The 72,089-nt window shown below is 34.6% G+C and overlaps 4 protein-coding genes and 1 long non-coding RNA gene across 5 annotated transcripts; 3 read left to right on the forward strand and 2 right to left on the reverse strand.

Annotated features, from left to right (window-relative positions):
* Nucleotides 1-1,920: 1,920 nt before the first annotated feature.
* Nucleotides 1,921-2,394, reverse strand: LOC141715063 (uncharacterized). The gene has a single exon (XM_074518549.1). The coding sequence runs from the start codon at nucleotides 2,392-2,394 to the stop codon at nucleotides 1,921-1,923; it is 474 nt and encodes a 157-aa protein (XP_074374650.1).
* Nucleotides 2,395-6,876: 4,482 nt separating this feature from the next.
* LOC141713404 (protein RADIALIS-like 3) lies at nucleotides 6,877-7,921 on the forward strand. Its single transcript, XM_074516803.1, has 2 exons — nucleotides 6,877-7,284; nucleotides 7,632-7,921. The coding sequence occupies exons 1-2, from the start codon at nucleotides 7,007-7,009 to the stop codon at nucleotides 7,657-7,659; spliced, it is 306 nt and encodes a 101-aa protein (XP_074372904.1). The 5' UTR covers nucleotides 6,877-7,006; the 3' UTR covers nucleotides 7,660-7,921.
* Nucleotides 7,922-10,674: 2,753 nt separating this feature from the next.
* On the forward strand, nucleotides 10,675-12,524 carry LOC141713403 (bidirectional sugar transporter NEC1-like). Its single transcript, XM_074516802.1, has 6 exons — nucleotides 10,675-10,796; nucleotides 10,946-10,982; nucleotides 11,113-11,323; nucleotides 11,468-11,632; nucleotides 11,787-11,906; nucleotides 12,053-12,524. Exons 1-6 carry the CDS (start codon nucleotides 10,745-10,747, stop codon nucleotides 12,290-12,292), a joined length of 825 nt encoding a protein of 274 aa, XP_074372903.1. The 5' UTR covers nucleotides 10,675-10,744; the 3' UTR covers nucleotides 12,293-12,524.
* Nucleotides 12,525-15,164: 2,640 nt separating this feature from the next.
* Nucleotides 15,165-17,014, reverse strand: LOC141713406 (zinc-finger homeodomain protein 2-like). Its single transcript, XM_074516804.1, has one exon. The coding sequence runs from the start codon at nucleotides 16,403-16,405 to the stop codon at nucleotides 15,473-15,475; it is 933 nt and encodes a 310-aa protein (XP_074372905.1). The 5' UTR covers nucleotides 16,406-17,014; the 3' UTR covers nucleotides 15,165-15,472.
* A 1,744-nt stretch (nucleotides 17,015-18,758) lies between these two features.
* Nucleotides 18,759-20,701, forward strand: LOC141713407 (uncharacterized). The gene is made up of 2 exons (XR_012571954.1): nucleotides 18,759-19,038; nucleotides 19,863-20,701. It is a non-coding gene; the product is annotated as an uncharacterized LOC141713407 (long non-coding RNA).
* Nucleotides 20,702-72,089: the final 51,388 nt, after the last annotated feature.

A 72,089-nucleotide genomic window follows, 5' to 3' on the forward strand; every position in this document is an offset into this window, starting at 1 on the left:
CTCCACAAAAAATTTCTAACCTAGTGAGGCACCTGCATTTTCCAGATCTTGCTCCACCCCTTAGAATCAGACACACTTTGATCACTATTAATTTGAGAGGTCCAAAATTGATACCCTGACTTAACTGTATATTGTCCTTCATTTGAACCCGCCCAAACTATCATGTCTTTGGCGTTATATTGAGGAATTCTTGTCTGCAAAATAAACTCAATATCGTTATGATGAAAATCATGTTGAACCTTTTGCACGTCCCAGTCTCTGCTATTGGAACGGAAGTATTGACATGCTCCTTCATCCCTAACATTATTTAAGTGACTATCTTCCACACAAAAATCCAATTTTCCCTTCAACCATGGATCTTTAAACACTCAAATCTCCTCCCTGTTTCCTAACACCCACCTGAACCTCTTCTTCAGATTTTCCTTTGCTTCCCAAATACCCGATCAAATAAAACTGGATCCAGTACCCTTTTGCGCTTCCAATATGTGATGGTCTAAAAAGTATCTGGCTTTAAAAATGCGAGCTATAAGAGATGAGGGATTATGAGCAAACTTCCAGACATGTTTACCTAGCAAAGTTGTATTGAAACCGTGTAAGTTACGGAATCCTAAACCCCCCATGCATTTTGTCGTAGCCATTTTATCCCAAGCAAGCCACCCAATTCCCTTATTTTCATTTCCATCTGAACTCCACCAATAGTCATTCAACAATCATTCTATTTCAGTACAAAGAGACTTTGGCAGCATGAAACATGACATCGCATAAGAAGGAATTGATTGACCCACATTCTTAACCATTACAGTCTTACCAGCTTTTGACAAAATTTTATTACTCCAATCCTGCACCTTTCGTCATACTCTTTCCTTGACAAAATTAAAAACTTTTTTCCTCGACTTTCCAACAAGCGATGGTAGTCCTAAGTACTTACTATCACCGAGCTCATTCTGAACTCCCTGAATATCCTTAATGACTTGTTGTTTATCTCTTCGCACATTAGCACTAAAAAATATTCCCGACTTTTGATAATTAACAACTTGCCCTGAGTTGCAATCATACTCAGTCAAAAGAGATTTTACAGCTCCTGCTTCCTCTGATGTTGCTTTAAAGAATAAAAAACTATCATCCGCAAAAAGTAAATGGGTGACACGAGGAGCATTAGAACAAATTTGACAATCTATTATGATACATACATTTGCTGCTTTCGATAAACTTTGAGATAATCCTTCAACACAAAATAGGAATAGGTAGGGAGACATGGGGTCTCCTTGCCTCAACCCCCTCTTCGGTTTGACGGGTCCAACTGAGCTGCCATTAAAAGAAATCATATAACTCACCGTCGTAACACACATCATTACCCATCTAATCCATTTATCAGCAAAGCCCATGACTTTCATTCTACTCCTTAAGTATGCCCAATTAACACGATCATATGCTTTCGAAATATCTAACTTCAATGCTACCTCTCCATCTTGACCTCTGTTCTTCGTCTTCATGTAGTGAAGAGCCTCAAAAGCCACCAGAATATTATAAGAGCTGTTCCTACCCGGGACAAAAGCTGATTGATTCTCAGATATGGAAATTGGGAGGATTTTCTTTAGTCTGTTGGCAAGCACTTTAGCTAGAATCTTATATAAAACGTTACATAAAGCAATGGGCCGAAGATCTGACATTCTCTCTGCATTCTCCTTCTTAGGAATCAACACCAAAGTCGTATCATTTAGCTCTACAGGAAACGACATTTCTGAAAGCCAACTCTGACAAGTCTTGTAGATTTCTACTCCAATTAACTCCCAAAAATTTTGGAAGAAGGCCGGGCTAAAACCATATGGACCAGCTGATTTATCAGGGTGCATCTGTTTCACTGCTTCAGTTACTCTACAAATGTAACTTCAGCTGTTAGCTTCTCATTCTGAGCGTCAGTTATGACTCTGACATTAGTTTCTTGCGCTTGAGCATGAACCCACTATCACCCTCCGCAAAGATCTTTTTAAAATACTCAGCTGTAATTTTACACATATCATCATGATTATCAACCACTTCCCCTTCAGTCGAAATAAGTTGAGCAATATGATTTAGTTTCTTCCTTTTTGATGTTGCAGCGTGAAAAAACTTTGAGTTAGTATCGCCCTCCGTAAGCCAAGAAGTTTTTGCTCTCTGCTTACAGTGCAATTTCTCATGATAAAGCAACTCATCTAATTTCTTCGTCTCCTCAAAATATCGTTTCACCCCTTCCTCATCACTTCTATTAACCCAAGCATTGATTATCTCTTTCTGATTTTTCACCTTATCACGAAACTTATGAAAAAAAGTCCTCCCCCATCTTGCCATAAAAGAGGATACAGAGATTAGCTTAGGGAGGAGATGAGATGCAGGAATATTTCTCCAGTAATCCATTACCTCTAGTTTAAAGCTCGGCTCATGCAACCATGTATTTTCAAATTTAAATCAAAATTGTTTTCTTGAGAAACTACTATTCATGAGTTCGAGTAAAATTGGATCGTGATCAGATTTAATTACATGAAAAATAGAGAGCTTACATAGCGAGAATTTCCTCCACCACAGCACATAAGCAAAAGCTCTATCAAGACATTCTTTTACCCATCTGTCTGTACCCTTACTTTTCTCCCAAGTATAGTCACCCCCATCAAGTCTAGCTCCGTAAGACCACAATCCTCGATAGCTGATTTAAAACCATCAACAAAGTTATTATTTTTTGTAAGTTACATGTCATTTCCCCCTATAAATAAAAATCTTGCATCATTGTTTTACACACCAAAAAAAAGCTATAGAATTTTCATTATTTTCTTGCATTCCTCTTAGAGCCCTAAGTTCAGTTTCTGTGAGATAAAAAGTAGTGTTTGTTCAGTTCGTAGAAAGCGAGTCTTCAAGTGCTTAAGACTACCTTTGTTCGTTATATCCTGGGAGACGGAAGCCACAACACCTTCAGGCACCATACGGAAGGGGCTAATCTGTTTTAAGGAGAGCGTAGTTTTCACGTGACTCGAACAATTTTTGATATTTGTATTATCGATTTGCTGATTTAAGGTACTCCTTTTACTTATACTCCTAACAAAGCATTCAAAGATTGGGTCATAAAGTGGGAATTATGTCACGAGAATGATAATCTAGCTGATAATTTTACAGAGGAGTCAACAACTTCCATTTTCGAGAGAACTTGAAATAATCAGAAACATGCATTGGGGGGAGTGATGAAGTTAATGCATTTCAAGACAAAATTCAGAGAGACATATCTCTTAAAATTTCTAAATTAATTCTAATTGAAGTAAGTTTATAATCCTGAAGAGTCATTTGACTAGTATTAATTAGAAATCTTCTGAATTACATGTAAATTATTAGTAAAAGTAGTAGTAATCTATTGCTATTTCATTTAGTAAGTATGTATAATCTGAGTACTTTTATGATAATGTATGCTTTGCTCCTTTTTATACGCGGATATTGACTTTTGAAATTTAATATAGATGTATGACCATGCTTTCAAAAAGGCACCAATTTAAATTTTTGACTAGACACCCGAATCTCTAGAGCCGTCCCTGCTAATGACTACTTCCGTGATGTAGAGGTCAAACGCTAATAGGGATTCAAATCTCTAGGACCGGCCCTGCTAATGACTCTTACAATGATGCATAGACCAAACGATGGAGTAGGCTACATGGTGGTCCAGAAACCAAGCAAGTAGTACAGAATTATATTTCAAACCTTGGCAACATTGAAAGATCGATGAGCTTCAGTTGGTAATAATCTTTTCCGGTATTTGAGTTATGTTCTCTAATATTATGAAAGTAAATTGCATATGAATTATCCTTCCTCCCTTTTCTACCTGAGAATTTGCAATACCATAAGCCACTGTTTGTTGGTTAGATGCTAGGATGCACGGGTGCGGCGAGTGCGGCTGCGCAGTGCGGGGATACGAGGACTCAGCAAATTTAAAAATATGGGGATACGGGTGCGGGGGATTCGACAGTTATTAAAAAATTATAAAATATATATATAATAGTAAAAGTGCATTTAACTTAAACTAAATAGAGAAATATATAAGTTCAACATGCTTAATAATTAAATTAACATATTAAATAATAGAGTCAAACATCAATCAACATTAAACATAGATTCCATCTCTGACTCATCAAGTGAAAGAGAAGCAATCTCAAGCTCCTCGCCTCCATCAAACGGATCAAAGCAATCACCGCCAATATCCCACAACTTTGTTTCTCCAGTTAAGTAGGCATCACTCTTTCTCGAAAGAAGCCGAAGGTTGTTGTGCACTTAAACTAAATTTTCTGTCCGAATTGGTAGTATCTTATTCCTTCTGAATTTTCTGCCCGAATTGGTAGTATAATAATAATAATAAGAAATCTGAGTTTTAAAGTTAAAAAAAAAGTTTGAAAAATTACGAAAATTGCCCCTCCCGCACCCCCTTCCCGCACACCCGCCGCACTCATGTTCACAAATTTAGGGACACGCCATGTGGCGCACCCGGCCGCACCCGGTCACACCCCCGCACCCGTGCTTCATAGGTCAGATGAAACACGCTGAGAATCAAATGGAAGTAGTATTATTTTGAAATGTTTCTAGTTTCTATATTGCATAGATAAATTTAGAGTAGTATTTAGTTCGTCTGATTTTGGAACAAATGTTCATTTGCACCTCAACTCTTGCTCTGTCAATTTTTTCACTCTAATTCTACCTTTAATGTTCTTCACAATTTTATCTTTTTCCGGAGTCTCTCAATTTTTTCAAGTCACCGTCTCTTCACTTCATTTTTTGGCAACAAAACCAAATTTAAATGCAAAAACTGCATATGATAGCAATATTAGATGAATCGTTCAAGTGTATATTCTACATTAAACTCCGAAACCTGTAGAACTTTCAAGGGCGGTACTCATTTTATAGAAGATCAGAAACAGGAAAATTGAAAGTGCACAACTGTTAAAATTATTCAGGAAGCAGGGTCTCCAGAGTCCAGCTTAAGTTCTGACAATTTGCAGTACTGAATTTGCTATGCATTCATAATTTTAACTAAAATATTAGAATCTAGCTCTAATCAACAACTGCTCTACTTAACAGTAAACTCATAATCATGTCTTATAATGCAACGTAAGCAGCATATCAAAACCAATGGAATATAACAGAAGATTGGTCATGAACACGAATCATATCTCTTGAAGCTATAATAGACAATTGTATCAACTTATAACATTAAGTTACCAAGTCAAGTTCTGCGAAACCATCAGTTGGTTTGTGCTCCAGATGCTCTTATCTGATCCTTATCATATGGAACATTCCATCACAAAAGTACTTCTTTATTCTACTTTCCCATGTCAATTCGAAGGCTGGAGATCTTCCTTTAAACTTCACTCTAACAAAAGATTCTAACTAAGCTGGAACCACAGAAGTTGCTAGGAAGTCAAGAATTAATATGCACATTTTTACCAGCAAAACAGATTGCTTAATTTTAACTAAATTCAGTTATTGCAAAGGAATCAACGAATGCCGAACGACAACAACCAGTCATCTACCATATGACAAAACCTGTTAAATATTTAATGTTTTTAATCATGGGAAGGACCATAGAGAGAAAGGAAAAACTTTTTCCAAAGTTAAAGGGGGAATCCTTTGCAATAAGTTTCTATGAAGTAGACTCCAGAATGATAAGGATTCGAGATATCAACAAGATGCATAGTGTTGCAGAGATTCCTAGAGCAATTACCTCATATATCACATACTAACAGGGTCCTCCACGATCATTCGGATAGTATCTGAAAAGGATCTCAGCAAGTTGTGCAGCCTCCAAATTTTATTTTCCTTGTGATTTGATAGTCTTGAGTTTTGACCAATATAATACAGTAACTGTCACAGTGAATCTGCAGCTTATCATTTTTCTGCGCAACCATTCAAGTTAGTTATTACGCCCATAACAAAGATATCCTTGCATAGGGTGCAGTTGACAAAAATTATGGCAATGTCAGTATACACTAGTACTAAACATCATTTGATAAGATTAAACAATAACAACTGGAATTCCTTGGTTGGACGGTAAGAAAAATAGAAAAGGCTATGTGTGGCAGTGTGAGAAAAACAAGGAACATTGGATTAGCATCAGTTTACTGTAATTTTAGTTATATTTTTTGTTTCAGCAAGGCCTGGCATAACCAAATTTTATTTTGAATGGAAAACCAACAATTTTAAAGAGAGTTAAACGACTCTAATGTTCCAAATGAATTTAAAAAGTGGAGGATCATGAAATGAACTTAATGATTAGGGCATCACTTGAGTAATTCCAAACAAGTGGAATAAGTGATAATTCAGGAGCACTCACTCTGTACAGATGCTGCCTTGATGCTTGGGCAGAATGTTAAGCTGAGAAGCAGAATCTGATTTCAGCCCAGTACATGGCCATTTGTAAAATGGTATCAGTAACCGTCAAAAGTGCAAAATTATGTTTTAAGGACACTAATATTTTTCGTGCAGAGGGTGCGGTACGGCTAGTGCAGGTGATTCATACTACTTGGAACTATAGTAGTAGTTATAAGTCAAAATTATGTTTTAAGGACACTACATCTGTTTTCATTGGTAGGGTTAAAATTCAGTTTCTAAACCCACAGCTAGGTAAAACTCAAAAAGATACACTTGATGATGATATGATAAAAGACACTAGAACTACTTTCTGAGATCATAAAGATCCTGTCCTTTGACACACTACTGCGTTTTATCCACTACATTTGTCCTGAGGGCTGAGAATAGCTTCATGTTGTGGCTCTAATGAAAAAGAATCTCATCTTCTTGTACCTTCTTAACAAAATAAAATCTCCAACTTGTACGAGCACAACGCATCCTCCAGTATAAATTGAGCATGAATAACAACCAGTTAAAGCATACCACTTCACTTAACTCCAGTATCCTCCCTTGACTGAGGAGCTCTTCACTTCACTTCTTTAAACTTCGATCCCAACAATTCAACATTTCCACCACCTAACAGGCAATAGCAATGACGTCAAACTTCAACTCCTCTTCGAGAAACTCTGCCTCTTCCTGGACGCAAAGGCAGAACGACCAATTTGAAGAGGCTTTGGCAAAATATGACAGGGACACCCCTGACCGCTGGCATAACATAGCCAGGGTTGTGGATGGAAAATCCGCGGAAGAAGTTAAGAGGCACTTCGAACTCCTTGTGAAAGACATCATGAAAATAGAGTCTGATCAGGTACCATTACCCAATTACAGAACCACTGGAGGCAATGGCAGAGGATTTGAAAATGAACAGAGGTATCTTATTTTCCTATGTCTGTCTCATGCATAACCACCTTAATCAATTAGAAAATTAAAAGTTATGACATATTTGTGCTTAAACTATGCCTCTCATGCCATGCATTAGAGGACTATAGTTTTTAACATGACAGTAAACTAGAGCTTTAACATCGTGTTCATCGTAAATGCAATTCTTTTGGTAGTACATTAGGCATTGGTTAAAAGATATAAAATCAATTTGTAATGTAGGATCACTAAGCCACCCTTGCTAAGTTGCTATACTCACATTTCACTATAATTTGTAAAACTAAACGACATTGTTGAGTTTCTGGTTTATCGCACTCTCATCCTCTATTACTTGACAGACTTTTCAGGAACATAAGGCTACAGTAAAGCGACAGGAGCAGTGAAGAACTACTGTAAAAGTAGTACAAGCGTATGAAGTGGATCGTGTTGAAGCAACCTTCATGTTTAACGTCTTGTAATTACTATTATACTTCCTCCATTTCGATATAATAAGAGCAGGCACTTGCCTATGTTATTTACATAGCAAAGAGGTCAGCTTACACCTTAATAAAGGAAGAAGTTCGTAACCTACCGTGTGTAAAAAAAATGTATTGGTAAGAACGTTTGCCCTTAATGTTGATTCTAGCTAGTATGAATTGTACTGTCAACGATATGATGTGTATTATTCTATTAAAGGGTGAGAGAAAAAATCGAAACCGAAAAAATTACCAAAAAAACCGATAAATCAAATCGAAAAAATTAAATCGCTAAAAAAACCGAAACAAATCGAACCGACAAATACCGAATTACCGGTTCGGTTTCGGTTCCGATTTTCAATCAAAACCGAACTGAAATTAACAGCACCATTATATTATATATATATATATATATATGTAATATTATGTATATAAATGTATATATTATTATAACATGATTCTAATATTTTGTTAATGAAATATTTACATAACATTAGTATGATAAATTGTATAATATAATACCATAAATTAATTAAGATTAATATGTAAATACTCTTAATTCATAATTTTTTTAATATGTGAGTGTAATTTTGTTTTTTCATGTTTTTCAGCTCTGTAAATAAAAAAAACTTGATTTAAAATAACATTTTTTTACAGAATAATATATGAATCTGAGTTCGACGGGTATTATCTGAAATCGAATCCAATTTTTAATCAGATTTATTTTTATATTAATATTCAAAAAAAATGTGAAATGCAAAAATATAATTAATTTTTAAAAATTGAGTCAAGAGTTAAAGCGATTTAATACAATTTCATTTTTTCTTAATTTTTTCAATATAGTTTTGTTATCTTTAAATAATTACTCAAATGATATTGTTATATATGTTTATAGTATTTTTAAATTATATAAAAAATATATATATATATATAAATAATATTTTTTTAAATGTATATATATATACATACACACAGAGAGGCACACACTTTAAAGTAATAGAATAAATTAAATTATATATATATATAATATTTAAATATTGTATATGTTCAATATCATATTCGAATATTATCGAAAATGAATATACATGTATTCATATTCGAAATTGTGGGTTTCTGGTACGAATAATCATCTCTTTATTTAGAATATGAGTGCAGATATCTCGGATAAATATTGAATTTTTCAGATTATTTTGATAATGAGTGATTTCAGCCAAACATTTAAAATTTTGACCGTATTTAAAAGTTAGAGACTTAAGTAAAAACTAGCCGTTTTGATAAAACAAAATGTTTAGGTAGATGAATTCCTAATATTAGTGTGACGTGTCGCGGTTTGAAACAGTGGATTAGACCCAATATGTTATATTTTAGATTTTTTAGTTACATGATTATGATTGATATGTGTCTAGTTAAAATATTAATGGCCATTTTAAATAATTAATTATCAAATAATTTTATGAGTAACAGTTAAATTCGATTATCAAGTGAAGACACCTAATTCAGTTTTAACTGTAATTGTCAAACAGGATCGTTATTAAAGTCTCATTCTCCAACCTGTTAATCACGTTAAAATTTCCTGAAATAAACTGCAGTGATCTATGTATTCACGTTGTACTTCGCAAACAACAAATCTACAGAAGGGATGGTTATTCGACCTCAGAAATTGTTAACATCCCTTTGCAGTCCTCAAAATTAAGAAATACAAGTAGACAATCTACATATTATGGTAATAAAACAAGGGGATTTGGCAATATTATAACCAACTCATGCAGGTAACAGGAGGACATCTGCTTGCGTGCGTACATAGATCTGCAGCAAAAACAGAGAAAAAAACATCAGTGCTTGTACATAATTGATGTTTACATTGTATTAGTGTTTAATTTAAAGCATGCACCTAAGCTGTTGATTAATATGAAGAGGTTTATGTTAAAGCCCCCCGTAATGAAATGGGTTTGTGTACCACGGCACTTGTATCAACCATTAAACATTATCATAATGTTATGCAATGTTACCTGAAATTGAAGAAATCAAGCAATAACTTGCAGTTTCTAGCATACATACAAACTTTAAATTATGTTAATTATATATTTTGAGTCAAAATATCTGGTAGAAAAGCAAGAGAGAAGTGGGCTTGCCGCACCAGAATATTAGAATTAAACATTCTCCCATCAATATGTTGGAAAACTTGCTACATTGCCAAGTTCTTGAAGAACAATTATGCCCAACTTTCTGTAACGTCTTTCAACTTAAACTCACACACAATATATCAGGGATGTGTGTGTCGGACGATACTGTGGATCTTGTTGCTCCTCATCTCCTGATCAGAGTATCTAAAACTATTTTTTTTACTAGGATCAAATAACATAGTTATTTAACTTAACTAGAAATAAAGAAGTATTTTTTATAATTATTTACCACCCGAAACTCGGATTTAGACTAGTTTTCGTTATGCAGCATTAGCCCCGGTAGTTGCAACTTAGGCATACATTTACACTTTGACTATATATAGTCTATAGAGGATTAACCATAGAGAAAGACTCCGCAAATCCCTTGACTGGAAGGCCCATCTCTGGGTCCAAAACTTAAGAAACAGGAGGAACTCACTAGCCGTCTTTGACTGTAAATAAATTTATACTAAATCAGATATTAAGAAACTTGCTTACAAAATTATACACGCCGTATATAAACTCAGCTAATTGGTTATGAAAATGATATGTGGATGGAGATCAGACAGTTCATCAATCTGGTATTGCTTAATGCTTAGGACCTGAACTTGTAATTAATGTCCTCTTAGTTTTGCATGATACATGAGGCAAGTTCCCTGCCACACATTTGCGTCAACAAGTCATATCTTAAGTTTAAAATTGTTTCCGGGATGATTAGTATATAAACGCTTGCTTGCTGTAAACAACATTCATGCCAAAAATTTGATTTTCAGTTAGACACTGAGAAAAAGTGTGCTTCTTTCCTGCCAATCAATTAGAGCTTGATTTAGAGAAATGGCAGCTGTTCTGAGTTTCGAACTTCTGGCTTTCATTTTCGGCCTCTTAGGTATTTACAAATTAAACATCCCTGCATGCATGACAATTTTTGAATGAGTTCCTTTCATTGCATATGTAGACTTTGCAATGTCTAGAACCTTTATGTCCATTTTACATACTTTATCATTAAATTTTTACTTTACTTTTGGTTGTGTGCAGGAAATATTATATCTTTTCTGGTTTTCCTGGCACCCTTGTAAGTTCAACTTTAGAATTTTTGCAAGATACTGTACATGCATTTGTGTGTGTCTGCGCTCACTCACCCTATAAATTTTAGAGCTATTGTGGTGATTTGTATAACTCGTTTCTATAATTCTCGTGATCAGGCCAACTTTCTACCAGATTTGGAAGAAGAAATCATCAGATGGATTTCAATCGATACCATATTCAGTAGCACTCTTTAGTGCAGCCTTACTTCTGTATTATGCCTTTCTAAAGACAAATGCATATATGATTGTAAGCATCAATGGCATTGGATGTGTTATTGAATCAATCTACCTCTTCTTGTATGTGTTTTATGCATCCAAGAAATCCAGGGTCCGTATCCAACTCTCTCTCATTTTTGCATCCAATTACGGTTACAGATAATGTATTTATGCATGCAACTCAAGATAAAACAAACTTTTAGATTTGTAGCTACTAAAAAAGCCGCTACCTCAACTTGGATTAATCGATGTGCAGACCTTCACAATCGGGCTGATACTCATATTCAACGTGGGGGGCATTGTTATCATTATGCTATTCTCTTTGCTCCTGGTGGAGGGGGGTCCTGACAGAGTCACACTCGTAGGATGGATATGCGCTGCAATCAATATTGCTGTTTTCGCTGCTCCTTTAAGCATCATGGTATGTGTCTTTTGATTCTTGAATAACATAAGATCATGTAGGTACCTTCTTCTTCTACTTTAAGATTTTAGATGTGCTGATTAATTAACAGTGTATACATAATCGCTTAAATTTGATAGAACAATCATTTCATTAAACACTTTTGGTGGTGCAGAAACAAGTGATACAGACGAAGAGCGTGGAATTCATGCCATTTAACCTCTCATTTTGCCTCACTTTATGTGCTACCATGTGGTTCTTTTACGGGTTTTTTGTGAAAGATTACTACATTGCTGTAAGTACCTAAATATACAATTCAGACCAGTCTTACAACTACATAGTAATTAGTTAATTACCCTTTTGCGAGGGAAAATCTTGTATGCATACTTATATAGAAGTTCTTCACTGAAAAATTTGTCGTGTCTTTGCATCCATGGACAGTTGCCAAATATTCTGGGATTCCTACTTGGTTTTGCTCAAATGATGCTCTACTGCGTATACAAGAACGCTAGGAAGGAGGCTAATTACGAAGTCGATGAGCTTAAGGTCCAGAATAAAGGCCAGCCATCCCAAGGGAAGCTTTATACACCAACCAAGATATACAAGGCCGACAGTATTAATGGGAAAGAAATGGAACTCCAACTCCAGCAGGTCGTGGTTTCGAAGATGCCAGATGTGTAACACCCCTAAGTACGTAATTATAAATATACGATAGTGGAACTAATTGTACTTGGATTTTACAATCAAGAAGCTATATATAGTTAAACTTTTTAAGTAGTGTTTGCTCTTGATTAGTCATGGTCTTAAGATTGAGCGATATTAAAGTTAATTCCTAAGTCATGTTGTAAGAGCTTTATATAATAAGCGCTGTTGAAAAATTAATGCAATGATATACATATACAGTTAAATTTCAGTTGTTCTCCATAATTGCAAGGGCTTTTCATCAGATTGTCATATACTACAATTCAATGATATTATAATTTGTAAATTGTAGTATTTATTTCTTTTATATCCTCCTTTAAATTCTAGTTATATTGTGCGCGTATGAATTTTGCTTAATTAACCCGAGGAACAAGAGCACGCGATAAATCTCGAGGCATGCGCAATATTTACAATATTTTATGAAATCACCAACAAATTAAAACATAAATAATAATATAGGTACAATATATACTAACTAAAACCCGTGCGATGCACGGATTGGTTTAATATTATATAATTTTTAAAATTTTATTTTGAAGTGAAAATTTTAAATTATGAAATTAATTTTTTTGAATTTTTAATAATATGATTTAGCTTGAGGCTCGTTATATCAACCAAATTTAGCTAATTATACTTAGTTTTTTGTTTAATTTTATTTTAGCCTGCGGTGAATGTTATTTTGTTTATACCGAATAGATAATATATATTATTTAGAATGATGACATTATCTGGACCAAAAAAATTTTCTTTCAGTTTTAAATTTTATTTTAGCTTGATCCAATAATATAATATTTTTAGCGGAATCAATAATTTTTATTAATTTGTTTTAATGCAAATTCAACTAACTATGTAGTTCTTTTTTATTTTTTATTTACTATTGGATCAATAATATTATTTTGTTTAACCTGGCCCGGGTGAATATTATATAATATTTTGTTTAAACCAAAATCATTATACATATTATAATTCATTAATTCTATCGTAAATATTTATTTATTTATAAGAGTTTTTTATTTAAAATATTATTATAATTACGGTGACCAGACCGACTATCAACCAAAATTTCATTATTTCGTTTTTAATAGAATAATATAGATAGATGTATTAAAACAAAATTTTACATTAAGTTAAATCATAACATTTTTTGACTAATGCACCTCGCAATTACAATTCTCCGTAGTTCAGTATAAATTTTACATGAAGAATCGATTGAAAAATATATTTCTTTCCAAATAGTCAGGCTATTTCTTTTTGTCAGGCAAACAAATAGTCGGACTACTGAATTACTCCGAATTGCCAAATGCCTCTAGCAAAGGAATTTATTCGCTTCATACAAAATGTACTGTACAAATAAATTTCCGCTAATTATTCTTTCTACCGACCTATTTTCTACTCTACTTTTCCCATCGATTTTCAAGTGAAATGACCTTTTCCTACCCAAAATTTTCTATTGACCTATTTTTTACTCGTCTTTATTTACGAATTTTTAAGTTAAAGGATCCTTTCTTATCGCTTCAAAATTTGATAAAAATAAGTTAGAAAGAAAAAACAATTCCTACCTGGTATTTGGACGGTAGGAACAGTGTGTTTGTTATATAGTTGCTAGGTTAGCAGAAAAATAATGTCAATAATTTTATACCGCAAAATAATAAAATGTATTCTAAAAAAAAATTGTGTAATTCAATTTATTGGGAAAAGATGAACTCTAAATAGGTTTGATTTTTTTTCTTCCCACACTTATAATTTGTGATATTTTTAAATTTTATTAGCATAGAAAATACGTGGATATGATGGTACATAAAAATTTGCGAACTTAAAATTTCATTTTATTAATTGGAAGAACAGATAAACGCTAAATGTGCGGTACATATGGTGCGCAGTGCGCATGAATGCTGTTCGTCTCTTGCATTGCATTTCCTGGCTGTTTTGTCTCAGCCTGCGGTTTTATTACACCCCTGCCTCCTTTTTTTAGTTTATTTATTTATTTATTACTTAGTGTTACAGATTTTGGAAATCAAAATTATTTATTTGAGGTATGATTTATGATTTATCGGACATTTTTTAAAAAATCGGATGATTTATTGACAATTTATTAGAAATCGGTCAAATCGAACAAATATTTTTCACCAATTTTTAAACAATTTATCGACTTTTTTTTGAAAAATCAGTCAATTTCCATAACAGTGCACAAGACCAAGTTCCAAAATTCCAACCTCATTTTTATTCATCTTTAACAATTTAGAAATTGATACTTGACAGCAGTATGAATTTCATTAACATCTGCAGATCGAGCATGAAAGAATTAACTGGAAAATTGCACCATAAACATAAAGGCGTCGGGCATTTGTACGAACACACATGTTATTAGGCTCCAAGAAATGTTTAAAAAGGGTGCGTTTGTATATAAAACACACATTCCCCTCTACTTTGATTAATATTACTCCACTGATCAGCCATGCAAGAACAAGGCTTAAGGTGATTATATCATATATGTTATGACTGGAATATATTTCGAGTTAAAACAATACAGATTATTGGACCGTCTGTTCATGAATAGGCCTACAAAAATGATGCTATGAAGAAGATAATACCTAATTACCTTACTTGTTTGTGATAAATAAAAGATTATCATAATTCAACCCTTCTAGGATCTAGCTTCATTTTTATATTAGTGCCAGGCTCTTAATTCAAGGAATAAATTTGGTATTCTATAACAATTCTCCATACCTGAACTTTCAGGTCATTTTTTCCGACAAGCAGATAACTTAGTTTTCAATATTATTGCACACTTTCTTGTATATATACTTTTTTGATATGCAAGATGACCTAGAGCTGATTTATCACATCAAACTCAAAAAGTGCATAATGATGTAATTAACTAAAGAATAAGACAAATTAATACTCCTAATACTTAATTATATAAGTAGCTAGGGATTCAGTTTGAGCACATGAATAAAATCAAACATTCTACACTAGCTAGCTAGATCAATATCTCTATAAACACAGACATAGACATCAATTCCTACTTAAAATTATGAAAATAACAAAGACTTCTTTCTTGAACCCAATTAATTTAAACTATCTTAGGAGAGGTGTACTTGAATTAAATGATAAGGCAGCTTTACCTCTGGCTCTACATCTTGCTAGCTACCTCCATCATCAATCCCCATAAGTAGAGTCTTGAATTTGCTTATCTTTGATTATCTCACCAGCATTAACAGCAGCAGCAGCATCAATGTTAACAATATGAGGTGCAGCAGGTGCAGACACAGCAGAAGTGCTCTTATTGTTATGCATCCAAACCTTAAACACCTGTCTCTTCACTCCAATCTCCCCACAAAACCTTTGTACTTGCGCATCATCTTCTCTCGGGATTCTCCACCCTACTTTCTCCGCAAACTCCATCATCTTCTCCTTCTGCTCCTGCGTAAACTTCGTTCTAAACCTCTTTTTCGGCGACCCGTAAGGCGGGGCCACTGCCCCGCCCCCGGCATTGAAGTTTAGCTCTTCACTGGAAGAGTCAGTTGCAGCTCCACTTCCGCTCCCAAATGACATCTTCACTGGCGGAACTGGAGCCCAGTGATTTGAATGCATATTAAGCGGGGTATGATTATGAACATTTCGGTGTCGGTTAGTCGACGGGGAAGGCATTGGAGCTGGGAGTGGGAGCGGAAGTGGATGAAGTGCGGTGGTTCTTGAAAACTCAGAAGTGTCGGCAGCATATGGATTAGTTGATTCTTTGCGGTGGAAGTTGCGGTGGCAGTTGCATGCAGCGCATTTGAGAGCTTCTAGGGTTCCGTCCTCTCCACTTGGCATAAATTCACCGCAGCCGTCAGTGACATGGCCGCCGATTGTAGCAGCATGGTTCTTGAGGCATTCGCGATATTTTGTGGGGAGTTTGAGTTTAGATCCGACGGAGATAGGCATCACTTGGAACCGATCTGATAGATCTTGGTGATGATGTTCAGAAAGGTGGTGATGATGATTGGGACTAGTGTTGTTATTGTTGTTGTTGTTATGATCTAGGGTTTCTGATGACCAAGAGGCACCAGGTGGCATTCTCATTTCCTTCTCAGTACCATTCTGTGCCATTCTTGGATTTTAATTGATAATAACCAATCAAAAGAAATTAGACAAAGAGATAAGGGACTTAGATGTGTTAATTAAGGAGGAGGAGATATGGGGTCTTGTAAATCTCCTTTTAAGAAGGCGAGATGTATTAGTATCTAGTAAAAAATTAAGGGGAGAGGAGGATAATATATAAAGAGAGGCAAACAAATCTAAGCATAAATTGTGTGTTGGGAGGATGAGGGTGAAAGAAAAGGAGTGGAGGGATGTAGTAGGATAGTAGGCTAGGCTAGGGGTAAAGGGTGGTGTTGCAGAGGTTCCAGCAGGGGGCATATGGGGAATAGTAGTAGGTAGCATGAGACAGCTTGGTTGCTTGTATTGAAGCTAGCTTTGCTTTAGGTTAGCTTAATCACTTATCTGTAGCTGTAACCCAACACCAGCTTAAGTGTTACTCCTATGTCCTTGTTAATTTTTGTTAATTTTAATACTGTGTGTAGTGTAATAAAAATGTACATACATAGATGTAAAGGATAGGAAGAGTAGAAGTGGAAAACAAGCGATGATGTTAGAGAGAGGGGTAGAGGAGGAGCATAAATCAACCCGACAAAGTCATGTTCGTCCTCTTCCACGCCCTGCCATCCCACTTCAGCTGGTCCCATCTCCCCATCCCTCCTTCATTATTGATCTCTCTCCTCTTTCTTTTCTCTCTCTCCCTCTTACTAGTTGTAGTTACTCCTCTTATCTTTTCATCCATCACGTACTCCTCCTTTGTCACTCTTTTTCCACTCCTTCTTTCAATGCTATCTCTGCTCTATGTACACACACAATGTATTTCAAATTAATCTTTTTGTATATTATTATACCAATACAATTGAGTATTGTGCATAGTTCTAATATTAGTTTACATCAATTTTTTTATCATCCATGTAATAGCCACTTATAGTATGTATCAAATTTCAATCATATTCTTTAAACTAAATCTTTATTTATAATTTAGTGTTAAATTAAATCTGCTAAAATATGCGGGGTATGAATTTTTATTGATACAACACAAGTTAGAGAGCTATTAGTGACTTTTAAAAATTAGGATAGAGAAGAAGTTTTTAAAATTAACAATGCTAGATATTCTAAAAAAACTTCCTAAAAGTTTCTAAATAACACATGAGTTTTAATTTGTGAGATTTTTGTATGGCTAGCCATTTTTTAAAAGGATGTCACTTATTATAATATTTGTACATTTGAACAAAAATTGAATTATTTTTAAGATTTCAAAAATTTTAAAAATTCTACTGACATTTGAATTTGAAGAATTCTGTTTTATTTTTTTATTTAAGACTAATTTATCAATTAGTCCGGGAGTAGGCAAAAAATTTGCTAATAATTTATTGTCAACAATAGGTTAAACATGAATTTGTATATTATTACTAAAAAGGTTTGTCAAAGCAAATATAAGTTTAGCTCGTTTGCATTATGCAAAATTCAACTCTAATCATTTAAAAAAGAAAAGTTAAAATACATAACATTTGTATGTAAAAGTAAACAATGGGACTACTTAGCAAAAAAACAATGGGACTAGATAAAAACGGGTTTAAACTTACAAGGTGTGAGTCACGAGAATATATAATTTTATATAAAAAAGTAAAAAAAACTAAAAAAAAAAAAAGGTTTATGGGATTGATTCTATTGTTACTGTGTGACTCATTCCTTTCTATGGATTGATGTGACCTACCAGATGTCTCGAGTGTTTATTTTTTTAGCGTTCCCGCGGTCCCTTCGATTTGTTTATGTCTTTCAATGATTTATATTTCCAAATTTTTCAAAAATAAAAAAAATTATAATTTTGAAAATAACCGAATCTACTCGTTCTCTCCACTGTACTTACTTTATACATATAATATTAATCGGTCCTACTACTTTACTCACTTTTTTAACTTTCCTTCGCTATTTTATCATTTTTTAAAACTCCAAAAAACGGGAATCGAAATACGGATCAACTCAATTACTTATTATAGATTAATCGATAAAATGAGAATTAATTATAATTATTCATTAAAATAAAAAATGAATATATTAAAATATTTTAATAATATTAAATATATTAGTGTAATTTTAAAATTAAAAAAATAATTTAAAAAATAATTCATAAATATTAATTGGATTTTAAAAATTGAATAAATAAAAAATATTAAGAATTGAATCGAAAACTTTTCAAAAAGTTGATAATATTAAACAAAATTTGAGAATTTAATCTAAAACAAAATATTGAAAGTGATGTTAATTAATTTGGGTTTGTAGAAATAATAAAAAGAAATATAAAAAGAAATGAATGATTGGTGGGCAGTAGAGTAGAGTAGCAGCTGTTGCGCTCTCTCTAAAAGCTTTTAAGAGGGGCTTCTGCGCCCTCTGCCAACTCCATATATGCTTTCCCCAAGCAATGTCTTTACCTCCTTTCTTTCTTTCTCTCTTGTAATCAATGTTTCTCTCACACACAACTACTCTCTCACTCTCTCTGTATATAAGTATATAAATTTATATCTATCTGTGCTTTGGTACTTGCTTTTTCAACTGCTAATGTATTGGTGCAGTACCACCTCCAGCAACTTCTGACCACTACCAAACAATTTCACAGTGTGCATGAATGACAAGGAATCAATCTAGTAAGCACTATACAATATACATACACCGTATTTTAAATATGTTTAATATTTTTTCATCTTCCTTTGGATTTTTTCCATTTTAAGTTTCACTTTAACGTCATTTTACATGATTGCAGTAAAGTTACTTTAATATTTACCAAAAGTATGGGTTTTCCAATAATATATGTGAGTATATATTATAAAATTAGTGGGTATGAATTTTACTAATAGAATATAAGTTAAAAGAGCTATTATGACTTTGAAGAATTAGGACAGAGAATCTGTTTTTTTAAATTAACAATGCTTGGTATTCAAAAGAAAATCAACAATGTTTGTAAATACTCCATTGGTTACATTTTAATAGTCTCTTTTGAAAATTAACCAATATTAAGAAAGATAAATTTTTTGTCAAATAATGACTAGGATTTTGGAACTGAGAGGCTAACACGGATTACATGTATGATATCACCAATTACAAAATTGACACTTTTACTTTTGAAAAATAATTATAAAAGATTTTGAGACTATCTAGAATTTTTCTTTAAGATTTTTTTTAGAAAAAAAACTCTCTTGAATTTTAAATTAAAACAATTCATTTCATTTTTAATTTAAGACTAATTTTATAAACTAGTTTGGCAGGAGCCGATAACTAAAAGGAATAGAACTTGCTAACAATTTAATATTTGAACGTGAATTTGTATTGCTTAAAAGTTGGTCAGAGTCCAAACATATTAGTTTTAGCTCGGTTTAATTATGCAAAGTTCAACTTGAATCATTGAAAAGAAAAGATAAGACGAGCTTCTTCTTCATTTTATTTTGTAAGGCTCATTATATTCCAAGTGCAGATTAAGTTGTATGAATTGCAATGTGGCAATGGACTGACAAGTAAATCTGGGAATGGGTTTATAAATGAAATGAAATTTATGGATTAGTATTAAGGAAACAGGCCCAATACCCACAATTGATTGGCCTAGTTTACTTCTATGCATATAGTATCCAATCTATCTTTGTCATTATGTTATTTCAGAGATAGGGGACCATATCTTTTATCATTTATCATGACTCAAATATATTATCGGTAAGGAACACCTGTATCTCCTAAAACACAATTATCATCTCAATACAATTATTTCTGTGCTATTCTCTTTTCTCCCTATAAACCCAGTGCAATGTCTTGTGAGCTAAAATGATTAAACTCATCATGGTATCAGAGTATTGCTAAAACTGGTATGAATATGATTCCTCATTACCCTTATTCGTAAACATCAGATCTACTCTCTTTAATTTTCAACAACTTCATTCTTCTCTATCTCAGATCTACTTTCTAAAAAATGGCCTCTTCTTCTTCCTCCTCTGAGCGCGTATCATTTAAAGATATGTTGAACCCATTATTTCTACACCCTTCTGATAATGCTGCTTCAATACAAGTGGATAAACTGCAAGGACATTCTGACTACAGAGCTTGGAAACGTACTATGGAGATAAATCTCGCCTCAAAACGCAAACTTGGATTTACTACTGGAACAGTGCCTCTTCCCTGTGACGATCCTCAAAAAGCAGAGCTCTGGGAGACCTGCAATCGCCTGGATAACCTTTAACCTTTCACCTACTATTCGTAGATCTGTAATGTATATGAGTACTGCGAGGGAAATTTGTCAAAATCTTGAAAAATGCTTTTCTATCACTAATGGTTCTCGAAAATACAAATTGAATAAAGAACTATATGAACTAAAACAAAATAGTATGTCTGTAAATGAGTACTACACTCAGATTAAATCTTTGTGGGAAGAACTCGATGGCATTAATATGTTGCTACTATCTCCTCCCCCTTTCAAGAAGTCACCAAACTGTTAAGTGTTATTGAGTCCCATAGAGACGAAGCTAAACTTTTTCAGTTTTTAAACGGAGTCAATGACAGCTACAATGCTCAGAGAAGCAATCTGTTAATAATGTAGCCCCTGCCTACTGTTGAGACCGCTTGTGTAGCTTTAATGTAAGAAGAAGCACAACGTGATATCTTAAAATCTGACAGAGCAGATGATGTTATTTCATCCATGTATAGCAAGTTCTCAGCACTAAAAACCAGTCTTGATAAGCCTCCCATCTCATGTACTGTTTGTGGCATTCGGGGTCACTCTGGTGACAAATGCTGGACCATTGCAGGCTATCCACCATGGCACCCTAAATATGGAAAACCACCACCAAAACCAGCTTATAAATAAAAACCACAAACCAGATGGTCTTCTACACCTAAAATAGCTGCTACAGACCAAGCTCGACCTATGAACAATAACCCAGCTCTTCTATTCTCACCCCAACAGTTGGCCCAGTTGGTTAATCTTTTGCCACAACTTCAAACCAAAACCCCCAATTTGTCGGAAATGGATGATGAAATTGAACATTTCTCTGGGATGATTTCTTGTTTCCAATCCTCTAGCCACGTCAAAGATTGGATTATTGACAGCGGGGCCTCCGACCACATGACGCCTCATCTTACTAACCTTCATTCTATTCAGACAATACCCACCCCATTACAAATCAACCTTCCAACTGGCGCACAGGCACATATTCCTCACATTGGTACTACTACTCTAGAATCTGGTTTACTCCTTGAGAAAGTTCTATGTGTTCTTAACTTTCAGCACAACCTTCTATCTGTTCAAAAATTAGTAAAGGATGCTCACTGCGAATTCAGTTTCTTTCCCACACATTGTCTGATAGTGGATTCAGTTACTGGTGCCCTAAAGGGAGTGGGGGATGTTAAGTCACACAACACTATAGAAGGGGGTTGAATATAGTGTTTATACAGTCAAATCGATTTCAACACAGGTATGTAACAAAGATCAAGTATATTCAAATAAACTCTGTTACAATAGAACTGTTGTTCTCTCTCAGTGATGAACAATATCACTAAGAGCTGCTAGGTTACAATGAATAATATTTCTCGATAATGATAACACATATAGTGTAAACCCTAAGTTGTGTTTATATAGTACACAGTTACAAGATATATTCTAATTGATATGGAATATAATTCTGTCTCCTAAAATATATCAATCACATATCTTCTACAAGTCTTCTAGTCCTCTAACTCTTCATGCATATCTTCTTTTGTTTTAGTCCAGATCTTCTCCTGTAAAATGTCGCATTCCTTATCTGAAGTCTTCCTGCACTTAAGTCCTGATATATATCTTCTGACGCCTTAAGTTCTGATATTAAGTTCTGACTTCAGTAAGTTCTGATTTCAGTAAGGCATGATATGTCATGTTGTTAAGTTCTGAAAACTAAACACAAATCAGATTAGACATGACATCTCAAATATATCTAACAATCTCCCCCAACTTGTAAATTATGAAAAATATACAAGTTAATAGATTTGATGATGTCAAAAACATTTAAGTACAAATACAATGAGAGCTTAATTAGATAACTAACTACAACTTACAGTCCTTGTAACTTTAACCAATCTTACTGAGTCAATCTGAATCCAAAGTGAATCTTGACAAAGTTTGATATCAACTTTTCTTCTTTACTCCTCAGGACTTGAGCTATTTTAGCTTTGACTTGCTTCAATTCTTCACCTTGACTTCCAATCTAGTAGATTACAGTCCTTAGTGCTGAGATGTGATTTCTTTCCAAACCATCATCAAGTCTGATCACCCTTGGAAGAGAAAAGTCTTCATTGTAGCACATACATTTCTCTTTTAGAATGACTTCAAGTTTAGCAGAATGCTTCTTCATTGGAATTTCACTTCCATCATCTTCAACTATATTAGGAATGAATTCTGTAACCCTTAAATCAGAAATTCTTGCTTTATCTCTTATGATCTTCATAATGAAATTTGACCATCTCCTAGTAATCTCAGACTTTATCTCTAAAAGATAATGAAAGAATTGAAGTTCTTTTAGAGATTTGTTCAGCACATCTGATTCTGACATTTGATATGTTCTTCCATCTTCAAGAAATAGAATCAGATTTTCTTTGACATTATGCTTATCATGAGCATCCAGTACCACTTGAACAGATATAACCTTGTCAAGGTATTTCTGTGTAACTTCTTCAAGAGGTTTGTCAGTCAATAAGAATGGATCTCTTGTAAGCACTTCAACTCTTGTCTTAATTTTGGCTTCATCAGAACCTAGTCTAGCTCCGTCTCTTGCTTCTCTGGCTTTCAATCCAACAGTCATGAAATCAGATAACAATTGGCTTTTCTTTGGATCTGATGGTTTAACATTTTTCTATAGGAGTTTCTTCTTATCAGCAACTTTCATCTTGTCTAAATTAACTTGAGCACTGTCAGAGATTGATTTCTTAATGACTGTTTCTTCTGTAGCTTGCTGTTCTTCATTCTGAACAACTTGAGCTTTGTCAGAGGTTATCTTGGATTCTTCAGTTATCTTCCTTCTTTTCAGAATTTGAACAGTTTCATCTTCAACAGTAGTATCATCATAAACTTGAACCATTTTGCACACAGGTTTCATCAGGATTTGAGGAATCTTCATCTCCTGTGGCTTTGTTGGTTCATCAACTTTTCCTTTCCCTTTATCTTTGGGATTAATCTGTGATCTTGTCTTGGGCTTTGAAGCCTCAGAATTTGACTTTTCCTTGATCACAATGCCTTTTGCCTTAGGCCTTGGAGGTTTCTTTGCATTAGAAGCTTTAGATTTATCTTCTCAGCTGCAAATATAGCTTCTTCCTCCTTTAAATTCTCTAAATCCATTCCAGGATTATGCTTGAGAAATAATCTTCTAGCAATTTCTTCATCAAGTGTCTGAATTTTAGGATCTTTGTAGTAGACAGTAGTCTGCTTTCCCTTGAGCTTCAGAGTTTGCAAAAACTTCTGAGAGTCTTGACTTTCAGCTTGAATCAGAACATCAGAATCAGAACTTGCTATCAGATTTTAAGCATTTACAGCACCAGAACTTGTCTTCTTTTGAGTAGAAAATTTACTAGCATCAGAAATTAGTTTCCTTGAAGAAACTTTGCTGTTGTGCCCTTGACCTTGACCATTGCCCTTGCTAGGATTTCCCTGGTCATCACCTTTATCATCTTTCTTCTTTAGTATTTGAGTAGATGAGCATTTAAACTTAACTACCTTCTCCCCTTTTTGGCATCATCTAATAGTAGGGGAGAGAGAAGAAGTTCTACTGAAGATTGAATTTCATTAAGTTGAGCTTTTTGAGAAGCTTGATTCTGCAGAACCTCAGTAATTTGGGCTTGTTGCTGTTCTTGTACCTTCTCAATAGCTTCAACTTTCTCAGAAATAGGTCTGATAAACCGCTTTTTATCTAGCTTGATCTCCATATCCATCTTTTCAGCTTTTTCCAGAAGTTTGTCAACCTTTTCATGAGTTGTAGAGTGTTAACCTTGAAGAGACTTGATACTTAGAGCTGTGACTTTGAGTTGTGTTTTGAAATCAGAATTTGTCATCAGCTCATCATCTTTGGCAATATGCTCTGTCAGAACTTTTGAGCTTGGAATGAAATTAGATTCATTTCACTTCTTGGTCCACTCAACCCCTCTGTGAGTTTCTTCCCAAGGAACAGGAGCAGCTTGTTCAACAAACTTTTCAATCAGTGCCTCCTTTCCAAGAATGGGAACTGGAGTATTAACTGGAGCTGACTCTCCAGAACTTGCAGAAAACTCATCATCTTCTGACAGTACTAATGTATGTGTCACTGAAGGTGATTCTGCAGTAACTTCATCTAAATTCTGATCATCGGAATTTATCTCCAGAATTGGAGTTGTTGGTATCTCAGTCTGTAAGATAGGAGAATTAACAGTAGATGGCTGAGCTGCAGTTGGAGCTTCCAGATAGAGCACAGTTGGAATGATCAGCCTATGAAGGTCAATTTCAGGACTTAATCCTGAATCTTCAACTGTAACATTGTCATGAATATGAGAGACATGAGGTGTGATCACTGTATCCTGAACAGTGTCTTCAGCCTGAGTTGGAGGTGGCAAAGATTCAATTACTATTGGCTTTGAGATCAGAGATTCCTGATCTCCTTCCTCAGCCTCATTAGTATCCTCAAATGGAGTTTGTGCCAAATGCCTTCCTGCTCTCTGTTTCTTTGATCTCCTGGATGGTGTAGGAGTTGCTTGATTAGCATCAGAACTTGAAGTTCTTTTTCTCTTCAAAATATCAGAATTTTCAGCTTCAGTTTCTTTCTAAGAAGTTGCCTTTTCAACTTCCACTGTCACAGGTTCTGATGCATGAACCTGTGCTTCTTCTTCATCATCACATTCATCCCTAAGAATCATCATTCTTCTCCTTGGTGGAGATTTATGAACAGATTTTTCTCTTTTAGGCGTGGAGGATGAAGTTCTGATGGTAGGTACTGATGGTTGAGGTTGAGATGATTGAGCTGGCTGGAAATATGTTCTGATGGTAGGTTGAGTTGGTTGAGATTGAGAAGTGGTCAGTGGTTGATTGGTTGTATGTGCTGATGTGGATCTCTCCACAAATAAAGAAAGAAGAAGAAGAAAAGGGATAAGAGAAGAAAATGATATTTTAAAAGAACACGATCAATCTAGAAACATGAACTTTGAATCTCAAATTGCTTAGATCAATCCAGAAACTAAGTAATTCGAATCTAACCTTTAAAATAATCCAGTAATTGAAGTTTAAAGAAAAGAAAAACTACTCATAGTTTATCTCAAAGCAAAAGTTTTATAACATCCATTGTCTCCCTTAAAAGATTACATGAGTGGGGTATTTATAGGCTTAGATAATAACCCAAACCGAAAAGGATTCCAAGAGAAATTCAACATCAATTTGAATAAGCCAATATCTGAATCCTTCAATGAAACAAATTTAAAAACCAAACCCGAATTGGAAAAAAGACAAAAACCAAATACAAATAGAAAAATACAATCCTAAGTGCTTAAACAAGAAAAACCCTTTCAAGTGAAAGGTAAAAACTTGTAAGAAAAATTCTAATTAATAATAATATAATAATCAGCTACTTGTCCAACTTCATGCATCGCTCCTTTATTCCTTGTTGTCCAAGTAATCTGCATAACCCATGTTTGCGTCCTCTCCAATTGAACATCACCACGAGCACACATAACCAAATCCAAATTAACATATTCATTCATTAATCCTCATCATTCTCAATTGATGTGGATCTCTCCAAAAATAAAGAAAGAAGAAGAAGAAGAAGAAGAAAAGGGATAAGAGAAGAAAATGATATTTCAAAAGAACACAATCAATCCAAAAACGTGAACTTTGAATCTCAAATTGCTTAGATCAATCCAGAAACTAAGTAATTCGAATCTAACCTTCAAAACAATCCAGTAATTGAAGTTTAGAGAAAAGAAAAACTACTCATAGTTTATCTCAAAGCAAAAGTTTTATATCATCCATTGTCTCCCTTAAAAGATTACATGAGTGGGGTATTTATAGGCTTAGATAATAACCCAAACCGAAAAGGATTCCAAGAGAAATTCAACATCAGCTTGAATAAGCCAATATCTGAATCCTTCCATGAAACAAATTTAAAAACCAAACCCGAATAGAAAAAAGACAAAAACCAAATACAAATAGGAAAATAAAATCCTAAGTGCTTAAAACAAGAAAAACCCTTTCAAGTGAAAGGTAAAAACTTGTAAGCAAAATTCTAATTAATAATAATATAATAATCAGCTACTTGTCCAACTTCATGCATCGCTCCTTTATTCCTTGTTGTCCAAGTAAGCTGCATAACCCATGTTTGTGTCTTCTCCAATGGAACATCACCACGAGCACACATAACCAAATCCAAATTAACATATTTATTCCTTGATCCTCATCATTCTCCTCTCCTTTGAAGAAAACTCGCCCTCGAGTTCTAAAGTATTTAAGAATAAGCACACAACGAGGTGATTTCTCGTAGAACTTGAAAGCTTTGAATTGCAATTCCATGACCAGTATCTTAGGAAGTGTAATAACCCCAAAATTTTGAACTTTTTTGTAACCCTTATGAATAGTGTTTTTGCTGATTATGCTGAATGAGAAAACTTTTCATGTCACACTATGTAGGGGTTCTGTTATTGATATTCTGAGATTTTATTAGTACTCTATATGGTATATAAGTGTATGTAAAGATCGTCAGAATCCAATTCCGAACACTTTGATTTTTCCCGAAAATCCACTAGATACGGAAAGAATTGAGTATAAGGTAACAGGATAAAAAGGATTTAAATTAAAGGATTATAATAGAGGATCATAAAAGGATTATAATGTATTGATAAAGGTTAAGGAAACCCAAGTAATAAGATCCCGGGTATGATCCCTCAAACGAGAAACGAGAACGAAAGTTAAGCGAACCGTATAACAGATCAGCGGTCATTAGGCAAACAATTAGGAGTTAATCAAGGAGGTTAGGGATGATGAGGTCATCAAACCAATAAGAAGAGGGCAAGTAAGGGGTGATGACATAGCAAAGGTGACATAAGCATGACATAGGGGGGAGGAGGTGTGGTTGGTTTTTAACCACACAATTTTTAAGGTTAATAAGGTAATTAACCAAAATCAAATCAAAAGCAACCAAGCTAAGCTAAACAAATCACAAACACAAAAATCATTTCCTTTCTTGTTCAACATTTGCTCTCGGCTTTTCTTCATTTCAAGAAGAAGAAATTTCAAAATTCAAGTTCCAAGCTTCCTTAATTAGTAAGGTAATTATCTAATACTCCTTATGCATAGATTGTTGGATTTTTAACGCAGCGGGGGCATGGCAAAACACTTTTACACATACAAAATCCAAATAAAAGCATATAAATCGTGAATAAAAATTCGAGGGATCGAATCTAACCTTTTATAATAATTCGGAGACAACGATCAGAGATCCTTAGCAGTTGCTCCTCAAGTGTGAAGCACTCCACCGGTATCCACCAAGAAAACGATGTTAAGGAGGAGGAAGGAGGTGGAGAGAATTGGGTTTTCCAAACTTTTTGGGTTTTCGGGTTTGATGTGGGTTAGAATAAAATAGGGTCTATAATAGTGTATTTATAGGCAAAATTTTCAGCTGAAATTTTCCCATAAATAATATTATTATTATCCCATTTATTATTCTCATTAATAATTAAAACACCTTTTAATTATTAATCCTTTTTCTAAACACTTTAGAAATAATTCTCTCTCTTGATTTAATTTCCAAAAATTAAATCCTTAATTAATAATATTAAGAACTTTTCTTAATTAATTTATAATCAATTAAATCTCATTTAATCAATTATGAAATTTGCCAATTAATTATTTATTTTATAAATAAATAATTATTAGCCATTATTAATTAATAACTCCACCATTAAATCATTCTCTTTTTATGGTGTGACCCTGTAGGTTCAATATTAAGCCGGTAGTAGAAATAAATAATAATAAAACTATTTTATCATTATTTATATAAATTCTCTAATTTATTAAATATGATTAATTAATTAATCACATTTATTCTACATTGTGAGGGATACTTCTCAGCATATCGCGACTATCCGGATAATATGAATGTACTGCTTAAAATACCAAGAACCTATTCAGTGAATAGTTACCGTACAATAAACTCCTTCTACCCTACAATGTCCCGATTAAATACAAGGCATGGATCTCGTGTCAAGCCTATCTAATTCAATCACTTGCTTACCATTTAATATGCGTAGTTCTATGCAAATTAGAAACTCCTTTCTAATTTCATTTACTCTGGCCAGAGATTCCTGAACTAGCATAAGTGGATCAGCCTTGAACATTCGCTTCCTTCACTGGAAGGGGTAGATCCTTTATTGATCATACACTATCTTCGTGTACAAATTCCTATACCCAGTAGAGCCCTAATAATTGTCCCTGGAGACTAAGAACTAAACCAAAGCATAGTTCAGTGTCCACAAGATGACTATGATGACCTCAAGTCTAAGGATACTTGTACAATTATCACTATGTGAACAACTGCTGACACGTGAGTGAACTCCATCAATTGTTCAGCTGTGCGAGTCATGTTCAGTGAACTTATTCTATAATAAGCACCTGCATACTAGCTATAGTGTCACCACACAAATGTCTATGAGAACAGACATCCTTCATAATGAAGCAAGCATAGTATGTACCGATCTTTGCGGATTATTAATTACCAGTTAGTAATCTTATGACCAGGAACTATTTAAGTTTAGAGTTATCATCTTTTTAGGTCTCACTATTATGATCTCATCATAATCCATAAAAAGCTTTACTCTAAACTATGGTATATCTTATTTAAACACTTAAATAGATAAAGCCCGTAATAAAAACAAAACAAGTCTTTATTAATATCAATGAAATCAAAACAGATTACATAAAAGTTATTCCTAAATCCTAATACATGATTGGACTTAGGACATATTCCTTTCAATCTCCCACTTGTACTAAAGCCAATCACTCTGGTATCTAATACCCATCTTGTCTTTTATGACGATCAAAGTGACTTTCATAAAGTAGCTTTGTGAGTGGGTCTACTATGTTGTTATGTGTGTCAACTCTATTTCAATACAATACAAGAAATGTTACCGCGCTCCCACTAACCCTTTTGTAGACGCATGGTTCATCTTCGTTTTTGATAAAATCAAACTCTTTGATTGTCTCATCAAAATAAAAGTTCCATCTTTCGAGAAGCCTGCTTTAAACTACATATGGTTCACAGCAGCTTACACACTAGGTTTTCATTTCTCTTGGAAAGAAAACCATCTGGCTAATTGCCAGATCTCATAGTCGTAGTAAGCAGCATTCGCAAGCAAAATCCGAACTGATTTTAACAGGGCTACAGGTAAAAGGTTTCATCAAAGTCAATCCATTGCCTTTGTTTGAATTCTTTTGCCACAAGCCTGGCCTTAAAGGTCTCCACCTGGCCATCTGCTCTAATCATTCTTTTGTATCCCGTATACATAGATTTCTTTCTGGATTTCATGGCACTATGCCATTTCTCTGAGTCAACACTACTCATAGCCTCATTATAGGTCACAGGGTCGTCATCATCAATGATCGAAAATTCATTGTCATTCTCAATGACAAGGCCATAATACCTCTCAAGTTGGCGAGACACTCTCCCTGATCTACGAATGGGCTGTTCCACAAAAGGTTGTTCAGTTAGAACAGGTGTTTCCACTTGATCCGTAGTAGTTTGTGCTTCTTGAACTTCATCAAGTTCAATTTTGCTCCCACTGTTTCCTTCAAGGATAAACTGCTTTTCCAAGAAGGTAGCATGTCTGGAGATAAACACCCGATGATCGGTGTAAAAATAATACCCTAAAGTCTCTTTAGGATATCCCACAAAACTACATTTTTCGGATCGATATTCCAGCTTATATGGGTCAACTTTCTTGACATAAGCTGGACATCCCCAAATCTTAACGTGTTTAAGACTCGGTTTCCTTTCTTTCCATATCTCATACAAAGTTTGAGGAATAGATTTTGGAAGGCACCATATTCAGTAAATATGCTGAGGTTTCCAATGCATAACCCCATAGGAATACTGGAAGATTTACATAGCTCATCATGGACCGAACTATGTCTAACAAAGTTCGATTTCTCCTTTCAGATACCAATCTGGAGGAGTCCAGTGGGAGACTATACCATTTACTTAGAGATAATCTAGAAACACTCCATTAAAGTATTCACCACCTCGATCTAATCGAAGAATTATAATACTATGTTTGGTTTGTTTCTCCACTTCATACTTATACTCTTTGAACTTTTCAAAGGCTTCAGACTTGTGTTTCATCAAACACATATCCGAATCCAGATCTATCATCTATGAAAGTAATGAAGTATGAAAATCTACCCATGGCTTGCGTAGACATTGGTCCACATACATCTGTGTGTACCATTCCTAGCAAATTTGCAGTCCTCTTGCCATGTCTACTAAATGGAGACTGCATTGCCACTACAAAGTGAGATTTTCATCATCCCTTTTCTTTTATTAGTTTGTTCAATCTGAAATAAATTATGTCACATACATACAGACCATTATTTAAAGTACCACGTCCATAAAAAATATTATCTCTAAGAGTAGAACATTCATTATTCTCAATAATAAATGAAAATCCAGCCAAGTCTTACATGGGAATAATATTCCTCACAATCGAGGGAACAAAATAACAATTATTTAAAACAATAGTCTTGCCCGTAGGCATATGTAAATGAAATGATTCTACATCTTCAGCAGCAACTCTTGCTCCATTTCCCATCAGTAGAATCACCTCCTCTTCCTCAAGAGTCCTACTTCTCCTTGGTCCCTGCAACAATTGCAGATATGAGAACCACAGGCGGTATCTAATACCCAAGTAGAAATTTGATTTAATGACATATTCACTTCTATCATTAACATACCTGAATCAGAAGCGGTAGTCTCACTACCCTTCTTCTTCTTCAATTCTGTAAGGTAAACCTTGCAGTTCCTCTTTCAGTGCCCCACCTTGTTACAGTGAAAGCAAACAACTTTACTCTTGGGGTCTTCAGCTTTTGGTGGAACCGGCGTTTTCTCACCTACTTTCTTCTTCTTGGAAGAGTTCCTCTTCCTTTTCTTAGGATTGGAACCTTCACCAATTAGAAGAACAGAACTCTTCTTAGGGGGAAAATTCGATTCCGCAGTCTTCAACATGTTGTGGAGTTCAGGCAGGCTGTCATCCAACTTATTCATGTGAAAGTTCACAACAAACTGCGAGAACGAACTCGGAAGCGATTGCAAGACCAAGTCTTGGCTCAGCTCCCCATCCATGGCAAAACCAAGTTGTCCAAGACGTTCAATCAAATTGATCATCTTAAGTACATGGTCATTCACAGATGATCCCTCAGACATCCTACAACCGAACAGCTCCTTCGATATCTCATATGGAGCTGTCCTCCCCGCCACATCATACAACTCTTGTAGATGCATGAGGATAGTGTGAGCATCCATATGCTCATGTTGCTTCTGTAGCTCAATGTTCATGGAAGCTAGCATAATGCATTGAGCAACATTTGCATCATCTATCAACCTACGATACACAACATGTTCATCATTATGTGCATCACTAGCAGGTTCAGTACGCTTAGGTGAGTCAATCACGTATTTCAGCTTCTCAATCCTGAGAACAATTCTCAAGTTTCGAAGCCAGTCAGCATAATTAGGACCAGTCAATTTATGAGCATCTAGTATGCTCCTGAGTGATAGTGCAGAAGACATAATGTATATTGTAAATCTGTAAATGATAAACACATAACAACACTTAGCAAATATTCGATTTCATTTTAAAACACTACATGAATCAGGTCTTTATTCATAAGTGGCTCCCACTAGTTTATCTAATTTATTCAACCCCCTACGTGAAAAATTAAGCATTCATAATGCTAGTGGGAATAGGGATCCTACATTCCATTACACGACCCCGGCTGTAGCACGAACCGCCATGTAATGTTCAATAGACAGACAACTCTTGTCAATTACATCTCATGTTATTCCCTAATCAAACTTTAGCCTCTTGAATAATTGAGTCTCGGCTGTAGCATGACAAATTCAATATTCTAAGTCAAGTCAAACCCAACATTCCGTACAGTTGAATCAGTCCCCAAAAGCCCACGGCCGTAGCACGTACCGACCTTTAGATTCTTATTCAATGTACACATCTCTATGTAATAGACAAGTATTTCTTATTTCGAAATCAAATCCCTCGGCTGTAGCATGAGCCGACAATGATTCAAAAATATGAACTACTTTTCTATCATGTTGGAAGGCTATGACCGACACAAGCCCGTTGTGTCATTGGCCAATTACTACTTGATATTATTTAATTTTAGAGGGATTATATTACGTTACAATCATAATCATATTATAAAGAAATTCTTCCTTTTAAATTAAATATTTCAAATCAATAATCAATAATCAGATGATTCCCAGATCGGGTGGAGCATTATCAAGAGGCGTCACTTAATAACCCTTTCTTACAGATATAAATCTGTTGTTGACAGAATCATCCTTTCTCTCATATCGAAAATTCATATTCAATTACGTGTTTCACAAACACAAGAATCTCATGATTGTATTCATAATATTGTTATTAAGGTTATGAAATAATTTCACTATACTAGGTTGTCTAACAAACGCCTTATGTTTATTTAAGTTCACCTAAATCTATCATCGCATGATAAACTAAGCATATATCACATATATCAACATGAATAAACATCAAGGTAGGCATGTTACATCATCTAGCACATTAGTCTAAGCATTATACATCTCTATGTATCACATGAATCATTTAAAAGCAAATAAAAACAGTCAAAAACAGCTTTAAAACACTTCCGGAAATATAAACAGTTCAAAACTTTTATATAAACTAAAATTGATCACTCCATTAGATCCGTCTCGGAAAAATGAATCCAACGGTATATTGCACGCCCAAAACGGAGTTACGAAACTCCCAGAAAATCAAATTTAATGTGGACATTCGGGCTGTAACGCATTACAGGAACGCGTTACAAGTCCTGTAACGCATTCCGGTGATGCGTTACAAAGGTGTAACACATTCTGTGAATGCGCCACAGGGGTGTAACGCCTTCCCGGAATGCGCGACACCCCTTTTATTTTTTATTTTTTTATTTTCTTGCAGCAGCCGCCTATTCTTCCTGCACGGGATTCCGTGCGCCTGACAATCTCTGATCTGGTCTGTCTTCTTGCTTTGCTTCCCAGAAAATAACAGCAGAGCAGATATATACATACATACTTACAAATAATATATATATTTGATTTATTTAATTACGAATTTAATTACCAAAACTTCAAAAATTCATAATAAATCATCTATACATCATAAAATTATGAAAAAAATACCCAGACGATCTACAACACTTGTAGAACCCAGATCAACATTCAAAATTATTCTGAGAAACGATTTCTCATCAGAAAAAATTAATCCATGATATAACTTGTAAAAATCATAATTAATTCATACAAGCACATAAAATTCTGAAATTTTTACCACAGATCTATATGCATACAACCTATGCTCTGATACCATTGTTGGATTTTTAACACAGCGGGGGCATGGCAAAACACTTTTACACATACAAAATCCAAATAAAAGCATATAAATCGTGAATAAAAATTCGAGGGATCGAATCTAACCTTTTATAATAATTCGGAGACAACGATCAGAGATCCTTAGCAGTTGCTCCTCAAGTGTGAAGCACTCTACCGGTATCCACCAAGAAAACGATGTTAAGGAGGAGGAAGGAGGTGGAGAGAATTGGGTTTTCCAAACTTTTTGGGTTTTCGGGTTTGATGTGGGTTAGAATAAAATAGGGTCTATAATAGTGTATTTATAGGCAAAATTTTCAGCTGAAATTTTCCCATAAATAATATTATTATTATCCCATTTATTATTCTCATTAATAATTAAAACACCTTTTAATTATTAATCCTTTTTCTAAACAATTTAGAAATAATTCTCTCTCTTGATTTAATTTCCAAAAATTAAATCCTTAATTAATAATATTAAGAACTTTTCTTAATTAATTTATAATCAATTAAATCTCATATAATCAATTATTAAATTTGCCAATTAATTATTTATTTCATAAATAAATAATTATTAGCCATTATTAATTAATTCCTCCACCATTAAATCATTCTCTTTTTATGGTGTGACCCTGTAGGTTCAATATTAAGCCGGTAGTAGAAATAAATAATAATAAAACTATTTTATCATTATTTATATAAATTCTCTAATTTATTAAATATGATTAATTAATTAATCACATTTATTCTACATCGTGAGGGATACTTCTCAGCATATCGCGACTATCCGGATAATATGAATTCACTGCTTAGAATACCAAGAACCTATTCAGTGAATAGTTATCGTACAATAAACTCCTTCTACCCTACAATGTCCCGATTAAATACAAGGCATGGATCTCGTGTCAAGCCTATCTAATTCAATCACTTGCTTACCATTTACTATGCGTAGTTCTATGCAAATTAGAAACTCCTTTCTAATTTCATTTACTCTGGCCAGAGATTCCTGAACTAACATAAGTGGATCAGCCTTGAACATTCGCTTCCTTCACTGGAAGGGGTAGATCCTTTATTGATCATACACTATCTTCGTGTACAAATTCCTATACCCAGTAGAGCCCTAATAATTGTCCCTGGAGACTAAGAACTAAACCAAAGCATAGTTCAGTGTACACAAGATGACTATGATGACCTCAAGTCTAAGGATACTTGTACAACTATCACTATGTGAACAACTGCTGACACGTGAGTGAACTCCATCAGTTGTTCAGCTGTGCGAGTCATGTTCAGTGAACTTATTCTATAATAAGCACCTGCATACTAGCTATAGTGTCACCACACAAATGTCTATGAGAACAGACATCCTTCATAATGAAGCAAGCATAGTATGTACCGATCTTTGCGGATTATTAATTACCAGTTAGTAATCCTATGACCAGGAACTATTTAAGTTTAGAGTTATCATCTTTTTAGGTCTCACTATTATGATCTCATCATAATCCATAGAAAGCTTTACTCTAAACTATGGTATATCTTATTTAAACACTTAAATAGATAAAGCCCGTAATAAAAACAAAACAAGTCTTTATTAATATCAATGAAATCAAAACAGATTACATAAAAGTTATTCCTAAATCCTAATACATGATTGGACTTAGGACATATTCCTTTCAATCTCCCACTTGTACTAAAGCCAATCACTCTGGTATCTAATACCCATCTTGTCTTTTATGACGATCAAAGTGACTTTCATAAAGTAGCTTTGTGAGTGGGTCTGCTATGTTGTTATGTGTGTCAACTCTATTTCAATACAATACAAGAAATGTTACCGCGCTCCCACTAACCCTTTTGTAGACGCATGGTTCATCTTCGTTTTTGATAAAATCAAACTCTTTGATTGTCTCATCAAAACGAATGTTCCATCTTTCGAGAAGCCTGCTTTAAACTACATATAGTTCACAGCAGCTTACACACTAGGTTTTCATTTCTCTTGGAAAGAAAACCATCTGGCTAATTGCCAGATCTCATAGTCGTAGTAAGCAGCATTCGCAAGCAAAATTTGAACTGATTTTAACAGGGCTACAGGTAAAAGGTTTCATCAAAGTCAATCCATTGCCTTTGTTTGAATTCTTTTGCCACAAGCCTGGCCTTAAAGGTCTCCACCTGGCCATCTGCTCTAATCATTCTTTTGTATCTCGTATACATAGATTTCTTTCTGGATTTCATGGCACTATGCCATTTCTATGAGTCAACACTACTCATAGCCTCATTAGAGGTCACAGGGTCGTCATCATCAATGATCGACAACTCATTGTCATTCTCAATGATAAGGCCATAATACCTCTCAAGTTGGCGAGACACTCTCCCTGATCTATGAATGGGCTGTTACACAAAAGGTTGTTCAGTCAGAATAGGTGTTTCCACTTGATCCGTAGTAGTTTGTGCTTCTTGAACTTCATCAAGTTCAATTTTGCTCCCACTGTTTCCTTCAAGGATAAACTGATTTTCCAAGAAGGTAGCATGTCTGGAGACAAACACCCGATGATCGGTGTAAAAGTAATACCCTAAAGTCTCTTTAGGATATCTCACAAAACTACATTTTTCGGATCGATATTCCAGCTTATATGGGTCAACTTTCTTGACATAAGCTGGACATCCCCAAATCTTAACGTGTTTAAGACTCGGTTTCCTTTCTTTCCATATCTCATACAAAGTTTGAGGAACAGATTTTGGAAGGCACCATATTCAGTAAATATGCTGAGGTTTCCAATGCATAACCCCATAGGAATACTGGAAGATTTGCATAGCTCATCATGGACCGAACTATGTCTAACAAAGTTCGATTTCTCCTTTCAGATACCAATCTGGAGGAGTCCAGTGGGAGACTATACCATTTACTTAGAGATAATCTAGAAACACTCCATTAAAGTATTCACCACCTCGATCTAATCGAAGAATTATAATACTATGTTTGGTTTGTTTCTCCACTTCATACTTATACTCTTTGAACTTTTCAAAGGCTTCAGACTTGTGTTTCATCAAACACATATCCGAATCCAGATCTATCATCTATGAAAGTAATGAAGTATGAAAATCCACCCATGGCTTGCGTAGACATTGGTCCACATACATCTGTGTGTACCATTCCTAGCAAATTTGCAGTCCTCTCTCCATGTCTACTAAATGGAGACTGCATTGCCACTACAAAGTGAGATTTTCATCATCCCTTTTCTTTTATTAGTTTGTTCAATCTGAAATAAATTATGTCACATACATACAGACCATTATTTAAAGTACCACGTCCATAAAGAATATTATCTCTAAGAATAGAACATTCATTATTCTCAATAATAAATGAAAATCCAGCCAAGTCTTACATGGGAATAATATTCCTCACAATCGAGGGAACAAAATAACAATTATTTAAAACAATAGCCTTGCCCGTAGGCATATGTAAATGAAATGATTCTACATCTTCAGCAGCAACTCTTGCTCCATTTCCCATCAGTAGAATCACCTCCTCTTCCTCAAGAGTCCTACTTCTCCTTGGTCCCTGCAACAATTGCAGATATGAGAACCACAGGCGGTATCTAATACCCAAGTAGAAATTTGATTTAATGACATATTCACATCTATCATGAACATACCTGAATCAGAAGCGGTAGTCTCACTACCCTTCTTCTTCTTCAATTCTCCAAGGTAAACCTTGAAGTTCCTCTTCCAGTGCCCCACCTTGTTATAGTGAAAGCAAACAACTTTGCTCTTAGGGTCTTCAGCTTTTGGTGGAACCGGCATTTTCTCACCTACTTTCTTCTTCTTGGAAAAGTTCTCTTCCTTTTCTTAGGATTGGAACCTTCACCAATTAGAAGAACATAACTCTTCTTAGGGGGAAAATTCGATTCCGCAGTCTTCAACATGTTGTGGAGTTCAGGCAGGCTGTCATCCAACTTATTCATGTGAAAGTTCACAACAAACTGCGAGAACGAACTCGGAAGCGATTGCAAGACCAAGTCTTGGCTCAGCTCCCCATCCATGGCAAAACCAAGTTGTCCAAGATGTTCAATCAAATTGATCATCTTAAGTACATGGTCATTCACAGATGATCCCTCAGACATCATACAACCGAACAGCTCCTTCGATATCTCATATCGAGCTGTCCTCCCCGCCACATCATACAACTCTTGTAGATGCATGAGGATAGTGTGAGCATCCATATGCTCATGTTGCTTCTGTAGCTCAATGTTCATGGAAGCTAGCATAATGCATTGAGCAACATTTGCATCATCTATCCACCTACGATACACAACATGTTCATCATTATGTGCATCACTAGCAGGTTCAGTAGGCTTAGGTGAGTCAATCACGTATTCCAGCTTCTCAATCCTGAGAACAATTCTCAAGTTTCGAAGCCAGTCAGCATAATTAGGACCAGTCAATTTATGAGCATCTAGTATGCTCCTGAGTGATAGTGCAGAAGACATAATGTATATTGTAAATCTGTAAATGATAAACACATAACAACACTTAGCAAATATTCGATTTCATTTTAAAACACTACATGAATCGGGTCTTTATTCATAAGTGGCTCCCACTAGTTTATCTAATTTATTCAACCCCCTACGTGAAAAATTAAGCATTCATAATGCTAGTGGGAATAGGGATCCTACATTCCATTACACGACCCCGGCTGTAGCACGAACCGCCATGTAATGTTCAATAGGAAGATAAATCTTGTCAATTACATCTCATGTTATTCCCTAATCAAACTTTAGCCTCTTGAATAATTGAGTCTCGGCTGTAGCACGACAAACTCAATATTCTAAGTCAAGTCAAACCCAATATTCCGTACAGTTGAATCAGTCCCCAAAAGCCCACGGCCGTAGCACGTATCGACCTTTAGATTCTTATTCAATGTACACATCTCTATGTAATAGACAAGTATTTCTTATTTCAAAATCAAAGCCCTCGGCTGTAGCACGAACCGACAATGATTCAAAAATATGAACTACTTTTCTATCATGTTGGAAGGCTATGACCGACACAAGCCCGTTGTGTCATTGGCCAATTACTACTTGATATTATTTAATTTTAGAGGGATTATATTACGTTACAATCATAATCATATTATAAAGAAATTCTTCCTTTTAAATTAAATATTTCAAATCAATAATCAATAATCAGATGATTCCCAGATCGGGTGGAGCATTGTCAAGAGGCGTCACTTAATAACCCTTTCTTACAGATAGAAATCTGTTGTTGACAGAATCATCCTTTCTCTCATATCGAGAATTCATATTCAATTACGTGTTTCACAAACACAAGAATCTCATGATTGTATTCATAATATTGTTATTAAGGTTATGAAACAATTTCACTATACTAGGTTGTCTAACAAACGCCTTATGTTTACTTAAGTTCACCTAAATCTATCATCGCATGATAAACTAAGCATATATCACATATATCAACATGAATAAACATCAAGGTAGGCATGTTACATCATCTAGCACATTAGTCTAAGCATTATACATCTCTATGTATCACATGAATCATTTAAAAGCAAATAAAAACAGTCAAAAACAGCTTTAAAACACTTCCGGAAATATAAACAGTTCAAAACTTTTATATAAACTAAAATTTATCACTCCATTAGATCCGTCTCGGAAAAATGAATCCAACGGTATATTGCACGCCCAAAACGGAGTTACGAAACTCCCAGAAAATCAAATTTAATGTGGATAGTCGGGCTGTAACGCATTACAGGAACGCATTACAAGTCCTGTAACGCATTCCGGTGATGCGTTACAAAGGTGTAACGCATTCTGTGAATGCGCCACAGGGGTGTAACGCATTCCCGGAATGCACGACACCCTTTTTATTTTTTATTTTTTATTTTCTTGCAGCAGCCGCCTATTCTTCCTGCACGGAATTTCGTGCGCCTGACAATCTCTGATCTGGTCTGTCTTCTTGCTTTGCTTCCCAGAAAATAACAGCAGAGCAGATATATACATACATACTTACAAATAATATATATATATTTGATTTATTTAATTACGAATTTAATTACCAGAACTTCAAAAATTCATAATAAATAATCTATACATCATAAAATTATGAAAAAATACCCAGACGATCTACAACACTTGTAGAACCCAGATCAACATTCAAAATTATTCTGAGAAACGATTTCTCATCAGACAAAATTAATCCATGATATAACTTGTAAAAATCATAATTAATTCATACAAGCACATAAAATTCTGAAATTTTTACCACAGATCTATATGCATACAACCTATGCTCTGATACCATTGTTGGATTTTTAACACAGCGGGGGCATGGCAAAACACTTTTACACATACAAAATCCAAATAAAAGCATATAAATCGTGAATAAAAATTCGAGGGATCGAATCTAACCTTTTATAATAATTCGGAGACAACGATCAGAGATCCTTAGCAGTTGCTCCTCAAATGTGAAGCACTCCACCGGTATCCACCAAGAAAACGATGTTAAGGAGGAGGAAGGAGGTGGAGAGAATTGGGTTTTCCAAACTTTTTGGGTTTTCGGGTTTGATGTGGGTTAGAATAAAATAGGGTCTACAATAGTGTATTTATAGGTAAAATTTTCAGCTGAAATTTTCCCATAAATAATATTATTATTATCCCATTTATTATTCTCATTAATAATTAAAACACCTTTTAATTATTAATCCTTTTTCTAAACACTTTAGAAATAATTCTCTCTCTTGATTTTATTTTCAAAAATTAAATCCTTAATTAATAATATTAAGAACTTTTCTTAATTAATTTATAATCAATTAAATCTCATTTAATCAATTATTAAATTTGCCAATTAATTATTTATTTCATAAATAAATAATTATTAGCCATTATTAATTAATTCCTCCACCATTAAATCATTCTCTTTTTATGGTGTGACCCTGTAGGTTCAATATTAAGCCGGTAGTAGAAATAAATTATAATAAAACTATTTTATCATTATTTATATAAATTCTCTAATTTATTAAATATGATTAATTAATTAATCACATTTATTCTACATCGTGAGGGATACTTCTCAGCATATCGCGACTATCCGGATAATATGAATTCACTGCTTAAAATACCAAGAACCTATTCAGTGAATAGTTACCGTACAATAAACTCCTTCTACCCTACAATGTCCCGATTAAATACAAGGCATGGATCTCGTGTCAAGCCTATCTAATTCAATCACTTGCTTACCATTTACTATGCGTAGTTCTATGCAAATTAGAAACTCCTTTCTAATTTTATTTACTCTGGCCAGAGATTCCTGAACTAGCATAAGTGGATCAGCCTTGAACATTCGCTTCCTTCACTGGAAGGGGTAGATCCTTTATTGATCATACACTATCTTCTTGTACAAATTCCTATACCTAGTAGAGCCCTAATAATTGTCCCTGGAGACTAAGAACTAAACCAAAGCATAGTTCAGTGTACACAAGATGACTATGATGACCTCAAGTCTAAGGATACTTGTACAACTATCACTATGTGAATAACTGTTGACACGTGAGTGAACTTCATCAGTTGTTCTGCTGTGCGAGTCATGTTCAGTGAACTTATTCTATAATAAGCACCTGCATACTAGCTATAGTGTCACCACACAAATGTCTATGAGAATAGACATCCTTATAATGAAGCAAGCATAGTATGTACCGAACTTTGCGGATTATTAATTACCAGTTAGTAATCCTATGACCAGGAACTATTTAAGTTTAGAGTTATCATCTTTTTAGGTCTCACTATTATGATCTCATCATAATCCATAAAAAGATTTACTCTAAACTATGGTATATCTTATTTAAACACTTAAATAGATAAAGCCCGTAATATAAATAAAACAAGTCTTTATTAATATCAATGAAATCAAAACAGATTACATAAAAGTTATTCCTAAATCCTAATACATGATTGGACTTAGGACATATTCCTTTCATAGATATGGCTATCCTATAAGTTTAAGCCTCCAATTTATTCTCAATCTCTTCCAAGAAATCAATGAAGAAGATAATGAATAGTGATTTCAAGATTTTTAACTTGATTTTCTTTGTTTTTCCTTTAAGATCCAAGCATCCCTAAGATATCTCAAGGCTTCTTAAGGCTTCCTAGCTACTCAAATCACTTCAAGGAAGGTATAACATCTCCAAACCCTAACTTTACTTTGTATATTAGGATGGTTTTTATTGTTATGGTAAAAGAGAAGCTTGATGCTTGTATGTTTAGAGTTTGGGAGAGAGTTGTAGTGAATTGGATGTTGAAATCTTGTTGATTAGTTAAAGGACCTAAGTATAGTTTTAAATTCAAGTTTAAGAATAAGTAAAAATTGTTAATATTGAGTTGTTGGGGCTGTTATGATGTATTATGGATGGAGTTTTGATTGGGTTGTGATTGTGGATTGAATGTGGGTTGAATTGGAGTGTTTTAAATTTGGGAAATCGCGTAAACATAGCCGTCGTAATGTCCGATTTACTTTAGGCTGTTTTGTTCTTAACATTAGGACCCGAGAACTCCCTACTAGGTTTTGACCATTGCCATGATTAGATAGTTCATGTTACAAGCTTCGTTTTGATATGTGGTTCGTTTTATTCCGATGTACGGTTTAGGAGAAACGGCCGTTTTAAGTAACGATGTTTCGCGAACGAACCATTACCCCTCGCCTTACTTTGAAACATAGGTTAAAGACCTTAAAAGACTAATTGGAGTATGAAACATTTAAGTAAAGTGTAATAGGCAGTTGGTAAGACACTCGCGAAAGAATCTCCTTAAAACTCGTAATGGTTAATTTATTAAAAATGGTGGAGCCGAGGGTACTCGAGCGACTTAAGTGAATCGTTAAGCGCAAAGCGAGCGTTAGAGTCTAAATTAGTTAAAGTATAGATTTATAAGTGACTTTGGTTTAATTCTAACTTATATGTTGTTTATAGGTTACCAGACTCGTCCCAAGCCATTGTTAACCCCCAGTCACTCAGGCAAGTTTTCTACCCGTATAAATGTTGTTGTGATGTATATGAGTATATGCATGATCTTGTGATAAATGCATATTAGTTATTAGCAAATTCTTGCGATATATTGGAGCATGTGATATGGTATATATGCATGCATGTTTCGTATTCTTGATTTATATATCTGTTGGTTCAAATTCTTATTAGTTGCATAATACCTATGCTAGAGATAAGCGGTATTTGAGTGTACCCTTAGTATAGGGGATAAAAAGGTGAACTTTTTCTAAAACCGGGAGGGGAGGCTCCCGAGTATAATATATATATATATATATGAATAGTTTTTAAAACTATTAATCGAATAAGGTTTATTCGATAACTTTATATTATTTAATGAATATTACTTGAATATTCATTCGAGGACTTATGACTCCTTTTATTTTATTTATGTCGAATATTCATTCGAGGGCTTATGACTCAGTTTATTTTATTAATTGAATATTATTTGAATATTCATTCGAGGGCTTATGACTCAGTTTATATTATTTAATGAATATTATTTGAATATTCATTTGAGGACCTATGACTTCGATTATTTGCTGAGATATATTCTTTATTTTATTAAAGAATAAGGTGTCGATAATCAAACTTATTTTTGATTATTCAAATAAAGATAGTACTTTCGTATAAGTATATCTTTGGTTATTTAATACTCATTTCAAGTATAAGTTTTACAACTTCTACTTCAATTATTTGTATAAAGATTATTCTTTATGGGAATATTATTTAAATAATAATATTCAGATATTTTCTAATATATTGGGACTGATTTACTTTGTTAAATCAGCATTACTCCAAACACTCTTTAAAGTGCTTTCGAGTCTTTAAAATGATTTTTAAAAGTTAGAGCGGATCCCAAAACTCATTTTGTATATATTTAAGATCTTCCTTTTTAAAGGGGATTTAAATACTCGCTCAAAACCAGAGGGATCCGGCTCTGTGGTGTATTTTATATTCGCAACGAGGTTGCTGCTTTGGTAAATGAATTGATTACTTACCCAACGTTCGGGAAGTAAGTCCATCTATTGAGTCGGCATAAGCAACATGGGCTCAGTGGGCGTCCATGATAGTGTAAGTGGCTCAGTGGGAGTCCATCAAATGCGTAAGTGGCTGAGTGGCAGTCCAGTATAAGGTCCTATTGCGACCAGGGTGATGACCAGTGGGGAATTCGTCCATCTACTATCTTTGCCAGATCAGCAAGATATCAGGTTTATGCCAAGGTTTTCTCCTTTCCAAATTCATTGTATATTGCAACTCTATTTATAATTTTCATAACAGAGGTTTTCAAGGAGTGTATGAAATGTATATATATATAGGTGTATATATATATCGGGACTTAATGAAGTTACTCGTAACTTCATTATTTATAATGATGTTCAAAGATTGAATCTATTCAAATCTTGTCTTGTAGTCTCATCTATGTGATGAACTTTTGAAACCAATTATAACTTGAACGGTGGTAGTCCAAGTAGTATTTGGTAAAGATATAAGTATATTGGAGTATCTTGTAACTTCATCTTTTAAACTTATATCTAGCAAATGATTATCTTATGCATGTCAAAGATTTTCAGAAAAACGTTGAGACAAGGTTAGATATATGAGATCACCTTGCAACGATAGTTTTATACAGTTATAAACTGGAACTCTGTGTATATTATGCATGGAAGAGGACTTCCAAGATTTTGAAAAGTATATATGTATATATACTGAATATTTTACGACTTCATCGTATTAAGATATCAAACTTGGTCCATTTCTTTTGACCAAGACTTTCATGAGTACTATGAGAAGGCTCATATATTGTTAATCATTATACATATTATTTTGGTGAGCTTGCTGCTCACCCTTGCTTTCTTCTTTCATCACACAACAACAGATAGAAAAGATGAACAGGACCAAGCTTCCAATTCACGAGCGGATAGAAAATGTTCCGCAGTTTCCTATAGGCGTTGATGTCGCTGTAGCTGAGGTAGGAACTACCAATAGGCTAGGCTTTCAACTTTTGATGTACCATACTTATGTATCTTTATCAATTATAATAATGGCAAAGAAATGTAAATCTATTCAGAAACCCTTTTAAGGTGTATTGGCATATAATTGTGGAATAAAACGACTTGTGATTATTTTTGGATATTCATCTCTGAGACTATAACTTGTGGTGTGTGTGTTTATGGTGGGGTCACAGTACAGAATAGTTGATGATTTATTAAGATTGGGTGTTATTAAGGGAAATGGAACTCGTGACAACCCGGATCCCCGACCCCGGATTTGGGGGTGTTACAGAAATGGTATCAGAGAGAAGCGTTATAAACCTCAGAGATGATGTGACGTTAAAATAATAAGTTCACTAAGATAATAAGAACTCTTGCCAAGTTCATAGTCGGGCTACCTAACGTAGTACTGACAGTTAAACCCTTATGGGAACCCTTATAAATATCGTGATAGAAGCGTAGTTCGTTATCGTATAAGGTAGCGGGACTCCGAACCCTGAGGTTGAGGAGCAACAACGCGATGATATTTTATTACTTATTGGAGATTAGATTATGGATCTGATAGAGCGTCCTAACGCGGGACCGGATGATGTTCATATTGAGGATGTAGCGGTTGAGGATGTTGTCCTAGAAGGGATTGTTGCTGAGAAGAATCCCGTGGAGGATCCTGACAAGAATGAATAAAGGACCACTGAGGAATTGATGACTATGGTTAGGGCGACTACCAGAGGTAGGATTGGCTGGTTACTACCGGAGGTTCGTTCAAGTTCGTAAAGATAATAGCCCCTTTAATGCGCTTACTCGTAAGACTGAGAAGTTCGAATGGACAGAGAAATACGAGAACAACTTTCAAGAACTAAAGCAAAGATTGGTGACGGCCCCTATGATGGCGTTGCCGGATGGAAAAGGAGATTTATGATGTGTAGTGACGCTTCACATAAGGAATTAGGGTGCTTCTTATACAGCACAACAAGGTAATCGCGTACGCGTCAAGACAATTAAGGGAATACGAGATTAGATATCCTACTCATGACCTTGAGCTCGCGGCAATAGTTTTTGCCTTAAAAATTTGGAGGCACTACTTGTATGGAGAGAAGTGCGAGATTTTCACAGACCATAAGAGCCTCAAGTACATATTTATGTAGAAAGAGCTCAACATGCGCCAGAGGAGATGGTTAGAGCTAATCAAGGACTATGATTGTGAGATTCTCTATCACCCGGGGAAAGCCAATATGGTGGCTGATGCCCTTAGTAGAAAAGAAAGACTCAGAATGATAACGACTTCGGAAGAATTGATAAGAGATTTTGAGAAAATACAAATAGAAGTGAAGGTAACCGGAGCCGGTACCGAAACGCTGTTTGAGATTGCAATACAGCCCGAATTATCGAAAAAGATCATATTGTGCCAAGAAAAATTGATGAATGAAGGCAGAGAGCCAATGACTGGAGAAGAGATTAATACCGAGAAAGATGATAAGGGAATAATGAGGTGTTCCTACAGAATTTGGGTTCCAAATATTCAAGAGCTTAAAGATGAGACCTTAGATGAAAGCTAGTTTGAGAAATAAGATTTAGAGCAAACCCTGAACGTGATAGTCAGGGAGGTCGCCATCAAGATAGAAGGAACCCATTACATAATGAAGTGGAAAATGAGGATTTAAAACATGTAGGATGACCCCGATTATGGGGAGGGGGAGAGAACGTTCAGACTAAGGAAACAGAAGTCGAGTAAGGAAAGGAGACCCGAGACGGTACTCCTATACAGCAATTCATGGACCTGTCTAAAATGAACTTAGACTATTATCCCCATCCACCACCCTGAGGAGACAGTGCGGTGGGAAATTCTTTCAGGACCTTTAAGTCGCTAAGCTCTCAGAGTTCCAAGGAACAAGCGAACCCAGTAGAGGCGAGAGCCTGGCTAAAGGAAATATAGGAATCATTTGAAATTCTAAATGATGGACGAATCACAAAAGACTGTTTTTATCACTTGCCCTCCTAAGAGAGAGGCCACCCACTGGCGAAAGACCAAGAAAGGCACGGAGACAGAGGTTAGGATAAACTGGTTAAAGTTCAGTCAATTGTTTTCGGGAAAGTAATTCCCAAGGTTATGGAGATAGTGTAAAAGCTTTAGAGCCAGAAAAAGGCGAACAAGTATGATAAATTATGAATCTAAGATTGTAAAAGTTGTCAAGATTCGTCTGGAGGACAAGAATCCCAGAACGATGTGATGTTTGAAGTCAATGATTAGTGGGTTCGTGAAATGATTGTAAGAGAAAGGAAAATAAAGAGAAACTAAAGTGGAAAGAAATAAAAAAAAGGCAATACAGTTTGAGGAATGATAAGGGAGTTGGGTATGAGGAAACCCTAAAGACTAGAAGCAATAGATATAGAAAAGTATGTAATCGCCAGGATGAGGGTAATTCACTATGAGTTAAAGTTGATGGTTGAAGGCATAAGAGATACATATATTTTATCCCCTGTAAGTTGGGAGGATTCGAGGAAACCTTGAGATAGTGTGAAGGATAAATAATGAGACGCGGATAGACTGAGGAGACAAGAAAGTAAGAAATTAGGAAAATTGGATGAAGGAAGTGACCTTCAAGAATGTGAAGTGTAAGACTGGTGGCATGATACCCAGAAAGGGAGACGCCAGGTATGAAAGACATCCCAACATTGAGATGACTGTTGAGATAAACAACAAAAGTAAATGAGGAATTATTAAGAAGAAGTTCACGTTGAACACGACCAATATCTTCCAGAACATCCCTGTTGTCATTACCAAATTAGGAAAGAAAAGCGGGTAAACATTGTTATCTTTTGAAGGCCATATGGGTTGACCTCAGTTTGAATAAGGATGCTATTGTGAAATTGGTATAGACTATCGAGGTGGGAATGATTGAATAAGATAATCTATCAAGGATATATGACTTGATTTATCCTTGGAAGGATGCATGTACCTTTTTAAAGGTGGAATTAAGGATAGAACATCGGTAACTTAAAATGAATCCCAGGGGAATGCATAAAGGTTGGCATTTCACCCTTAATAGGGATAGTATGAGTTTTGACAGTATGAATTGGAAAGGATTAAGGTAATAACAACCTTTAAGTATCAGTGGGGAAATTTTTCAGAAACATATAGACAATGGTTCTAGTATTAGTAAAGGGTATTTCGATATGCCCTGTATCTAGGGAATACAGGAGGAACGATTCAAGGATAACCTTAGAGGTTTTACAAGGAGAAAGGTAATATTCAAAATTCTCAAGAGTAAAAATGTTGATAAAGGAAATATGACGTAATTATAATGATGCCAAGTGGGGCACGTGTTAAACCACGAAAAAGTATGGATCGAACCAGTAAAGGTCGAAATTGTTCAGGGCAATTAGGGCCTAAGATAAAAGATGTTCTAAGTATGATTGAGAGTCAGTCGTGACAGTGATTAACCTCTAAAGACTGAGGCAATAACTTATGGAAAAATGGTGATATTTTTTTTACTCATCTGATTTTAAGGAAAACATCTTCACTCAAGCAGTGACTGGAAATGAGGTAGAAAATTTAGTGAAGATGGTTAAAATGATATTGATTGTAAGGAAATATTAATATCAGGAAGGGCCAAAGAGGTGGCCGACACTTTAAGTGTAAGAAGATAATTATCGGCGCTCGTGCGAGAAGAATACACTAATAATGGTTAAAGCCGTGAAGGTTGTATTATGGTGTGAAAGATTGACATTCCTTCTGATGACTGTGCAATACCCAACCGTAATAGTAGTTTGGGAAAGGTTTAATTCGTGTAATCGCCGTGAACGGGCTATCTATCTTAGAAGGTCCTATCTTGAGATAAACCAGGACCATGTTATGAAAGGACTAAATGAACCTTTGAGCTTCATATCTCCTAATAAAGAAATATGGTTAAGAATGGTATTAACCTGTTATTGTTGCTTTGATTGAAACTCTTCTGCAATTTTATCTGCTTCATGTCATGTATGTACGTCAGGATCAGGAGTGTTCTTCATGAATCATAAATGATGATTATGTTACCTCCTTAGAAGGATTTGATACGATATGTATGGACTCTGTATGGTTAGATATTAAGAATTCATGGAAAACGAATGACTACAGTAGGTCAGTGGTGGACCATAGTAATGCTATAATAAGTCTATGAATAATGAGACGATGACAACTGTGAGAGTTGTATTATAATGAATGTTGAGATTAAGTACCACTAATCGGGTCATGGTGATATATAAGTCATCATTGATAGACTAATTAAGTCAATTATCTACCTATGATATATTTATTCCTTCTTATCAATAAAGAGTAGTATTATTATACGAAGAAGGTTGCGGTGTAGCAATGGATTCTAGTAACGATGATGTCCAGAATGAAATCCCATATTCGATTTTCGTTGTCGAGGAAGTTTCAAAGGTGATTGTTTATGAGCTCGAGCGAGAGCATGGGTCCATAAGATGATGGACGGAATAGTAAATATTTAGGCATGTGAGCTACGATGCTATAACACTTGATGTCGATATATATACGTATATGTTTTGTTCTCCTATGACAAACCTCTATAGTTCAGAGGTAGATTCCAAGCCAGATATTTTGTGGCAGTATTGTTTTTTACATATATACAATTCTCTTCAGTTCGTTCTTTTCTCTTCTTTTTATTTCATGTAAGCTGAGAAGAACAACCCTTCCAGAAGGGGAGGTATTGCCGAATGACTACCTATCTGTGTGATAGAAGCCTAGTAGGATACCACATGTTGTTTAATTGCTTGCCAAGTACTAAAGGTTGGCCACCTTCTATACTAACTATGCAATAGAACAAGTGTTCATGATCATAGTGATCTCTCAATAAATTCTTTTACTTCTATATGATTGATCAAGCTTCCAAAGATAGAAGCAGCTGAAAAAGGAGTAGTAAAGTTATGGTGGTATTCGGAATGGAAACACGTTCGTGATACTAAGGTTGACGCATTTATTAAAAGGTTATGAAACTCTAGCGAGTAAAGCTATATCTAGAATAGTATTCTGTGCGGAAGATAGTAACAATTATGAACGGGAAAAGAATGGGTATTGAGAAGCAAAAGCTCTAATGGTAAAAGCTATAATGAGAGTCTGTGCAATAGACTTGAAAGAATTTGGAATGATCACTTAACGCGGATTAAATTTTCTCACGACAATAGATCATGTCATTATCGAGATGTCGCCTTATGAGATCCTTGAGGGAAGACAATGTCGATCTCCCTTATATTAGGATGAAGATTGCAGAGCCCAAGATGCCCGGACCAGCAGTGATTCAAAGGACCAAAGATATAATAGATCTAATCAGAGGACGGCCGGTAGTAGCCCAAGATGGACATAAGAAGTATGTTGATTTGACTCGAAAGGACAAAGAGTATTATGAAATAGGGGACCTAGTAATGTTAAAGGTATCCCTTGGAAATGATTAATGAGGTTCGGAAAGAAAGGGAAACTAAGCCCAAGATACATTGGACCTTTTGAAATACTAAGACGGATTGGGAAGTTGGATTACGAGCTAGCCTTACCCCCTAACTTGCAACAAGTTCATAATGTTTTCCATGTGTCGTAATGTCCGATTTACTTTAGGCTGTTTTGTTCTTAACATTAGGACCCGAGAACTCCCTGCTAGGTTTTGACCATTTCCATGATTAGATAATTCATGTTACGAGCTTCGTTTTGATATGTGGTTCGTTTGATTCCGATGTACGGTTTAGGAGAAATGGCCGTTTTAAGTAACGACGTTTCGCGAACGAACCATTACCCCTCGCCTTACTTTGAAACATAGGTTAAAGACCTTAAAGGACTAATTGGAGTATGAAACATTTAAGTAAAGTGTAATAGGCAGTTGGTAAGACACTCGCGAAAGAATCGCCTTAAAATTCGTAATGGTTAATTTATTAAAAATGGTGGAGCCGAGGGTACTCGAGCGACTTAAGTGAATCGTTAAGCGCAAAGCGAGCGTTAGAGTCTAAATTAGTTAAAGTATAGATTTATAAGTGACTTTGGTTTAATTCAAACTTATATGTTGTTTATAGGTTACCAGACTCGTCCCAAGCCATTTGTAACCCCCAGTCGCTCAGGCAAGTTTTCTACCCGTATAACTGTTGTTGTGATGTATATGTGTATATGCATGATCTTGTGATAAATGCATATTTGTTATTAGCAAATTCTTGCGATATATTGGAGCATGTGATATGATATATATGCATGCCTGTTTCGTATTCTTGATTTATATATCTGTTGGTTCAAATGCTTATTAGTTGCATAATACCTATGCTAGAGATAAGCAGTATTTGAGTATACCCTTAGTATAGGGGATAAAAATGTGAACTTTTTCTAAAACTGGGAGGCGAGGCTCCCGAGTATAATATATATATATATATATATGTATGAATAGTTTTTAAAACTATTAATCGAATAAGGTTTATTCGATAACTTTATATTATTTAATGAATATTACTTGAATATTCATTCGAGGACTTATGACTCCTTTTATTTTATTTATGAATATTATTTCGAATATTCATTCGAGGGCTTATGACTCAGTTTATTTTATAAATTGAATATTATTTGAATATTTATTCGAGGGCTTATGACTCAGTTTATATTATTTAATGAATATTATTTGAATATTCATTTGAGGACCTATGACTCTGATTATTTGCTGAGATATATTCTTTATTTTATTAAAGAATAAGGTGTCGATAATCAAACTTATTTTTGATTATTCAAGTATATCTTTGGTTATTTAATACTCATTTCAAGTATAAGTTTTACAACTTCTACTTCAATTATTTGTATAAAGATTATTCTTTATGGGAATATTATTTAAATAATAATATACAGATATTTTCTAATATATTGGGACTGATTTACTTTGTTAAATCAGCATTACTCCAAACACTCTTTAAAGTGCTTTCGAGTCTTTAAAATGATTTTTAAAAGTTAGAGCGGATCCCAAAACTCATTTTGTATATATTTAAGATCTTCCTTTTTAAAGGGGATTTAAATACTCGCTCAAAACCAGAGGGATCCGGCTCTGTGGTGTATTTAATATTCACAACGAGGTTGCTGCTTTGGTAAATGAATTGATTACTTACCCAACGTTCGGGAAGTAAGTCCATCTATTGAGTCGACATAAGCAACATGGGCTCAGTGGGCGTCCATGATAGTGTAAGTGGCTCAGTGGGAGTCCATCAAATGCGTAAGTGGCTGAGTGGCAGTCCAGCATAAGGTCCTATTGCGACCAGGGTGATGACCAGTGGGGAATTTGTCCATCTACTAGTAGAAAAGGTTACTTATTGGTATCTTTGCCTGATCAGCAATATATCAGGTTTATGCCAAGGTTTTCTCCTTTCCAAATTCATTGGATATTGCAACTCTGTTTATAATTTTCATAACAGAGGTTTTCAAGGAGTGTATGAAATGTATATATATAGGTGTATATCGGGACTTAATGAAGTATCTCGTAACTTCATTATTTATAATGATGTTCAAAGATTGAATCTATTCAAATCTTGTCTTGTAGTCTCATCTATGTGATGAACTTTTCAAACCAATTATAACTTGAACGGTGGTAGTCCAAGTAGTATTTGGAAAAGATATAAGTATATTGGAGTATCTTGTAACTTCATCTTTTAAACTTATATCTAGCAAATGATTATCTTATGCATGTCAAAGATTTCAGAAAAACGTTGAGACAAGGTTAAATATATGAGATCAACTTGCAACGATAGTTTTATACAGTTATAAACTGGAACTCTGTGTATATTATGCATGGAAGAGGACTTCCAAGATTTTGAAAAGTATATATGTATATATACTGAATATTTTGCGACTTCATCGCATTAAGATATCAAACTTGGTCCATTTCTTTTGACCAAGACTTTCATGAGTACTATGAGAAGGCTCATATATTGTTAATCATTATACATATTATTTTGGTGGGCTTGCTGCTCACCCTTGCTTTCTTCTTTCATCACACAACAACAGATAGAAAAGATGAACATGACCAAGCTCCCAATTCACGAGCGGATAGGAAACGTTCCGCAGTTTCCTATAGGCGTTGATGTCGTTATAGCTGAGGTAGGAACTACCAATAGGCTAGGCTTTCAAGTTTTGATGTACCATACTTATGTATCTTTATCAATTGTAATAATGGCAAAGAAATATAAATCTATTCAGAAACCCTTTTAAGGTGTATTGGCATATAATTGTGGAATAAAACGACTTGTGATTATTTTTGGATATTCATCTCTAAGACTATAACTTGTGGTGTGTGTGTTTATGGTGGGGTCACAGTACAGAATAGTTGATGATTTATTAAGATTGGGTGTTATTAAGAGAAATGGAACTCGTGACAACCCGGATCCCCGACCCCGGATTTGGGGGTGTTACAGGAAGTAAACTAGAAAGAATAAGATAGTTTGTTAAGATAGGTGCATTCAACAAGTTCTCTACCCCCAGAAAATCAATGTGTTCCACGATGGTGATGATGTTTTCCTTGTACACAACCTCTTTAGTTTGGAACATATCCTCGAGTACCTTTTTCTCTTCAACCATGTCACGACACACAAGTTTAAGAGATGTATCTATTTGATTTTCTTCAACAACCAAGAATTTATCATCATGTGACTTTCTTTCTTCATACTTCTCTATTATAGCTTCTTTTGTAACTGGTTCATTCTTTTCATCGAAACTTGATGTAGTCGCCACACGTAATACCTGGTAATCAACAACAAGATCCACAACATTCTCCAGACTGACAAAGTCTTCTTCTTTAGTTTCTTCTGAAAGAGTAAACTCGTGAAGGGAAGACTTCAATTTCTCATCTTGTTGAAAAGATTCAAATTCCAAAGCAAGATTGCATACATCATTAAACGAGATATATGGACTTGATTTAACCTTTCGATAAATAGGCAAGTTCAGTCCACGAATAAATCTTCCAATTTTCATTATTTCTGTCTCCTCCAAGTCACAAATAAGGCGCAATCTATAAAATTCATAAGTATACTCAGAAACACTCATAGTACCTTGAGAGAGGGATGTCATCTTCATTATACATTCGAATTTATAATGAAAAGGAATATATTTTGCACGAAGTTTCTTCTTCAGAGATGTCCAAGTCATAATCTTTTCTTTTCCAGATCTAACTCTTTTTGTGTTTAGATTATCAAACCACAAGCCTGCTTTCTTTGTAAGTTTAAGTGCTGCAATCTTGAATATTCTCATCTCAGCCCAACCTGTATAAGCAGAAATCTTGTCGACTTGTGTAACCCATTCAACAAAATCATCTATGCTACCCAAACCTGTAAAATAACCAAGCTCTATACCAGGATCATAGACTTCATCACTATCTTTCACCTTAACTAAAATTTTATCCAATTCATCAAACCTCGATTCCGTTGAATTAGCAAGCTTTTGAGTACGTTTATCAATCTCATCCAATTTTCCAAGTAATTTTCTGAGCAATTCATCTGTAGCCATAAGAAAAATCTGAATTTTTTTTGATAAATAGTACCCGTGAACAGTGCCGATGAACAGTGCCCGTGAACAGTAACTCGGAAACAGTGCCGATGAACAGTACTCGTGAACAGTAACCCGTGAACAGTAATTCGTGAACAATAATTCGTGAATAGTATTTTTATTTTTTGAAACCTAGATCTCCCAATAATTAAGAAATTGGAGAAAAACCTTGGCTCTTGATACCAAATTGATGTGGATCTCTCCACAAATAAAGAAAGAAGAAGAAGAAGAAAAGGGATAGGAGAAAAAAAGGATATTTCAATAGAACACGATCAATCCAGAAATGTGAACTTTGAATCTCAAATTGCTTAGATCAATCCAGAAACTAAGTAATTCGAATCTAACCTTCAAAACAATCCAGTAATTGAAGTTTAGAGAAAAGAAAAACTACTCATAGTTTATCTCAAAGCAAAAGTTTTATATCATCCACTGTCTCCCTTAAAAGATTACATGAGTGGGGTATTTATAGGCTTAGATAATAACCCAAACTGGAAAGGATTCCAAGAGAAATTCAACATCAGCTTGAATAAGCCAATACTGAATCCTTCCATAAAACAAATTTAAAAACCAAACCCGAATAGAAAAAAGACAAAAACCAAATACAAATAGGAAAATAAAATCCTAAGTACTTAAAACAAGAAAAACCCTTTCAAGTGAAAGGTAAAAACTTGTAAGCAAAATTCTAATTAATAATAATATAATAATCAGCTACTTGTCCAACTTCTTGCATCGCTCCTTTATTCCTTGTTGTCCAAGTAAGCTGCATAACCCATGTTTGCGTCCTCTCCAATTGAACATCACCACGAGCACACATAACCAAATCCAAATTAACATAGTCATTCCTTGATCCTCATCATGTGCTGATGGAGGTTGAGATGGTTGTACATCAGGAAATATAGCACTGTATGTGAGAGGGTCAGAGTTTACTAAGACCTGTTTGACTGACTGTGGAATTTGGAGGGGTCTTAGTACAACCTTCTTATTATCAGTAGATAATAAGTCAGTGAAAGCCCTTTTAGCAAGTTTAAAGGGTTCAATCAACTCACTAGCTAGTTGGGCCTTATTAGAACTACAAAAACTGTAAATAAGTTGGCAAAATCTGGCAAAATATACAGTATATCTGTCCTCTTGCATCCTATCCCCAATAAATCCTAGCACAGCACTAGCATAATCAAAATGAGATTGAGTAATTAGAGCATACCCAATTTGCTGATTAAGGATTGGAATTGCATCAAAGTTTGAGCACTTTTTTTGCAAAGGCCTTAGTGATGCAGTCGAAAAAGAAACTTCATTCCCTCCTTATATGGGGTCTCTTCAATTGGCCCAGCTTTGTCAAAGGCCTAGATTTGCCATCATTTATTGAAGAGCTGTCTCCTCAACTATTGAATTGAAAGTACAATCTTCTGGCAGATGTAGAGCTTTGCGAACAGTAGACACAATCACCACATGTTCATCCTCCCCTGTTGTAAAGATAATACTTGGGGACCCATTTGCACCACCATCATCATAAACACCACTCCTTCAAAACTCCAGCACTTGAGTTCCTGAGAGTGCTTCTGGTTGGGTTAAAGCAAACCCAATCTCACTTCGAGATAGAAAATCTTGGATGAAGTGAAGTTCTGATGGAGCTTCATCCTTAGAAAGAATACCCATGTAGTTATTAGGAACAAATTTTGCACCAAAAGATCTGATTTATGACGGAGCCAAGTTTATTTATATCTTATGGAGTATATCTTAGAAATAAAGCATAACTAAGAAAAGTGCTTAAAATCTGATATATGATGAAAATGCACACACTCTCATTCCATATGAATGATGAAAATTAATATGGTGATCAAGTTATTTCTGACAAACAGTTAAGTATTATTTCCATAAATTCTGAGGACAAGTTCTGGTGATTAAACTCTGAAGAAACCGGTCAGCATTTGTATGAAGAATCACAGAAACAGACATTCAATTTTTAAGTACAGAAGCCATGTTCTGATGACCGTTAAATTTTGATAATAGTCAAGTTCTGATGCAAATCCTGATGGAAACTCTGATGCTTATGTGGCATTATTTATTTACTTAACTTATTTGTGGTTTTACTGTAACAGTCATATTTATCATAAAATATTAAGTGAGTTAAAAACAGTCATAATCATTTGGTTAGTGGGAAACGTGTTTGCCTTGACAACTGCATGTGCACAATAATTACTGTTTATTTCCCGTGCCCACTAACTACTGCTTTAACTATTTACTGGCTGACAGGTGTAAAGTGTCTGTTTTTCTTCCAAAAAGAGTTGTTGAGTGGAGAGAGTATATATATGGGAGTTAAAAGATTTTACAATCTTTTACCTACTTTTTAATTCTTTTCTTATCTCTATTATTCTCTCCCTCTCTCTAATATTCCCTGAAGCTCTATTTTTCACAGGCATTTTATCAAACACTTTGCAAACACAAACTTTCTCACTTATGAAATCAAACGATTTCATAAGGCATAACTAAGAAAAGTGCTTAAAATCTATAAGCAATGTGAACACAAAGTAAATTGGACTAAGCTCAGCAGTATATCTTAGAAATAAGGCATAACTAAGAAAAGTGCTTAAAATCTGTCTTTAATTTTGAAGTCTACTATAGAATAAATTTATGCAAGAGTCCACCTCAACTGTTTGTGCTCATTTTATACATCTTTTGACATTCTTTTTATAGTGGCTGCTCAGTGTAAGTGAGTCACAAATGCTATCAGAATTTATGCTATTATCAGTGTATTTCTCCAGTAATCAGAGAATGTGAAAAGTCACAAAGAAAAATTAATTTGCTTTTCTAATGCATATTACTCAATACCAGCAATGCACTTGAGTCTTCCCTTTCACATATTTACTCTAGATCTCAAAAGAGTACCTGATTTTGATTTTCTTCTTTTCTTTTCTTCAGATAAGTGAGGCTTATCAAGCATGTAGTTCATCCTTAAGATTTACTGACATTAGAATTTGACAGATTAGAAGCAAGAATCTAGTCTGTGACTTAGTAGTAAGATACACAAAGTAAATTGGACTAAGCTCAAAATCAGAATTTGCTTGTGTTAATGAATTTCCACATAAACAACTAATTCAAATATGGGATTTCTAGTATGTTAAAGAGTACTAGGTCAGCATCTAGCACAGTAATCCTCATTGGATTGAATAGCCACAGAACATTCAAAACACTATCAGAGTACATAGAATCACATCAGAGAACAATCAGTATTTAATATATTACAGTTTAAGCACATATTACATAGAGATAAGACAATCTGTAAACACTGATCATAAAGTCTGATGCATGAGAACAAAAACTAAGCAGATTTAGAGAAAAAACCTGAAACCATTCCAAGTTCATTTACCAGTCTTGTAAAAGTAGCTTCACAATAAATAGGTTTTGTGAAGATATCTGCTAGTTGTTGATCTGGTGGAACAAAATGCAATTCCACGGTACCTTCCATCACATGTTCCCTTATGAAATGGTACCTAATGTTGATGTGCTTTGTCATTGAGTATGAACTGGATTACCTGTCATAGCAATAGCACTTTGATTATCACAGTAAATAGGTATTTTAGAAAATTCTAACCCATAGTCCAGTAACTGATTCTTCATCCAAAGAATCTGTGCATAACAGCTTCCTGTAGCAATATATTCTACTTCTGCAGTTGATGTGGAAATTGATTTTTGTTTCTTGCTAAACCAAGAAACCAATCTGCCTCCAGAAAATTGGCAGCTTCCACTAGTGCTTTTCCGGTCTATTTTGTATCTTGCAAAATTTGCATCTGAGTAACTTATTAGCTTAAAATCTGAATCTCTAGGATACCACAATCCTAGATCAGTTGTACCCTTGAGGTACTTGAAAATTCTTTTCATGGCTATTAGATGAGGTTCTCTTGGATCAGCCTGAAATCTTGCACAAAGACAGGTAGCATACATGATATCAGGTCTACTAGCAATTAAATAGAGTAAAGAGCCAATCATACCTCTGTAGTTAGTAATATCTATTGATGATCCAGTATCTTTATCTAACTTGGTTGCAGTGGCCATGGGAGTGGATGTAGTTGAACAGTCTTGCATTCCAAATTTCTTGAGTAAATTTCTGGTGTACTTGGATTGATTTATGAAAGTACCTTCTTCATTTTTCTTGGATTGAAGTCCCATAAAATAGCTAAGTTCTCCCATCATACTCATTTGATATCTTGACTGCATTAGCTTTGCAAACCTTTCACAGAGTTTGGCATTTGTAGAACCAAAGATGATATCATCAACATATATCTGTACCAAAAGTAAGTCCTTTCCATGGTTGAGGTAGAACAATGTTTTATCAATTGTGCCTCTGTTAAATCCACTTTCCAGAAGAAATTGAGCTAAAGTCTCATACCATGCTTTTGGAGCTTGCTTAAGGTCATAAAGTGCTTTATCAAGTATGTAGACATGATTAGGAAATTTTGAATCTACAAATTCTGGAGGTTGTTCAACATATACTTCTTCTTCCAATTCTCCATTGAGAAAAACACTTTTCACATCCATTTGAAAGACTTTAAACTTTTTGTGAGCAGCATAAGCCAAAAAGATTCTTATGGCTTCCAATCTAGCAACTGATGTAAATGTTTCATCATAATCAATACCCTCATGTTGAGAGTAACATTTAGCAACCAACCTTGCTTTGTTTCATGTAATTATGCCATCACTGCATTGCTTGCACCCAATCAGCATCTTGAAGAGCTTCTTCCACTTTCTTTGGTTCAGTCTAAGATAGAAAGGAATGATAGAGACATTCATTTAATGTTGTTGTTCTAGTTCTGACACCTGCTTCAGGATCTCCTATTATTAAGTTAAGTGTATGTGAGTTGGTCCACTTCCTTGCAGATGGAAGTTGATTTCTAGAACTAGATCCTCCCTTATGATCCATGCTGTCTCCATCAGCATTTTCTGATGCTCCCCCTGTAGTTATGCTCTCTGAGACTTCAGAATTTGAGTTGGATCCTTCAGGATTTGAAGAATCAGAGTTTCCAGAATTATCAGAATTTGGCTCATCAGAACTTGATGAATCAGAACTTGAAGAGCCAGTGACAGGTTCTGATGCTTCTTGGGAGTCTTGAGTTGTGGTAGGATCTTCAGCTTTCTCCCCCTGAACAGGTGTAGTTTCCCTTGCAATAGTTACTACAGTTTCAATGACATCAGAATTTAACCCGTCAGAACTTACAGGATCAGGATTTAAGCCATCAGAATTTACAAAATCAGAATTTAAATCTTCATTTTCAAATCTCAGCTGATCATGATCATTGAAATCTTCAAGTCCAGTAATCTTTTTATCATCAAAAGATACATTGATAGATTCCATGACAACCCTTGTTCTTAAATTGTAGACTCTGAAGGCTTTTATGGAAAGTGGATATCCAACAAAAATTCCTTCATCAGTTTTTAGATCAAATTTTGACAGCTGTTCAGAATGAGTCTTAAGAACAAAACCCTTACATCCAAATACATGAAAGTATTTCAGATTTGGCTTCTTTTTCTTCACCATCTCATATGGTGTTTTTCCATGCTTGTTTATGAGTGTAGCATTCTGTGTAAACCAAGCAGTCTGCACAGCTTCATCCCAAAAATAGGTTGGTAGCTTTGCTACATCAAGCATAGTTCGTGCAGCTTCAATAAGAGTCCTGTTCTTTCTTTCTACAACTCCATTCTGCTGTGGAGTTCCAGGTGCAGAAAATTCCTGCTTTATTCCATGCTCTTTGCAGAACTCTTCCATGATTGAATTCTTGAACTCAGTGCCATTATCACTTCTTATGATTTTAACAATATCTTTGACCAATTTATCCAGCTGTCTGACATGATCAGTTAGAGTAGATGCAGTTTCATTATTCTTGTGCAAGAAATATACCCAAGTGTATCTTGTGAACTCATCCACTATAACCATAGTATATTTCTTCTTTGCAATTGACATGACATTGACTGGACCAAATATATCAATATGCAGTAAGTGATAAGGCTCAAGAATTGAGGATTCAGTTTTGCTCTTGAATGAATTCTTTATTTTGCCTTTTGACATGAATAACAAAGGCCATCAGGAGCAAATACTGATTTTGGCAGTCCTTGTGACGCCCCCAAATCCGGGGTCAGGATTGGGTGTCACTACACAACTTTACATTATAATAAAAACATGTATATTAAAATAAATATACAGATAACCCCTCATATTCAGGATCGCTTACAGGTTATAGTATGAAACAAGAATCTAACCTTCTAAAATTTACATTGTCTCAATACAATTTCATTACCTTATTACTAATTTCCTTGTATTGATCACTCTGACATCTCCAAATTTCTTCAGCTGGAATCTCACCACTTTTGCTGTCTATTAAAAGCTATTCACTTTGCCCTCATTTGATACTGAAAGAAATAAGAGTTCACAAAGCAGGAGTGAGCCAAAAATGCCCAGCAAGTATCATAAATGGTTTCCAGGTATTAGATCAAAAAACTCCTGGAAACGATTATTGAATGATTTTAAAAACGTCTTTATATATTTAAATAGTTGAACGAACGAAACATTGGCCCTCATTGGCCTTTAATCATAAATCATATTTTTTCGAAAAAAGACATTAATTGTTTCAATATTTCATCCTTTTGAATTAAATCTTGGTGTGAGTTTGTAATTATGAACTACTCGGAAAGGAATGCCGTTAATGGCGATCAACAATAAATTAGACTGGACACTAGAAACCAACATATGCACTATAACCTGCTGATCAGTCAGGAGATAGTGCGGATCTATACCCAACTGTATAGACCCAACCAACATATGGGGCACCCAGACAACTATGGCTTAAAGGGTCCAGTCCATCTCCGGCCCATAGGATCCAACTCATCACTGGTCCTCATAATAATCGTCCAGCCAGTAGAGTATTTTGATGTCAAATCATTTTAATTTCAAAACATCCCAACTCAGGGTTCGCAAATAACCCGAAAGAATGGGTATTTGCTCAAGAGAGGAATCGAATTATAGGAACAATAATGAAAAGAACTGGCATAATAACAGTAATTGCAGCGAAATATAAAACAGTTAACTATTCTGAACTTAGAATATGAGCGAATAAATAATTGCAGTATTTAAGGAGAAAAGTTAGGAATACTTGCCTTAATTGACAATCCCTCTGATCTTTAACTAGCTGCCATATCACTCAGTCCTGTCGCATCTGTACAACCCTAGATGTGCTACTTGACCTTTCTTTTCATTTACCCTCTTAGGTTTATCTTTATTCTGAATCCACTCGTTTCAGTACTATACGCAATCAGGCTTTACTTCTACAATCTCTATCTGGCTTTGAACATCTCCCACTATGCGGATCTATCACAAATAATACTATTCAATGAACTAAAAATATATAATTGACTAGTCTATATACTTATCCCTATCGTCTACCCGCCCGATAATAATAGATAATAATCACATCTCATCTAGATAACGTTTAAAAGACATGCTGACTCATTATTCACATAAGACGTACACATAGGGCAGGTAATCATATTATCCACATAACACATAATCACGTAATTCATGTAGCACATAAGTTGAATCGTCAAAAGATAGGTCTCGATATGTTTAGAGTTGAAATTGGGTCAAATAGAATATTTTATCAATCAATTATTGACTCAGAATGATCCATAAAACAAACGTCCTTTAGATACAAAGGAATTTAGGTCTCGAAAATATTTTTCTGAGTCTAGAGGCGTTCGTTTCATATTAAACGGACGAAAGGTTGATTTATTATGAATTTTTTGAATATTTTTCGGAATTAAAACGGTCTCTGAATCATTTAATAATTAAATAATAAGGTTTGAATACCTAAATATGACTTTAAAATTATTATATAATAATTATCAAGCCTTGAAAATAATTTCAAATAATATTTTAAAGCTAAAAACTATTTTTCGGAATTTTTAAATCAATTTTATTTAATTAAATCTAATTAAATAATCAATTAAAATTAATTAATAACTAATTAAATTAATTAATCAATTAATATTTAAATTAATTGACTAATTAAATAATTAATTATCAACTAAAATTAATTAATTAAATAATTAAGATTTATTTTAGAATTAAAAATAATTTTTAGAAATAAATAATGAATTTTAGAAATTAAAAACATAATTTTTTGAATTATTTTAAAAAGAAAAATACAGAAACAGTCTTTGATTTTAGGATTAGGGGAAAACAAGATCAAAGGCGGATCAACTACCGGGTCAGAAAACGGGTTGATAGATCAGGAAACGGGTCGGGCCAACGAAGAACACCGCCGGGTGTTCCCAGATTCCGGCGAACAAGCAATTCCCGGCCAACCAAATTCGTGGCCAAAACCGAATCGTTTGAAACGATTCTTTACACCAATGAAACCCTCTTCCCTGCAGCAACTCAGAAAGGACCTTCTCGCCTACCGCTAACCCCCGGACCTTGTTCTCCGGCCAAATGGCCATTAACTCCGGCGAAGCTCGAAGCTTCTCCGGCCGGACAAATTCGACCTCCATCAATTCATTCAATTACAGAAAATGATTCCCCTGGACAAGCCAAACAACCTGGTAACCTTAAAATCTACCCATATTCAATAAACTTAAAACCCCTAAATCTAATCAAGAACATTCATACGCATGGAACCCTAATTTTTCAATTCGAAAATCAAACAACAATTTGAACATGTTATTGAACTCCAAATTTAACATATAATATACCAAATTGACTAGGAAGAAATAATCTACACGATTATGCCATCAAATCATATCAAAAACATCAAGAACAAAAATTCATAATTTAATCTATAATTAATTCAAATTAAAATAATTAAATCAGAAATATACCTTGATTTATGGGTAAAAACTGATGATTGATTATGATTCTATATTTCGAGAGCTTCGTTTTTATATATCGCACGCTTGAATCGGAGTTCGGTAACGCCTTCGTTCGTGCGTTTGATTCTCGGGAACGTATCGTTTTTAATGGTTTTTCTCTGTAATTACTATAGTTTTACTGGTTATAAATGTATAAACGAATATAATGAAATAAGAAATATGCTATTTATATTTATGGAATATTGGTTCGTTCTGGATCGTTTTGGATCGTTAAATTAGTTGTTTAGCCGTTAAGTAACTGCAATAACGATCCAATTTGATATCAGTTTTGGATAATTATCCCAGCCGGGCTTTTTATACAACATTATATACGAAAATAATGTAATAATATCTCGTCTATCGAGAATACGAAATTCGTTGATTTACCGAAATAATTGTCGTATTAAAAATCTTGTGCCGGCCGCGCACGGGTCAAACCGTAATCCGGATCGAAAAAGTCAAAACACGAAAAATGTCCGGAATTACCAGATTAGGTTAGGAAGGAGTTTTTGGAAGAGTTTCGGATTGTAAACACGTAAAAACGGTTGAAGTCGGATGATTCCCGGCTTTATAAATAATTTTGTAATTATTCAGAAAATAACTAATAATTCATAATTCATTATAAAATCATCTAACACTCCAAAAATTACCAGAAAAATACCTTAATTATCTATATTTTATTCTGGACATATTAAAATATACTCACATTTTTTTATATACAAACATCCAAATATTATTATCAATCATCAGATAATTCACCAAAAATTCATGTAATATTCACATAATAATCATATATTGATACAAATAATTACACAATATTTCCCGGATGTTACATCCTTCCCCCCTTAAAAGGATTCTGTCCTCAGAATCACGCTAAGGAATAATACTGATACTTTTTAAGTATATCACTTTCATTCTCTCAGGTGAATCTTTCAACCTTATAATTTTTCATAACTTTAACACATAATATCAATCTTCCCTTAATAGCCTCTTGCTAATAACATATTGTATTTGTTGCTTATATAACTCAATTCAAATCTCCATCTTCTATATATAATAGAGCTAACTTACTCTTTCTGGGTATACACATATAAACACTCTATGAATCCGCTATACGGATAGCGGTGAAGCTAGCTCACTTCTATTTATTTTGTCTATTTTATTTTTTAGGAGGGACCAGCATAACACGTCTTAATTCTGTTTTTCTTTCTAATTCTAGTAACTCGTGTTTATGCGCGTTTCCAACTGTTACTCGGTGTTGAACCTCGTCCTCATATGTTTCTTCGTTCAAGTAACCTAATTTGTAATCGCTTTCCATCACATTAGAGGCTTTTTAACCGTTCCTGTAATCTTCTTCTTCATTTGTAAATGATGTACTGAGACCAGGGCGTATTTGCTTTCTGACGTTGACTATGATATTCTCCAAGTACCTTTCCTATAATTCCTTGGGTTTCATTACTTTAACCACAACTCAACGGTCTTTCACTGACATTAAATCTGTCAGTTACTCACGTAACCTGAATCAACCTTCATTTTATACATTGGGAGCTAAATTACCTTTCTTAGCCATATACCTTTGAACATCTTATGAACTCATTATGCCTGTAACAACAGGGTCAACCCATTCGTACCCGTTTGATCTATCTCATTATCTTGATGGACTAACTTAATTTATATTAATCTGCTTCTCTTTTCAATTCTAATAATTCGTGTTTATGAACCTTCCATTTTCCCTGGCTGTTCTACTTTACTTCTCGCGTCTCCTTCTGTTTGGTTAGTCTGGTCTATAATCGTTTTTAATCGTATTCGAGAACCTTTAGCTGGTCTCTTGTACTTTCCATCCGTATGTGCCCAATATACTAAGCTCATGGCGTTTGATGCTTCGAAATGTTTTGAATCTATTAAAAACTAAAAATTAAAAGGCAATCTCGACCATCGCATTTAATTCACCATTTTGTAATATTTTTCAATTTCTTTTCAATCACTAAAAAGTATATTCATCTAGCAAAATCTTTTACTATTTAAAAGGAATATTAATTTGGAATAGAATGAACCATAACCTTATTCAAAACCGAACTCTTGGTACTAATACCAATTTTGTTGTCATATCAAATTAGATATCAATATGAACTTTGATGCTCATGACATTCCATACTGAAGTCAACATCAATCATCTATATTAATACCACCTTTGATATCTAACAACAAAATAAGTATCAGTATAATCCAGAAGTCGGATCAAAACATGTTCTCAATTTCTAACTTTTCCAATTCCTTTATCCACTCCCCAACAATCTTAGTGATATTCATTCTTTTTTTACTTAAGACATCTGTCTCTAGATGGATCTTGCTTGGTTGGTAATTAACCATACTTCCGTAGCTCATAATTAATTATAACCAGAGTTCATACCTTTAAAGCTTAGAACGTAGTTACTAATCTTTCACCCTTCGCATGCATATCTTCAGGTGTTCAACTTGGTCTCCCTTAGTTTTTGAATGGGCGAGGATGTTATTAATAAATACAATCACACTATCCAATTATTCTTATACATTATGTTCATTTAATCTTCAGACTTGCAATTTCTGACAACCGATGCGTGACTTCATACCTCCCTTCTCTTTTCTCCATGATCACCTTTGTGTATAGCACGAAGTACCCTTTATTTCATTATTCTTGCATTCCACATTTCTGAAGTTTTCCTTTACTCAATATCTCATTTCTACTGGGTTATACGATACAGTGCTTTTGACACCAGCTCGACTCGTATAGTAACTGATGAAAATTCTTACCTCATTTCCCGAGGTAACCTTGGTAAATCATTCGTTAGAATCTTCGGGACTTCACTTTAATTATGGGGAATTCCGATATGAGATTCATTATATTGTTCTTGTCTAATAGTTTGCCACGAATACTGTTGTCTAACCTTCCCTGCTTACATGCATTCTTTGAATGAAATTCTTATCTTCAATTGCCGGTATTTTACTTCATTCCCCTATTAGTTCTGGCATATTTGATGTTCACAACTTGCATATATCCTGGATTATTTTATAACATTTCTTTATCATCCTTTTGATTCCACTTCTTTTCTTATTTAGTTCTTCATTCTCATTACTCATTAATTCTTCTAACATAAGGAATGTCTTCTTCTTGATAATATTAATATGTGCATTATTAGATAAACCAGTTCTGAAGTTAATAAAAGGCTTTTATATATAATATTTAATTTCTTATTGACAGAATTATCAAAATTCACCGATAGTTACTTTCTTAGCCTCACTTAAATCATCACGGTTCGCGTATTTGACTTTCCCTCAATTGATCAACATTTCTTCTTCCCAAATTCACATGTGTACTTTGTTAGTCTTCGTCGTACATCGGATACTTGGATTCACGAGCTTTCGAAAATTTTTATTCAATCGCCATTCGATATAGTTATACTTTCAAGTCCTCCTTGGAACACTATTACAGATGATATAATCTCTTTGTTTTATCTTGACCCTTCAGTTCTTGAAAATATTCTTTTTACTAGCATGTGCCAGTTACTTTCTGTTCCTCTTGTTTACCGAAAAGAGCATATTTATCTAGATAAAATCTCGCACATAGCTATGGTAACATCACGCTAATTCTACTAAACTTTCGATTCCTACTAATACCATCACTTCCTTCAACTTGCTAACCGCTTTGATTTTGGATCTGAAAATCATGTTAGAGCTTAACTCAATCTAATTGGAATCGATCTCCATTTAGCTAACCATTAGTTGGTAAAGTTGATCAATTAACTCTTTTAACCTGTCACTTAAACCAAGTAAAGACTAGCTAACTAGAATCAAAGACCAATTACATAAAGTCAGTTCGTTCATAACATCCTTTCTCAAGAACCGAAATCACAACCATTTGGAGTACAGCAGGGAGTGAGAATATACTTCCTTATCCTTATATGTAAAGTAATTTCTGAAAATTTGGGCAGCACCTCCCCTATACCATCGACTACCAGTCGGACTCAAGCCAACACCATCAATCTACCAAATCATCTACAATCACATCCATCCATATCCATCAACCAAATTCATCCATCCACCATAGCTCAGACTATATTATTCTGATTAGTATAGGTATGATAAACTGGCATAACATATATCTTTTGAAATAAGACTTAAGGTCTTAAATCAACAAGGATTAATATAACCACTCTCTGCCCAGTTCTTTCAGAATATTACAAAATTTTATCAGTAAGCTTTAAAATTTATCTCGTGTCTCAAATTTTATTTCGCGAGTATTTTAACTTATTTATTGTCGTTACTAATTGTGTATAGTTACTTTTAAAAAATTATACCGCATCCTTTAATTGGTCACACCAATCATCTATTGTTGACGATATGCACCTAATTTCATTAACCAATCCGTTTATTTTTTAATGATTACGCATGGTTTTCATTATTATCGCCACAGTCTGGTGGAAACTCAATTGCCAAATCATTATTTCTTAAAAGGTTTCACAGTCGAGTTATCATTGATTCATCTCCACTTATGTTCCAGTATCGAACCTCCTTCTCTAGCCCACTTATGGGTATTAAATTCACCATAACATATTTACTCAAGGTAGAGAACTTCACAAAATTCCAGGAAAAACACGTTCAGAATTTGTTTGCAATTAAGATTTCTTCGATCTTAAATCTTCACGATAAATATCTTTCCGCGACGAAGGGATGTTTCATGTATTGATTGCCTGTCTGAGTCAGTGTTCAGAATTCCCTTGATCTCTGATTGTTATCCCGACATTTGTTCGCTTGCATACAGTCTTACTCCCTTAGTTTATGACTAATTTATTCGTTACGGTTCGCTAACCATTCATTTCACGTCGAAATCCTCTGATTTGATGCACGTCATATTACCGCAATCTATCGTACTGATGAGATCCTCATAACACGAACAACGGTCTAACTTGATGTCTTCGCCATGTCCATGTTATTGATGAATTTCTTCTTCCATACCCGCATATGTCCACCATTTATCGGTTTGCAGTCATATCTATGTTTGTTGTATGATTCCACGTGCCACGCTATTGTATTTTTTTTTTGAAATCGTCAAAGAACAGACTTTACGCCAAAGGAGAGTTTGCGAATATGATTTTGATTGAAAACTGAATAAGGAATAACAATGCCACAAACGATTGGGAGAATTTGTAATTTAGTAAATTGAAGAAAGAAGAATGAGCGAAGATTTGGATGTGAATGAGACAGCCATATTCGTACTCAAGATGGCCAGTCTTTCGTACTATATGGCATACAACACATGATTAGGTGGCATCCCACCCAACTCTTCATCATTTCGATAAAGCGTCATACCACAACACTGCTTGTCTCAATCAGGAATTAGTGATTTGAGGATGGAAATAATTCAGAAGGAATACTACAAATTTTCTTTCATCTTCACCTCATATGATTTATCCACAGAAGAAACTTATAGGTATTCAATAATCAAGAAGAACATATGTTATCGTATTAAGAGAAGGAATGTCGATGTTGATCACCTTCCACGCTTCACTTACGTATGCCTTCAGAAACCAGTCGAATGAGAGATTCATAATTTAGATCACATTATATCTTCGAAATGTCGTCTGGAAATGCCTCCACCTTAAATGCTTTAATGATTTGTTCGTAATCACGTCCCTATGAGATTTATAATTATTACTTCCAACTTCTTCTCTTCCATGTAGGATAACCATCGATCCCGCAACGCTTCAATTTTGTTGATAGGAATACTATTTTTCTCTAAATATCTGGAAGATTCTTCCATTTCCTTCATTCATCCGTTGTCCGTTCGAATTACGACTCTCGTTAAATTTTAATAATTTCATGAATTGGTTAAATAATATTTTAACATGTTCATTCAATTGTTGGCATTATTTAAACAAAGATTACTCTCGTCTTTCACACAAACTTTAAACTTTCTTCTTACTAGTGGGTCTACTTGGTCCTCCAGATTAACAATACTGAGTCTATAACCGTTCTTCTTTTTTAGGTCATTTTCTGTTTATAATAAGAAGAACATAAATAGTAATTCGACAACCAAATTAAAAAACTCATTTCATACAAAAATCTTCTGAAAGTTGATTAAGAAAATCTTCTCCGAAATCTCATTTTAAAATTTTGAAAATCAATTATTTCGTCGTCATTACTAGATAAGTTACTTGCTATTCTCTTGATCCGCTAATGAAATATCTAATTAAAGAAATTCCCATATAAGGGTCTCTCCATTTTTGGTACATCTTCTACTCTTCCTTTGATTCTGCTCGCACTTATTAGTCGATGAAACTTTATTTACCGTCGTATATCATTTATTTGCAATTCCACCGCAATGCTGCCATTTAGTATTGTCTCTGATATTCTTGCCATCGTTTTTGACGCTATACTTACAACCCGTAGGGATTCGATGTTCAGTTTATGGATAGGGTCGCATCTTCTTTCTAGTCTTACCTATACCTAGTAAGGTAGATATCATTCCTTGCGCAGCCCCCGATAAGTGATAGGAATCTTCTCATAGCGGTGGTGCCTTCGAAACGTGCAACGTTGGTTCTTCATCAGCTTCCATCAACTTGTTGCCTCCAGCGTAAAGCTCGTCCTACTACCTAATTTTAAGCTAAATCGTACCCAAAACTCAACTAGCCTCTCTCATACAAGGTTCTCGCAAGACTCAATCGCATCTTCTTCAAAACCGCATGAAACATAGGGTAACATGCCCAGCCTCCGTCGATCTGTCGATTCTTCATTACTATAGGATCTGAGAACTCAATATACCTATAGCATTGCGTTATTTGCCTTACACTTGCCCCAACAATCTTGGCTTACCAATTCCGTATCGGACCTGCCAATCCTCATTCACACTCAATTTTAACATAAAATGAGTATGCCTGGGATCATTCCTATCTCATATGACCTATCACTCCTATCTTACCCTCACATATTCTTATTTCAGTGACCAATAACCTGTAGCTCTGATACCAACTGTGACGCCCCTAAATCCTGGGTCAGGATTGGGTGTCACTACACAACTTTACATAATAACAAAAAACCTGTATATTATAATAAATATACAGATAACCCCTCATATTCAGGATCACTTACAGGTTATAGTATGAAACAAGAATTTAACCTTCTAAAATTTACATTATCTCGATACAATTTCATTACCTTATTACTAATTTCCTTGTATTGATCACTCTGACATCTCCAAATTTCTTCAACTGGAATCTCATCACTTTTACTGTCTATTAAAAGCTATTCACTTTGCCCTCATTTGATACTGAAAAAAATAAGAGTTCACAAAGCAGGAGTGAGCCAAAAATGCCCAGCAAGTATCATAAATGGTTTCCATGTATCAGATCAGAAAACTCCTGGAAACGATTGTTGAATGATTTTAAAAACGTCTTTACATATTTAAATAGTTGAACGAATGAAACATTGGCCTTCATTGGCCTTTAATCATAAATCACATTTTTCCAAAAAAAGACATTAATTGTTTCAAGATTTCATCCTTTTGAATTAAATCTTGGTGTGAGTTTGTAATTATGAACTACTAAGAAAGGAATGCCGTTAGTGGCGATCAACAATAAATTAGACTGGACATTAGAAACCAACATATGCACTTTAACCTGCTGATCATTCAGGAGATAGTGCGGATCTATACCCAACTGCATAGACCCAATCAACATATGGGGCACCCAGGCAACTATGGCCTAAAGGGTCCGGTCCATCTCCGACCCATAGGATCCAGCTCATCACTGGTCCTCATAATAATCATCCAGCCCGTAGAGTATTTTGATGTCAAATCATTTTGATTTCAAAACATCCCAACTCAGGGTTCGCAAATAACCCGAAAGAATGGGTATTTGCTCAAGAGAGCAATCGAATTATAGGAACAATAATGAAAAAAACTAGCATAATAACAGTAATTGCAGCGAAATATAAAACAGTTAACTATTCTGAACTTAGAATATGAGCGAATAAATAATTGCAGTATTTAAGGAGAAAGGTTAGGAATACTTGCCTCAATTGAGAATCCCTCTAATCTTTAACTAGCTGCCATATCACTCAGTCCTGCCGCATCTGTACTACCCTTGACGGGCTACTTGACCTTTCTTATCATTTACCCTCTTAGTTTTATCTTTATTCTGAATCCACTCATTTCAGTACTACACGCAATCAGGCTTTACTTCTACAATCTCTGTCTGGCTTTGAACGTCTCGTACTATGCGGATCTATCACAAATAATACTATTCAATGAACTGAAAATATATAATTGACTAGTCTATACACTTATCCCTATCGTCTACCCGCCCGATAATAATATATAAGAATCACATCTCATCCAGATAACGTTTAAAAGACATGCTGACTCATTCATAATACGTACACATAGGGCAGGTAATCATATTATCCACATAACACATAATCACGTAATTCATGTAGAACATAAGTTGAATCGTCAAAAGATAGGTCTCGATATGTTTAGAGTTGAAATTGGGTCAAAAAGAATATTTTATCAATCAATTGTTGACTCAGAATGATCCATAAAATAAACGTCCTTTAGATA

This window comes from Apium graveolens, chromosome 3, assembly GCF_009905375.1.
Source record: "Apium graveolens cultivar Ventura chromosome 3, ASM990537v1, whole genome shotgun sequence".
Taxonomy (NCBI): Eukaryota; Viridiplantae; Streptophyta; class Magnoliopsida; order Apiales; family Apiaceae; genus Apium; species Apium graveolens.

Coding starts and splice junctions, on each gene's coding strand:
- LOC141715063 (XM_074518549.1), bottom strand. CDS start 2,394: ATGGATTACTGGAGAAATATTCCTGCATCTCATCTCCTCCCTAAGCTA.
- LOC141713404 (XM_074516803.1), top strand. CDS start 7,007: ATGACGTCAAACTTCAACTCCTCTTCGAGAAACTCTGCCTCTTCCTGG. Junction 7,285..7,631: donor GGATTTGAAAATGAACAGAG/GTATCTTATTTT, acceptor ATTACTTGACAG/ACTTTTCAGGAACATAAGGC.
- LOC141713403 (XM_074516802.1), top strand. CDS start 10,745: ATGGCAGCTGTTCTGAGTTTCGAACTTCTGGCTTTCATTTTCGGCCTC. Junction 10,797..10,945: donor TTTCATTTTCGGCCTCTTAG/GTATTTACAAAT, acceptor GGTTGTGTGCAG/GAAATATTATATCTTTTCTG. Junction 11,907..12,052: donor TGAAAGATTACTACATTGCT/GTAAGTACCTAA, acceptor ATCCATGGACAG/TTGCCAAATATTCTGGGATT.
- LOC141713406 (XM_074516804.1), bottom strand. CDS start 16,405: ATGGCACAGAATGGTACTGAGAAGGAAATGAGAATGCCACCTGGTGCC.